The sequence below is a fragment of the Drosophila albomicans genome, chromosome 3, assembly GCF_009650485.2.
Source record: "Drosophila albomicans strain 15112-1751.03 chromosome 3, ASM965048v2, whole genome shotgun sequence".
Taxonomy (NCBI): domain Eukaryota; kingdom Metazoa; phylum Arthropoda; class Insecta; order Diptera; family Drosophilidae; genus Drosophila; species Drosophila albomicans.
The window spans coordinates 26,080,239-26,152,327 of record NC_047629.2 but is presented as its reverse complement, the minus strand read 5'-3'; the positions used below and the strand labels follow the sequence as shown (position 1 = coordinate 26,152,327).

Genomic DNA, 72,089 nt, shown 5'->3' with positions numbered 1-72,089 from the left:
TTTAGAAGCCAACAAGTTTTGATAATAAGAATTCCCTAAAGTTATTTAAATTCTGAACATTGAATTGCTTATTGATATTATTAAGAATATTAAAATATTAATATGATACAAATATCAATATATTTTAATAAATATTAAGCTGTCTTTATTAGTTTATAACTGTCATATTTGTATTGGAAACTGTGGAAATTGGCATTACGTGTTATTAGTTTTGAGTAACATAAATTTGATAAATTTATTAATATATATTTTTAAGTATGAATTAAAGTATCTAACTGATTCTTTTCGCAACTTGTTGCAGCGACCAATGTGTAATTAAGCTATACTTATTCCGATCAGCAGTAAAGTGTTTTATGCCCGATTTCAAATAGAAAGAATGGCATTATCTCGTTACGTGCTTACAAAAAAGTTCTTTTTTGCTGCCAACTTAATTTGTCACAGGGCGCAAAGCGCGTCTTCAGAACGCGAAAGAAAACAATTCATGTTATATAAATTGCACACAAAAAGTAGAAAAAGAGATTTACGGAGAGTGAGAAGAAAATAAAATGAGATTTCCTACTCTATATTTTGCTGTTGTTGTGCTGCAATACATATGCAAATATATATAACGCGGCATTTGAAGGAGCAGCAAAGGCAGCTAGAAGCGCAGTGGCTCCTGTGCCACTTAAACTCCGCTGCGCAAGGACTTTGTGCCGTTTCTCATCCTTGGCAAGGAGTTGGCATTTTACTTTTCTACTTTGTGGCTTACTTGCCTTTTAGCTTTGGCCATTTTGCTGTTGACTGTTTTTAATAAAAAGGCAAGAATAAAAAAAAAAAAAAAAATAAACAACAACGGGATGAAAACACATAAAAAGCGCATAGTTATAAATTTTGCAGGCGCAGTCAAAGCGCATTGTTTGGGCTCTCCGCGAGGTGCGTTTGGGCGAGAGAGAGAGAGAGAGAGAGAGAGAGAGAGAGAGAGAGAGAGAGAGAGAGAGAGAGAGAGAGAGAGAGAGAGAGAGAGTGAGAGAGTGTGGGAAATTGGGATTTATAGAGTTATATGTACTTATATTTCTTCGGTAGCAATGGGGAAAATGAAGAAAATGAGATTGGGATTGGGAAATGAACGTTGCACGCAACTTAACCGTTTCGCTTCGCTTTTGCTGTCTTCAACTTCAGCGAGTCATGAAGGTAAAATCATAAACAGAAGTGGGTCTGGCCAAGAGTCTAGACTGCGACTTCGACAACGACTTCGCATTGCACGCATCTCCAACTCTTTATTCTTTCAGCTTGGGCAAAAAAGTTATAATCATAATAATAGAAACTTTTCAGTTTTGGGATTGGCAGTAAAATGTCTGCAATTTATTTTTATTGCTTGGCAGCGGTCAAAGTTTATTTTTACAAATGTATTCATAAATTAATAAAAATACGTATTATGTTTTTTATATTTTATTCTTGCTCAAGATTTGCATTGAATTCGAATTCAAATCTTTAATCTCACAAAGTGTTCATCGATTTTTTGGTTGGCAACTCAATACTTGGCTTCTGTTTTTCGTCACAACCCCTATTCCAATTACTACTAGTCCCAAAAAAAGGAAAGAAAACTAAGCCACCCTATGTAGTGTATGGTTTCAGTCAAGTGTAACCAGCATAAAGAGAGAAGCTGCTGAATTTTCAATTGGATTGCCATGACAATCATAAGTGTGGCCCATGAGCCTGAAAATATGCAACGTACATTTTTTGTTTTGTATGAACGCTGCAGAATGCTGCAGACAAGATATCTTGTAACTGAACTTCAAGTATATTGGATTGTATTTAAGGCAACTCTCAAATTTCCATCTTTGTATTATTTTGTGTGTGCTTTTCATGCTTACTACGAATTGAATAAAGTGCATGTGAATGTTTTTAAGGTAGATTAATTCAGTTCGATGAATGTGATTGAGCTTACTTCATGCTTAATAATTGACAAAGCATAAACTTAGGCAAAGGAATATTTGATTTATGGACAACGAAATAGCAAAGGAGAAATTTCAGCTTAAAATGCATGAAAAGTTTAGAAAATAATTCACAAAATGCGCTTTGTGTAGAAAATTCAGGTGCAGCAACTGTTGTAAATAAAATGCAAGGTGGGAAAATAAACTTTCGAGATATAAGAAATAACTTGATGTAACTATAAAGTTATCGTCACTTTATGTCACATGATTATTTACTTTTTATTACAATAAATGGGTTTAAATATAAATGGCTATTTATGTTTGGTAAAAAAATTTGTATATGAGAATTATTTTTGAGCAAAATTAAAAGATGATCACTTTCAATTAAAAATATTGAAATACAAATTGGTACTACATTTGAAATTTCGCAACTCAATTTGTAGTCATCTGGTTAGCTGAAAGTCAATTTCTCTTTATTTTAATATCTACATATTTAACCTTTATTTAATATTAGATAAGACTTTCACTTATTTTCTCTCTATTAGGTTAATCGAGCCCACATGACCTTAGCAACTTTATGAAGCTATAAAAAATGCAAAAGCACAAATTGCTACAGCAGCTTGCAAGTTGACTTTGGAAATTCCCATTAGATGGTCTTTATTAGAAGTGCATACGATGGGAAAACTTTGATTGATTGTGGGTCATGTGTGCATTGCGGAATTTGTGCAGCTCTCTGCTGAAACTTTTAGCAGCTTTAATTTTTGATTGTTGCCGAGGCAAAAGTGGAAAGTAGAAAGCACAAAGTTCTCAATTCTCAGCGCCATCCTTTAGGCCATTCATTTCATTAAAGCAACACAATGCGGCTTTTGTAAAGCGTTGCTTCAGCCGCTGCCGCAAACCACAACTGCAAATGAGGATACAGGGAAGAGTGTGGCACAAACACACTCTTACACACACACTTTGCACCTTGCAAGCGTTCGTTGTCAGCGTCTCATCTGTGGCACAGCCTTGAGGCCTTTAAGTGCGCCAATGCCGTTGGCATGACGTGCGTGCGTTTTCTTTATTCTGTTGAGGATTTCACTGCTTCCCAAGCCGCTTGTCAGCATCGTCTTCATCAGCTCTTGACAAGCGCGTCGTCGTCTTTGCTTCAGCTTCAGCTACAGCTAATATTGCAAGACTTGAGAGCTGATGCTCATACTGAGACTGAGACTGAGACCGAGACTGAGACTAAAGAACTGCAACTGCATTGCGCAATGCCGCAAAACTTTGCTACGTAAATCCCTTTTGTCGCATTAACTGCTAACTTTTTGCAACGCGTATAACGCGACAAACTTTGTTTACAACTCACCGAAAAAAAACCTCCAAAGAGAACAAAAAATTGGTGAATGAATGAAAGATAGAGAAGAACTCAAAGGCAGGTAGCTCACAAATTCTCAGATCCCTTTCCCAAAATTCTGTATGCTCTCAAACATGCATTTGTCAAATCAAAATTTTATGGTCTCGTCACATTGTTGCCCTGACAACGAAAACTGCTCAAGCTGGAATTTCACCGTCTCGAGTGCCAACGATTGCGTTTGCGATTGCGATTGCGAATGGTGAGTGCAGTTTTTATAGTCGACACAAATAAACTTTTGGGAATTATAACTTTGTCAAGCTGTATGTGACACTCATTTTTATTCCAAACCAAATGAGTTGATTACGCTCAAGTACATGACGACATTTGTAAAACTGGATTTTGGGTTTGTTTAATTAAATTAAAGTACTTCAATTTAACGTTATAATTTCATTTCATTGTAACATGATAATTATAATTTTAATAAAATTTTTAACAGTTGAATAATAAACTCGACAAATCTTCATTTTTATGCATTTTACATTTTAAGTTTATTTTATAGATTAAATTTACTTAGCATGTATGGTATAGTTTTATACAATAGAAAATAGATTGATTTTTAAGCCAAGTGTAAATAAGACGAAAATGAACCTGGATTATTGTCATAGAAATTGACTAAGAGGCCAAAGCACCATAGTAGATAGATAGATTCACTATTTCCAATTAACTTAAAACAAAAATATCTAAGAAAATCATTTTCTAATGAAATTAAGTGATAAAAAATTATAAAAACTTTTTTGAAGTATTTTAATTTCATAAGAACAAGTTAAAGAATAAATTGAAAAACAAAATTTTATTTTTGAACAATGTACATTGATGGCTACTTAAGTTAGAGATAACTTACAAAATTTAAATTAATTCAAACAGAATACAAATTTTGCAACTGCATGACAACTTAATTAAAATTTTGTTATTATAGGTTTAAGTAATGTACATTATAAAAATAAATATGGAATTGTGAAAAAACACAATTTAGATATACCATTACAATTTGAACTAAAATATATTTTGAAATTAAATTAACAGTGTAGAAAATTGAAGAACTGAAGTTTTCTTTATATGATAAGAAACAAAAATGAAAAGTTCTTCGTCAAGCTACAAAAGAGTTGAAAATTCGTCTGGGCATAAAAAGTGTATAAGATGATCGCTGTTTGTCAAGAGTCAGTGGTGATTCGTTGTTTATGGCCTTGCTCTTGACAACGTTGAGCGCCTTCTTAAATGGCAACTAATTTGCGAAGGCAATTTGCTTTTTATAACTAAATTCGCGTTTGACTCTTCGTCTGTTGCACTCCCCCCTTTTGGCTCCGTTTTGCAATTTGCAATTCTTGACAACTCGACAATGACGTAGCAATTATGGCAAAGCCGTAAAGCAGCCAAAGCAGCCAAAAACAGCCGGCAGCAGGCAGAAGAGCTACCAAAAGTTACGACCCACTGTGTCTCTTTTTGGCTGGCTCATTCGCTGTTATCTCAGAGCATTTATCAAAAATCGCATTTTCATTCGTTGTCGCTGGGCGTTAATTGCATGGGACAATAGTGCGGCAAATGAATTTGTACAAGGGATAATTGTTTTGGCTCAGTGGAACTTATTTGCTCTACGCGTCGGGTGTTTAATTTTGTGCAAATAGAGATCTGAAAAACATGCTCCCCATTTCAATCCATCCCTGTCTCTCATCCTCCCGCCATTCTCAATTCACTGTCTAAACAAATGTCGTGAACCCAACGCTCTCATATTTCACCAAAAAAAGGGGCGCATAAATTTATGCGGAATCTATTAGACAGTGTGGGTGGGAGGAGGAGGAGGAGAGAGGAGTAGAGTAACCCTTTTCAGCATCCACAGACGAGACGTCGTCTGTCTGGTTGGTGAATGGTGAATATAACTATACGACTACGACGAATACGAATGATGTTTGTTGGCCCCGTTTCTTCTTTTTTTTTTGTTTTATTATTTTATATTTTGGGTCGCAGTTGGAGTACGAATACGAATGGTTCAGGGCTATGGATTTCATTTCATTTATGTTTCATTTCCATTTGTAAGTGAAACTTAAATTAACTTTTCATATTTTACCAATTTTGATATTTGAATTTTAATGAATCTTCTTGCAAAATATGCTAAGATCCTGTCATCTCAGGATGATGATAGAGTAGAGAGCTTTCAAGCATTTCGCTTTCAGTCTTGATGAATATTGAGGTTGGGTTAACGAAGGTATTTAAGTAAAGGTTCTGAAGGTAGTGAATGGAAATTTTAAAGTCTTTCCCAATAGAACTCTAAATATAGAAATTTATATTTCTATCCTTTATAGAAAATGATTAAATTAGAAGTAGTCATTAATAAAGTATTTTAACAATAATTTTATCCAAATTTTTTTGTGGCTTTATGATATTAATCAAATTGTAATTTCAATGAAAAAATAGACAATTTAAAATCTCCTAAAAAATGTTTTCTTACTTACGTCGTATCCCAAATTTGTAATTATATTAATGCTTTCTATATAAAGTATTAAAAAACTTATTTAGTTTTTTTTTTAAGTTTCTTTAGTAGAAGTATAAAAATATTAAATTCATAATTTTAAATACCTATTAATTTCTCAAATAATTTAATTATAATTAAGTCCTTTTATTTAAAATGTTTGTTATTTAGAAATCACAGAATATCAACTTTATTTACTTTATCAATAAAAAATCATTGAGACTTCTTTCTGTCAATAAATTTATTTTCTGGTATTTCCTTACAACAACTTCAAGAGATTTCATAGATAATGCATATGAGAAAATAACAAACTTCAGCACTACGATGACACATAAAATACTAAAATTTATGAAAGTACATTTCGGTTGATAAGTTGTTTATCAAAAAACTAAGGGTGTTCTTATTAGGAAATTGGCCGATGCTGTGTATCATAAATTTTTAATATATATCACCTTAGTCACCCTTCCGGGAAATCCACAAAACACACGCAGAGATTTGCACTTCCCCCTTGTACATGTGAAACTTGTGCAAAGGTCATGGCAGCAAACAAAGCTCGTATATTTGGCTGGTAATTGAAAAAGCGGCCCGAGAGCGTGTGTGTACAATTCAGTTTTTCCTTCTTTCTTTCCTTTTTTTTTTTTTTTTGGCACACACGCCCACCTCTTGGCAGTGGTTTGTGTCAAGCTCTGGCTAAAGCCCAGAGCAGAGTTAGAACTCCAGTGGATTTCATCTCACCTCGTGGGCGCCACTCGTCGACGTCGTCACAGTACGAGGCGAGGCGAGGCGACGCCAAACAACATTTCAATTGTTGTATAATGATGTACACAGTGCGGCCAGTGTTGTAGAAGGGATAATAAAAAATTGTTATTGTTGTGGAGCAACAGCAACAGCAACAGCAACAAGAACAAATAAGAAGAACAAGAGAAGTCGAGCGCAATAGCTAAGGCTACACATGTTGTGGATACAATGGTGGGACACTCGTAAATAAATCGTGTCAGTGGGTAACAAAAATTCATTCATTTCATATTTTGCTTTATTTTATCCCAACTTGTTCCCTCTCTTCTCTCCACACACACACACACACACACGCACACACTCTGGCAAGCCACATTTACTGTTATTTTTGTACGCGTGTAAAATATTTTTGGGGGAAAAAAATAATAAGAAGTTGATCAGATTTTCTGCAAATTGTTGTTATACCCTACGAATTATGACTTTCAAGATAGAGCTGCTTTAATTTTAGATTGTGCATTGATATATATCATAACTTTTATAGGATTTGTTAATTTGTATTTAAAATATTGTTAATTATAAGATAAAACTTCTAAAAACTGTCAAAATAAATAATTTTTCATTGAAAATATTGTTTTTCAATGTTAGTTTGGAAAGATTTTACAATTAAAACAAATTGCTGGCTAAATTTATTTTTTGTTACCTGTGAAATATATTTTTAATGCAACGCTGATCCCTAAATTAAATGTTTTTAAATAAATAAACGACAAACAAATAAAACACTTAGTTGAATTGAAAAAGCTTTTTTATTATGTCTCTTTTTATTATGTCTTCGCAGTTAATTAAAAATTGTTTACGGAAGACTGTCTTATGAAGACACCAAAGCCATAGACTGCGATAGTTTCCTCATGCTGACTTTTACACTCTGCTCTCAACATTTCAAAGTTCTAACTTGTTTTGCAAGGGTATCAAATACTACTGACTTCTCACATGCTCCCCTCCCTCTCTCCTCTTCTCCCTCACACTCGCGTCCACTGTCTATTGGCGTATGTGTGTTGGTTTTGTATTTTTATATCTGAGCGTCGAAAACATAAAAGTCAGAGCTAAAGGGCACAGACAGCAAGCAGCCGTTGCTCGTGTTGTTGCGCTGCACAGTGTCACGCAGATGAGCAACAAAAATGCAACATCAATTAGCTGACAAAGGGCGAAATGGCGAAAAACGAATGCAACAAATTAACAGGCAGGTACAGTCAACAGTCGAGCCTAAAAGTATGCAATGTTTGTGCAGCACTTTTTTCGGTGTTTATTTATTTATTTAACCAGTGTGCGTCATATATTTTGGTGGTCGGTCGTATTTTTTGATAAATGGTCTACTCTTTTATCATCTTGCTCCTGAGCTTCGCTTCGCTTCGCTTTCGCGGCGGCTGCTTTTGCGTTTCGTTTCGTTCCATGCCATATCGTTCCCGTTCCATTTCGCGCCCGTTCGTCGTTTGCCTCGCGAGTGGAAAGATAAAATACGTTTTTCATTTGGCCGCCTGGTTACAGTTTTGCTGCTGCAGTTGCTACGTTTCTTATATTGCTCTTGTTGTTGTTCTTGTTGTTCTTGTTGTTTTGGCAGTTTTTTCTTATTTTTTTTCGTCTGATGCTGTTGAATTTTTTGTTTTAGCCTGGCAATGTTTTTGTTTTCCTGCTGTTTCTATATATATTTTGTATATTTTGTTTTTCATTTTTTGCAAGATTGTTTTGTTTTATGCAGCCAAGCGCAAAAAAATATTATTTTCGGTATTTTGTGATTGCCTCCGCTCGCTGTTGCTGTTGCTCCACTTCTTTATGTTATTGTTGTTGTTGTTCTAGTAGTGGTGGCTTGGCAGACACAAATCCCACCTAGACATTGAACATGCTCCGGTCTCCAAATCTAACTCCATCTTCATTTCTTCAGGTTTATTCACATTTCTAGCTTATGGCTTGTTTTACTACTTAGTTAATCAGCTAATTTAAAGTTGTTGCCAAGCCAAGAAGTGCAGTGGAAAGTGGAGTCAGTTGTATGTGTGTGTAGCTTAAAGCGTGATAGGGAAAAGGAGGGAGAAAGAGAGAGCGCGTGAGTACTCGGTGAATATTTGGTGGCTTCTGTGTTGCATTTTCGAGTGTAAATTAATTGTGTGTGTGCGGCAAAGTTGTGGTAAATTAGTTTGTTTACATTTGAAATGCATTATTAAGGTATCTTAACGCAGTTGAGCAGTTAGAGCTGTTAAAATTTAAACCTGATGTGCTGTCAATTCTATTTGCGGCCATTAAATAATATGGTCCTGTGATTTATAAAGAGAATGTTATATGACATCTAGAGATTAAAGTCTTTGAAACATAAACTTCGTTTAACAAATATTAGGCAATCCAAAGTATTTAAGGAAGACAAATTATGTTTCATTGCTTATTTTATTTGCTGCCTTATAAATTTATAGAATACTGAAAAACCAAAAAAAAAGAATTGTTTACATATCATAATTTTCTAAAAAATTGGTTGATAGTAAATATATTTTAAATTTTGCCGAACTATTTATTATACATATATCAAATAACTTTAAGTTAAGCATAATAAGCATCTATAGTTTTCCAAAAATAAAATTTGCTCTTGAAAGAAGAAATATACATAAAAAATATACTACAATGAAATTGTGTTTTAATGTTTTCGTTGCTACTCCTATTTTAATATTCTATGTTCTTACTAACAGATTTATAGTTTTTTTTTTTGCGACCTATTTCATAATTGTAGATAGAAACGCAGACAAATCCAATTATTTATAGTACTCGTATCCTTCATTATTAAGCAAGGAAAGTTGTAAAAAAGTGTCTAGGCAATTTTCATAAATAAGCATTAAAAAGAAGCCAAGTTTTATTATTAAATGTTGGGCTGGAAAGACAAAAGTGGAAGGCACGTGCCTTGCACACACACACACAAACACACACACATACAAACATGGCTGACACACACACACAGTAATATTAACACACTCATTCACACACTTGAAAAGTTTTGTGGGTATTGGAAATGGCCGAAGGCAGTCGAAACAAAAGCCACAAAATAATGTGCCATGAAATGGGAATTGTTGCAGCCACCGAAAACTCCAACTCGATATTCTTTTCGTTCTTTCGCTCTGTTTAAAGGAGTCGCCAAGCAGCATGGCCACGATTCAGTGCATCGCTGCCTTGCCGCTTGGCGTGGCAGCTGCACATTGGTGAATTTTCTGCAGCGTAACTTTGGAGACGCCTCCGTTCCGCCTGCCGCCTGTCACTCTCACTTTGGACTTGACTTTGCTAGAATTTTTCAATTACACTACTTCAGGCTTCAGGTCTGAGGAGGCAAACAGAACAACAGTAACAGCAACGCGTTGCAAAGTGGCCTCCCCGCTGTGGTGGGCTTGTTGCAAGCGGTTTAAATCTTAAAAAATACTTTAGCTGCTTCGTTGGAGATGCTGCTGCAACATGCATTCAGCATACTCACAGTTGCACGTTGGCAATCGTTGGATGCGTTGCGTGTTTTGTGCCAGGAATTTGGTTTCGCATTCGTTTGGATAATGGCAAAAGCGGCAGACGACAGTTCCCCCTTCCACCTCTCCCTCTCTCTAACTGTCTATGCAGCAAAATTGTGTTGCGACAGGCTATAAAGTCAGGTGGGAGGCAGAAAGCAAGGTGTCTAGCTGCGTGGCAGGTGGCAACGGCGCGTGCTGTTGCCCTGGTGATTTTCATGTTACAAAGTCGCCACATCGTCTATCGTCTGTCGTCTGTTTTGTGCAAAAGAGTTTTTTTTTTTGGTTTTTGTTGTTTTTTTGTTTTTGTATTTCATCCGCCTGGTTGGCAGTTTTGCGCATAGAAAGGAAAATTTCAGTTGGCTTTTTTGGCTGATTTCTAGGAGAGAGTGTGACGAAGTGTGTGCCACAGACGGTGGCACGTTGCTGTCGTGTTTAGAAATGGTTACAAAATGCGTAATTAGCGTTATGCAGCAGCATTTGCACCATGAAATCTCTTTCTATGTGTGCGAGTTGCGCACAAGGATTCCACGTTGCGTTGAGTTGCGTGCTAATGGATGTCCTTATGGCATCGCATCACATCACAGATGAAGATACTGGGCATGAGAGTGAGATAAAGAAGTGTGGCTGCGTTAGTTGTTTGCCTGACACTTTTACAGTGATAAATGTTTGGGAATATTTGAGGAATCAAAGCAGAGACAGAGCAGCTAAAATTCAAGGTAACCACTTTGGAAAAGTTAAGTGGAAATTCGAGTTGGAATGGTAAGTAACAGACATGGATTTGAATATTAATTGCTTACCATTTAAAGATTAAACATTCGTGTGTTTGTTCGAATTATCTTTAATACAAATTTTTTCAAACAATACAGAAAAAAGAGACTCACTGAATTTGATTTAGATTTGGGTGCTCAAATTGTAGTAATATTTTAAATGCCCCTTTCAAAATTAAAAATGTTTGCATTTTATTAAGACTCTTACTTTTATACACAAGGAAAGTTATTTACTTATTTACTAAGCCCTCACAATTTATTATTTCATTATTCTATTTAAATTAACATTAACTTATTGCTACATCGCTGGTTGCAAGGGTTTTATTTGTTCAAATAGAGATCTATGAAAATTAATTTGAATCCTGTTTATAAATATTTATTTATAAATATAGAAAGAATAGAAAATAGAATTTTGCAAAATAGTTTTCAAGTACTCGATGTGTTTGACAACTTAATGAAATGTTTTTTTTTTTTGTTTTCATTTTCTAATTTCTTAATCTGTAAATAAATAGCCTATATAAAAAGAATACTAAATACTTAAAATTTAATTGTAATTAATATATTTATTTCCATTAATCTGAAACCGTAAAAACTATTTGTTTTGTTTTTTTATTCTGAATATAATTTGATTCTCCTTATTCCATTGCTTTACATATACTCAGCATTGTCAACACAAAGAATCTTAAAGCTTTGTTCAGTTTGCAAACTATTCAATCTTTTGAAAACAATGGTCCAAACTCTAAGTTCAAATATAAGCAAAGTTTATCAATAGTACAACGTTTTCCCTCTGACATTGTGTTAGGGAAAGAACAACCAAATGGAAACTCAAACTAAAACCCAAACTCAAACCCAATCACGAATCGAATCGAATCGAATTTTCTTTTAATCTGAACACTGACGAAAACTACTTTTATTATTTGCTCTTTTAGAGTGTATCATCTATGTCCAGTATTCTTGTAGTTTAGGGCTTCCTAATTGTTTTTCAAATCAAAAAGTTCACAAAAGCCCATAAAAAAGGGCAGCTCCAATATCTCTCATTGCAATGGCCGAAAAATACACACAAATGCTAAAATATGTCAGTTTTAGGTTTTACGCATTTTGTTTTTACACATTTTGCCCATTTCCATTGCTATTTGTCTCTCGCTCTGTCTCATTGTTACACTTTGTATTGCTATCGCTGCTGTCTCTATCCGTTGGATGGCCTTTAATTCGTTTCTGTTTTCTTGTTGCCTGTTCAGGAAACACAATGAACGTCAAAGTGGGGGCCTTGGCAATTTCCGTTGCGTTATCGAAAACGAATAAACAATAAAAGCGAGCAACTATGCGAAGAAAACCCTACACACAGACCATCAATCTAGAGATGTGCGTGAGTCGTGATCGTAAGTGTTAAGAAGGTGGCGACCACTTCACATTTTATTAACATTCTCACGTGAAGCACAATTTAGGAATTATGTAGGTACAAAAATAAACTAGATTGATATAGTGGTGTGGTATACGTTATTGCAGCATTTAGTTTATATGCCATAATTTGATATAATTGCAACATAAGAAGGCATAACAAAATTTTGCAATTCATGAAAAAAATAGTATATAAAAATAGTACAAACTTTCGCTTACATCTAAAAATATAAATAATAAAATCAGACTGATGACCTCAGTTGTTCTGATTGCTCTCTATATAGTTTAATTTAATATTGAATGCAATGAAAATAATAGAAAATATATTTCAGTTTTATAAATGTATATAAATGTTTATATTAAAAACTAAAGAAACTGAAATAAAATATTAAGTAATTTACTTAAATTTTAAAATCCCAATATTATTATTTACTAGTTATTATATGTATTTGTTGTTAATTTCTATTAAAGTAACATATCTAATTTAAAAAAAAAAATACAATTGAAGATATAAACTATTAGATAGAAATAATATATATATATAGAATGAATAGTATTCTATCTATTTAATTTATAGTGAAGGGTCTACAACTTTTATTTAAAGTCAATTGTAATAAAAATACTACATTTAATACTAAATATTAAATATTATACTAAATATCACACGTACTAAAGAAACATATTTGCAATATTGTGTATAATAATAATGAACTACATATTATTAGTTCAACTATTTGGAGATCATGAGGATCACCGTCACGAGTGCATCTCTAATCGTCGTGAATGTGTTTCGCTAGCATGCAAAGCAACTTGAGTTGACAGTCCGAAGGTCTGTTGTGCTTTATACACGAGACTACGAGACTGTCGTTTTGCAGTAGTCCCAATTTTTTTATTCGCCTCGTTTTTTATTCTTTCGTTTTTCATTTTTTGTATTTTTATTGCTTTTACTTTCAGCTTACGTGCGACTTAAAGTGCGAACTTGTAGAAAGGGTTAGGCAAAGGGCAAAGGGGCCACGTGCCGCCCAGCGGTGGCAAGGGAAGGGACTGAGGATTCGGACTGGCAGTGGGACAGTGGAACAGACATGGGACTGGGATGTCCTCAAATGACAGGCACCATGGCAAAACGAATAGTTTCAAGCGAAACTTTTTTCTCTTTTGGCATTTTTTTTTTGTTTTTTTTTTTTGTCGTCGTCGTTTCTGTGTTTATGTGCAAACTGGCGCCGGACTTTAGTGGCAGTGGCAGTTTTGTCTGGCGAGTCAGGGTAATAAAAATACGCAATACTGGGTAACGGAATTTCTTCCTAAATAGCAGAGGAGAAGGAGGAGGAGATGAAGGGCGTAGCTTGGAACTTGGACCACATCAGAATGCAATAAATGTTTGTAGTTATCAAAATGTTGCAGGGTTCAAAATGCGACACATGCGAAAGCGAATCCGAATCCGATTGCGAATGCGAACAGTTTTAATGTGACGCAATGTCAGCTCAGCTTTGGCGAGGGGGAAAAACTGAGGAAGAGGAAAACCAGCAGCAGCTAGTAGAAGAAGCTGAGCCGAGAGAGAACGTGCCAGTCAAAGGCACACGCTTAATTTGCTGATTGACATGCATAAATTTCCGGAAAAGCCGACGACACGCTGGCGACGATGATAATCATGTTGAATCATGTCGAAGCTTGCACAATAATGATGATGATGACGATGGTGGTGAAGAGTCGAGAGTCGAGCATCGAGCATCGAGCGTCGATTGCGAGTTGAGTTTTAATCAGCGGACTTTCGATTTCACATTGCGGTTACACCGCAACACACCGAACAGAGAGAGAGAGAGAAAGACCATTTGAACGGACATCCGCTTCGTTTGATTTCCGGCATGTGATTGAGTGCACAGTGTGATTGAAAGTGCGACCGTATTCCAACTGCTCATCAGGAGGCTGCTGCCGTTGCCGTTGCCGTTGCACGATGATGATGATGATTGCCAAGGGACATTCACAGGGCGTGCAGATCTCATCAGTTAGGCATTTCATCCATCCATCCATCCATCTCCCACTCTCTCTCTCTCTCTCTATCTCGCATGTGTTTTGGGGGCATTCATAAAGCGATTAGGGCGGAGCGTGTGGCGATTAATTTGCTGGCTCTCTTTTCGATATGCAGGCATGCATAAAAAACAGTATCGAATTACAGTTAGTTGCGTGTCAATTGCGTTCAACAAATTCTCGAAACTGGGGTGGCGATTACAACATTAGATTAAAATTGACAATTTCTATGGAAATATGTTGGTTGAAATTTGTAGAAATTTGCAAAGCAATCAAAACTACGCAAAGGGATAATCGAACGATTCAAATTGCATATAATTTGTACAATTTAATGGCCAGCATTAAACTCTCAATATTTATTGTATAATCTGATTAAAATCTTGAACATTAAAACACAGTTTGCAAATGCATGAAAATCCATTTGATATTGCAGAATTTCTTCTTCCAATAATGTTCAAGTTGCTTGTCTTTATATATTGAATGCCTTTTATTAAACAAGCTTTTAATTTCAAACAGTTTGTACATGAGTCTTAATTTATGCATGTATCTTGTTTAGTAATCTAGATTTGCTTTATTTATGTTTCTAATAGTTTTTGGCTCTGAATTAGTTAAATTCTTTTTGCTATATGTAAATATATTTATTGACTTGAATGCAAACAATGCAATGGAAAAACGAAATTTTTAAATAAAATGAAAAACCAGCAAGGGTTAACTAAAGCTTTAAAAGCTTGTGTTTATTCAAATATAGAATTTAAATTTTTTATACAAATTGCATAATTGCTTTAAATTAAATACTGTTAAAAGTACATTTTTCTATCACAGTTGTTGTACTTACAATAAATTGAATAAGTTAGGGATGTTTCAGTATGGCAATAGCAGCTAAATTTAATGGAAAATGTTTTGTATTTCTATTATTCGATATGAACTTTTTATGAATATATACTCAAAATATTACCTTACATATTCATTATGAGATGCTTAAAATAACAAATATTGCAAATTAATTATATTTATTTAGTCTTAATTTATATGATATTTTAAATTTACACCAACATTTAAATGAAATAAAATATTTATTGGACTTTTTATATCCCTTCGATCTTCCTGAAATAAAATAAATGTTTAACATGCATTCAGAAAACTGAAATTTATTTAATGCCATTATAATTTCATATTAATTTCTAATTAATCAATTAACTTATTTCATGTATACAATATAAAATATGCAGACTTAATTGCCCAGTAGAAAATGTATTCCGAAGTACTTTGTGTTGAAAATAATATTAATGTACGCATATGTCATTATAGACAACAAAATATTAGCAGCGCATTAACATTAACATTTACACTGTAAAAATTATGTAAGCTAACATTCATATAACAGTTTTATTTACGCTTCCGCCAAGATCTTTCCTGACGAACCACTTTGTTCGGCAGTTTGGTTGATTTTATTTATTAGAATAATACATTATTATTAATTTATAATGTTTATATTATTAAGACACTAATAGCTACAAATTTGTATGTAGTTAGACCGACAATTGAGCTGAGACTGCATATGGGTAATTCCATGTCGAAATTTGTCCCGTGCGAGACTTTTTACAGTGCACTGCAGTGAAAATAACATAAACTGAAACAATTTTAAAAATAAGTGAAAGTTATTCTTAAAGGTTTAGATAAGCACTATATTTAGAGCTAAGATTGATTTTAGGAACTTGATCTGTTTTCCGATAAAATATATAATTTCGTTCATTTTTTGGTTTTGCGTACGAATTGGTTAATTTTTGCAATTATCACAACAGAAAACAAAACAGAAAAAAAATTCCAAAACTATTCTTAGCTCTAATTAAAGTACTTATCTAGAGCTATAAAAATAATCTTTTCTTATTTTCAAAATTGTTTCAGTTTATGTTATTTTCAATGTAAAGAGTCTCGCACGGGACAATTTCCGTTTTGGAATTACCCATATACAGTTTATTCAAAGAATGATTGAACTTTTCTTTAGCCTTTCTAGCTGATTTTTCTTTATGATCACACACATGTAGTTTTTGCCAGCCTTTCATCACTGTTGCCTTTCAGCAGGTGCCATCAATGTGGAATCCTCTTTAGGCGCAAGTTCATACTTTATGGCTGTAGTCTTAAGGGCCTATCAACAGCTTGTGCTGTCGTAGTTACAGTTGGTAATTTTTAATTGCCATGGCAACGATAAGTCAGCGACTATCGCCAACTTAGCCAGCTCATAAAAAGTGGCAACAGCAGCGAGGCAGCGAGAGCAACGTCTCTATGGCTTCCGTTATGACTTCCATCCATGTCGCATTTGCTATGCCATCATTGGCAGCTAGCTAGCTGGCAAGTGGCATGTTAGGGTTTTCATTACCCAATCCTCTTCATTTCCCCCTCCTGAATATTCCCCCTCTTGTTGTCTTTCATGTCATAGAACTGATGTTCGCTCTTGCGCCGCACTTCATTTGAGACTTTGAACTGCAAATAGACAACGTGTTTTGGTGCTGGCATGGAATTGGGTTTTTGTATAGTTGTTGAAGAGGATGAAGGGCAAAGGGAAAGCGGGAGGAGGGAGTGTCGTCTGCTTTTCACTTTTCACATTTCCATCATCAACCTTTGCCGACTTTGCTTTCGTTTTTGCTGTATTTGCATATCAAATTAAAAGCGCCCGAGTAATTTTAGCGCTTTCATAGAGCAATAGAGATATAACACGACTATATGTATGTACATATGTACGATATATACAGATATATAGGGGAGCTTGCCTTTTGTGGGTGGCCATAGCGGAAACGGAAGTTTGCATAACTTCCCCGCCCCCGCACACACACACACACATAGAACATGGCGCGTTTTTCCGGCGCATTGTCTGATGAGCCACCCGCAGCTGTGAAATAAATAAAATACACGTTAGGATGGTAGCAGCATTTAAAAGCTATAATTAAAAAGCGACCAAACACCACGACGGCCCAGACAAACAGTCGGAACAGTCAGACCCACAGAGAACATAGAGCATAGAGTGGCCAGAATCAAAACCTAGACGGGGACTCCGCTTCGCTTTGCCAGCTGCACGAGCTGTAAAATATTCAAATGGCGCGACGACATACAAAATGGCGCATAGACGTGTAAAAACAGTTAGCCCCCAAATATATCCGTTTGCGTATGTGTGTGTGAGTGTCGAATTGAATTGTATTTGTCTGAGTCTCAGTCGCAGATTATACACGTGTCTGTGTGACGTCATCTCTCCCTCGCTCTCGCTCTCTCCCTCTTTCACTCTTCATCGCTTTCCCTTTGAATGCTTCTGCATTTTAAAGTACTCATCGTTACAGCATTTCAACCGCGTACAGCCGACAAATAGTTGCGATCATGTTATCGATAGTGCCAATTACTGTTCCTAATTAGATAGACGATAAATATTTAACAAATTGGAAAACAACTTGTTTCCAGCAATGATTAAAACTATTTTTAAAGTAAAGTAAAGTAGTAAAGTATTATAAATAGTGAATCAACATTTTTTAAATAATATAATAATAATATAAAATAAAAATGTTAACTCTAAGAATATAATTTAAAATTCATTACAGATAAAATTTCTATAAACATTTTTTAAAATATTTAAGTGTGGGAAAAGAAACAATAATTCAACAAGATATGATTATTATTTGAAGTCTGTTATACTTCTTAGTATTTAGTTCTAGAAAGTTGTTGAATTATTTTATAAATATTTATAACATTTTGCATTTTTACAGAATTTTAAAAATAATTTTTAACATACTATACTACTTTTCGTTATGTCTTTTGTATCACATAAGTATAAGAATAAGCAATACAAATATTTATCAATTACATTTGATAATTTTTACACTACGAAAAGAATTAAATACATTTTTTGCAACAGCTATGTCCAATTTTTTGTAAAAATAAATATTGCTTATATTTCTAAAATATTTTCAAAATTTGTGTCCCTTCAAATTATAAGAAATTATAGAAAGATTAGTAGTTTATAGTCAATCAATCAATCAGTTCCTAGAAAACCTATTAATTCGTATGTTGGAAGCATATTAGAGCTTATGAGTGCTTAGCAGTATTTTATCTCACTTTCTTCTCAATTAGGCTCTCCTCTAATCTCCGTTTCTCTCTCTCTCTTGGCACCTTTGCGCATTAACAACACTTCTCCATGGGCTTTGTGTGCAGATTACTTGGCGGTAAATCTTCAGTCTGTGCTGTCGAATTTCTGGTATGAGTAATTTCTGGTGCATTCGCATTGTGAGCTAAATCAAAGCTCGCTTGTCGCCTGGCTGTTTGGAAGGTTGAATGCCTCGCTGGTTGGCTGGTTGGTTGGTTGGTTGGTTGACTGGCTCAAAGGTTGGCAACATCCTGCGAGTTGGTGGCGTCGGCAGCGGAATGAGCTCTTTATTATTCAAGATTATCCTGCGGGTATTGAAGTGGCGTGCGCTATGTTCCGTGTGCGTATTCCCCACTTGCCACATGCCACTTGCCGCTTGCCACTCGCCACATGCCCCCGCCGCTTAATGCCAACATCGATGACATGTTTGTGTCGCCAGCATGTCTGCTACCAAAATCAAAATCAAGCTAAACTATAATAGAACGACCTACGTCTTTGGAAGTATATAGTAAACCCGCAGTTTTTGCGATGAGAAGACGCCGCTTTTATGTCGAGGATGTTGCAAAAGGAACCGCGTGTCTGTCTTGAGGTTTTCGCAACATAATTTGATTAGTTTTACGAGCGCAGGGAACGCGGGAGAAATTAGTCGAGCAGCCCGATTTTGAGCCCATCATCATCATAAATAATTTGAAGCTTGTCTACGAAAGTCAAAGCAACTAGCGAGATTTATTTACTGATTATAGCAGCACAATGATTTATGAACTGTCTGAACGAACGTTGACTGTCAGTGAAGCGTGTGATTAACCCTGACATGTTATGTCAATTTTCCAAATCATTTTCTCCCACCTCTCGCTCCATCACAATGCTCAGAAACTCAACTCAATCGTGGTGGGGATCGGGGGGCTGAAATCAAACAACGAGCCCGTAAAATCCTTTAAAAAAAAGAGAAAAAGAGAAAAACTTGCCAGAACAGCGTTCTTTCATTAGGCTAACAATGGCAACGTCGCTCTGATGGAATTAGTTTTATTTTGGAAGGGATCCCGTTTTTGGCCAGAGCTCGTGCAAACCATTTAAAACGCAGATTGTCATCCATTAAGAGATTAGAAAATTTTCAAGGGTGTTTTTTTTTCTCTACTGCTGCTGCTGCTGCTGCTGCTCCTCTTGTGTTTTGTTGGTTGGTCTTTGTCTCTGCGCTGCTTCAAATGGCATGAGTTTTGCAAACAGTCGCAACACACAAACAATCACACACATCCGCACACACGCAGACACTCGGACAAACGTTGGTCGTAAAAAACCCCTCATCGTTGTTGGTGGATACGAGGGGGAGGGGGCCGCCAGGAAGCATCAGCAAGTTTCACATAAAAATCACTTCAAATGTCATATTACGTTTGGCAGCCGGGGACAATTGCCATCGAATACGTATCGGAAAATTGAAATCTGTGCGAGTTGAGTTCGTTCCATCTACTATACTTGGAAGTCAACGATGGACCCGATCGACCGATAAGTTTTTGCCTTAGGGCGGGAGGAGGGGATTGGCTTCACACACCCATTCACCCATACAATACATATGCTTGACGTAATCCTTTTTGCCTGGCCATGTGCAGCACTTTGTCCTTTGCTTGTTCACAGGATTTTCGACAAATTTTGTCTGTTTTGACTTTGTCGTTTTCAGCTTCTTCTACAGCTGCTGTTCAAAATCATTTTCAATTGCTTGACCATAGGAAATGGGTGCTCATATTTTAAGTAGTGGCAAGCAGCAAGCAGCAAGTAAGCAGTAAGGAAACTTCTTCTTGCTTACTGTTACGCTTCAACAATGCTGCACGAAAGAGTTAACTTGAACAGAATGAATGGACAGTCCGAGAGACAGACAGACAGGATGGGAAGAGGGACATACTCGTATGTCTGTCTGTGCGAATATGCAACAAAGAGCTTATTGTGTCGTGTTGTTCTGACGGCGAGCTGAGTTTAAGTGAAATGCCATGCTACTTGAAGTGTAATTGCATTAGCTAAGTGCCTGCAAAACCTTAACTGTATTTATATCAATGTACAATTGCGTTGACTTCCTTCCACTTTAAACATATCATATGTATATTTAAATTTCGATAGAAAAGGAGAAAATATCGATATTGCTTGTTATTTTCGTATCGATAAGCGAGAGGTACATGATACGTGGACTATTGCACGAAATAGCTATCGATATATAAATACCGCGATCAGTCAACCTGACCACTCTGTGCTTTGCAAAGCGTAGTGTTTGAAAACGGTTATGTAGTGCGGTAAATAATAAAAGTGCCAGTTAATTTATTGTGAAATTAATCTGCATTGTGCTATACACAAAAAACGACTAATTAGTTTGCATAACATGGCCATATGGTGAAAAGCAGCCAAAGGATATGTTTGCCAGCATCGTCGTCGCAAGGTAATTTTGCCTAAATTGCACAGCTTGCTAAATTTGTTATGACATAAAAGCATGTAAAGGGATATTTGTGTGTGTGCATGTGTGATGCATGCAGAGTTTTGCAGCGGGTTTAGATGAATTTTATTTTATTTATTGTTAACAACTTTTGACAAAATTTGCTCAACTTTTTGTTCTGGACTCTGTCGCCGTAGCCGGCAGCATCGTTTGCAGTTCCCTCTTTTTCTGCGCGTCAAAAGCTCTTATGTTTTGATTGTTGTTGTTGCTCACTCCTGTTTTGTTATTGGTATTGCTGCACTGCTCACACCCGTTGTTGTTTTTGTTTGCTATTGCAGTTAATTGTGCATGTTGAGTTGGACAAAGCTTTAAAGCTACTAAACGTTGCTCTTTCTCTCACTTTTACTCGCACTTTTCTCGCCTGTTTTGATTTAATGGCGTGCTCAGTTATCACTTTAATAGTTTGTCAATATCCATATATAGAACATAATGTTCACATTTGGCGCACAACTTTCGCAGGCAGCCACACAAAATGCGTTTACCTACCGTTGTCTCCTGTCTACTTTTAGTTTTCATCATGAATTTGTGAAAAGTTTGCAAGGTCTCCTCTCGCGAAAATTGCAGTAACAGAAGCAGCGCAGCAGCAGCGCTGTCACCGCAGCGGCAAAGTTCTTATCGCCGTTTGCTGTTGCCGTCGCAGTCGCAGTCACCGTCTTACTTATCTTGGCATAAAATTTGTTTCCACAACGCAGTCAGCAGTAGCTGGAGTTTCTGTTGCTGTTGTTGTCGTTCTTGTTGTTGGTTTTGCTGTTGCTGTTGCTGTTTCTCTGCTATTTTCTTGTCAACTTACTCTTGTTAACGGCTCTTTGGCTGACGTTCGTTCGTTCGCTCGTTCGTTTGTTGTCTTAGGTGGCAACGGCAGCCAGTGCCATTTTAATATGTCCCTAGCCGCGCGAAATTGCTCAAGACATGTTTGTTTTTAAACAGATTACATTATTTTATGAACGCATTTCGTACTGCTGTTGTTGTTGTTGTTGGTCTTCCTTTTGCTGCTGCCGCTGATAATATGCAAAAACTTGGCAAACAATAACACGCACCCAGAAAAAGCACCAAATGCTACTAAAAAGTTGCTTACACACACAAACACACTCACTCACACACACTCATGTACGCATACGTTTGCAAAAAGCTCTCAGCTTGCGTAAACATCGCCTGGGAATATTGCCATAAGTTTCATCGACAAATTAATGATGAGTAACCATAAACATGCATTACATAACAAAACAAAACGCGAAAATTGTAAACGGAGTAGACGACGCATTGGTGTGAGTGAAATGGCGCATAAGCGCTTTGCTTTGTTTTCAGCGGTTTCTTTTGTCGTTTCATTCTTGCTCTTGCATACTTAATCTAAAGTTCATTTCACATACGATGCGCATTAGCTTTGAGTTGCACTCGAAAGCTGACGAATAGTGCGACTTTGCAACGGCGACAAAATCGTCACAATGAGTTTCCACATTATTAATGGCGCTTTTTGTTCAAGTTGTTTTTGTTATGACTGGAGTTGTGTTTGTGGAAATTATACTTCAAATCTGTATTTGCTTGGTTGATTAAACTTAAAGATTTATGAAAACTTGTAGTTTATCATCCATTTAATTTAATATGGAATGTAATTTATTAGCTAGAGATATAAGTTATTTTTATTTTTTTAACATCTCCATAAAATAAAATGATGACAGCTCTCGTTACCGTTTCACTTAGCGACTATTCCCTTTCCGTAATATTTATTTTTCTAAAGAATCGAATTATTCAAATCTAAATAAAAATCCTATAAAGTATTGAAATAGTTTATTGCCTTAACTAACGTTACTTCCTAGGATTTTTTTCACTTAGCGGCCACAGTTTATTAAAAGGCAAAGTTCGCTAGCGAATTACTTATTTCGCTTAACGGTCACACTTAAATAGAGTTAATAATAAATTTAGAAAGCACTGCAAAAGTCTAATGCTTCAGTAAGCGTCCTTTTGTTCAGCGTCCTATTTTTATTAGTTAGCAATTTGTGCTCTTAAGCGATATAAATCTGTATCAATATTTCTCAATGGTAGAATGAGTTATTCAGTATTAAAATTTTTACAAATTTTGAATAAGTTATATGCTCCACAATTGATATTTAAATCAGCTGCTATATTTATAAATTCTAAACTAATGTACAGCACAGTTTCACAGCAATTCAAAGTTTTCCTCTTTCTTAAACAAGTTTTGCGGAACATGAACATATGTTGTACTATTTTATTTGTAAAATATTGTCAAATGCATTTTTCAATTTGAGAGTTTCATCTTTCGTTTTGCATGTTTTATTAACTTGCAAACTTTTGTCAGTTAACAATGCATGCCGTGTGTCATATGACTAAAGACTCGTCTCTACTTGAGTCGAGTCAACTTGCATTCTTTTACTTTGCGCTCTCCACACATACACATACACATACATTTAGTAGAGTACGTCAATTGTGTTGGCTTGTCGCCTGGGCTAGTTCACACTCGCATTCCACTTGCTGTTATCCACACTCCACCTCGAGGTTCCTTTTTGGTTCACTTTGCTGCTCCTCGTCTTCGTTCTCGCTCTCGCTCTCATTCTCGTTTTCGCCCTCGTCCTCATCATCGTCATCTCGTCATCTAATCCCATACTGACGCACTCCAGACGCTTTACACGTGCTCCATGCCATTGAAGTGGCGGCAACCGGTAACCGGCAACAGGAGCGGCAACAGCTCCTTGGCATAATCGCTCAACAACAGAGAGGAGGCAAGTGTCAGGTTGAGGCAAGTGAGGCAAAGAGGCAGCCAGGTGAAGCAGCTAAGACATTTTATCTGTGCCTTTGCCGTCGCGTTCCGTTGCGGATGCGGAAGCTTGTTGATGCTTTTACCATTTGTTAAGTGCTGCTTGTTGCTCCAGCTGTCGATGCTGAGGTCAACGCTGCAGGTGCTGCTTTTCACCTGCCTTTTGCTTTTCGCATTTCGCCTTTTCTGCCTGTTGCTGTTGTCGTTGTTTCAGTTCTTCTTGTTTTTGTTGTTGTTGTTGCTGTTGCTATTGGTTATGTCCTCAGACATACAGGAACGTATAGAGCGACGCATACATCACATCAGACTCAACTCGATTCGACTCGCTTGTGTCTTGGAATTTCCGCTCGGATTTTTCGACTTACTACTACGTGCCATGGCGTTTGCTTTTAGTTGCGCTTTGCGCTCTCAATGCTCTATGCGCTAATGCTAAGTAACTGTTGTTTGTCGATCCGACTGCAACCCGAAAAGAAAAAGTTCAAAGTTTGCCACACAGCTCACTCAATATATGTTATATGCTTGTAAGGTGCAATTCAGTCAAAAAGTTTTTGTGCAAAAAAAACGTTGCATATTTTGAGGCGTCGACATTTTTGAGACATTCCATATTTGCTCAATGTTTGTGATTATCTATGGGATTTATACGGAAAGTGCATTTTGTATTCGTTGAGTGAAATGTGGAATTTGCACAGTTTTGTTTTATAGTTTTATTCTCTTTGCTTTTTCGTTCGTGGGAATTGATACAAAAAACAAAATGTCCTGACAGATAGCTGGAGCCAAGGACAGCAGCTTAAAAGTGCATTTCTCAGTTACGCCAAATGGCAATTTGTGTACGCTGCTCTCAAATTACAAGTTTGTATATATATGTATGTATGTATGTATCTGTATCTGTATCCTGAGTTGATGCTGCATCCTCAATCTCTATATTAACGCCAAAAGCTTTTGGGTGTTGCCAGTGACTATTTGAAAAATGTGCATTGCATTTTCGGCGATTTACCTTCTCCTTTTTTGTAGCACAGTGATGTTCGCATCGGTTTTGTTTACAAGCTGAGCTAGTTGATATGTTCGATGCTATAACATACAAATTGTCAAGGTGCCAAGCGCCAAATGCTGTGCGGATTATTTCCATTGAACTCAAATGGGGAGCATGGCATACAACATCAATATCTATTTGCCCGATTACATTTGCAAGAACTTGCCAAAAATAATGTGCAGTGGCATTTGTTTCACCTTTTTTTCTTCTCTTACGTGCTTCCTAAATGTGAATTCTAAGTAGATGGATAAACCGATTTCGTTACGTCTTCTGTTGCTTAACATTATAATTGGCTCTGCTGAATGGATTAAAAATATGCTGTAACAGTTCAGTGAATAGAAAAACATTGGACAATGTTAATTGTATAACATTTCACGATTATGTCTTTTCTGTTTCCGAATTATTGTATTTTTTGCAAGCTTAACGGAAATCGAATTGATTGATTGCTTTTCCTGAAAGCAAACTTCTAAAAAAACACAGAAAATTGCTTTAGCATAAAAAATGTAAATTGTTAACGCTTGTAATTGATGAAAATAAGACTTGAAATGAAATAGACTTTGCTTCAATTAAATAATATATCTTGTAAATTTAAATCCAATTTACTTTAAGCGCTGTAAACTGTTTAGTACCACTTGAAATTGAAGAAAATTCTCATTAAAATGTTAATCCAAGTCAAATAATATGCATTTAAATTGTGGTTAGGTTAATAAGCAATTTTGTTGTGTATTTATAATTATCTTTGTTAATATAGCTTTGTGTTTATTTTGCAAGTTGCTTATAATCGCAAGTTTATTGACTGACTTTGCAGTTGTTGGTTATGGCTTGGCTTTTGCTTCATTTAATTGCCGTTTAATGCAAAGTTTTATTGCTATTATCAAAACACATGCACAGCACTTACCTGTTGTGTTTGCATTAATTCGGATTTCTTTGCACAAACGGGAAAGCTAATTACATTTTGTATACAGATTTCAATTAATTGTGTATTTATTTTAATTGAATTTCTTTGCAATTTGCTTTTGCTTTACCTCCCTTGACTTTGATTTGCCAGACGTTTGCTTAGTGAAGCGTTTGATTGATACAAAAGGGTGAAAAACGGGTATAACACAAAGCAAAGCGTATAACCTGAACACACACACTTATACACTTAAACACACACACACAGACATATAGTATGAAGAGACGTCATGACATATGTTTTTTCCTTTAGAGCATGCACAAGGTCGCTTACAGGTCGCTGAGGTTGGCACAGACAGACGTTACGCAAAAAGCAACAAAAAAAAGGTCGAAGGTGGCCAAAAGTGTTTTGCTGCAGCGTCTCCTTGTCCCACTATCTGTCTGTCCGTCTGTCCGTCTGTCCGTCTGTCTGTCTGTCTGTCTGTCCATTTGCCGCAGTGTTGGGTTAATTAATTTCTTTGGCCTTGCTCAAGATAAAACAAACAGCGGCTTTTGAGAAAGTTGCCAGTGTTGCCAAAAATTGTGGGCGTGGGCGTGGCCGTGGGCAGCAGCTCAACTAATAAATTACAACACAGAAAAGTCAATAAAATCACTGAATTCATTATAGGTAGCATATAGATCTTTCTCGCTGGGTAATTTAAAGCATTGCGGCAGTTTTTTTCTTTGCGTTTCGTTTCTTGGGACATTGCCATACACTTGACTTTTGCTCTATCAAGGACAAAAGCGGCGTCCAAGAAATAAATGAATTGAATTGAATGAATTGAACAAATTTACGTAATTTTCTCCGAAGCTGCATGTTGAAAATTTTCCAAATTATTTGGTAAGACTCCCTCATCATTTGCATGGCTTTCCGAACTCTGCTCCCATTTCCATTAGCTGCTGTCCGCCTTCTCTTCACTCTCTCCCTCTCTCCATCTCATCACTGTCCGGCCTTTTCGGCTTTGTCTCTCTGCGTTCGTCCGGTGCAAATCGTCACTAACGATGCGCGTAATTTTATGGCAGAGAGTTTCTACTTCATTTAAAGTCGCCTTTGCCAGTGGCGTAAAATGTTTGCTGGGCTTTAGCTAAGACCCAATGCTGATATGGTCGGTCGTCTTCTCTACACACTTTCGGTTAGATAATAACTTGTCCAGCTATTTTCTAATAAATTAACTTTGAATGAAGTATAAATCAGCTCAAAGCTTTAGGAGACATGCATAGCATTAGAACAATGAGGAGGCTGGGCCAAGGCAAATTTTCTATTCGGTTGCCACGACATGCAAATGCGCTTTAAACCTTTGCTTGATTGGGAGTGGAAATTCTAGAAATTGGTAACAATTATTTAAATTATATGCGACTACATTTGTTCGCTGAAAAGTTAGCAACCGTAATGATGTGACATGTCTAATCGCTGTAGGGCATTGAAAACTGTAAAGTTTCATTCGGTTTTTCATACCCTCCATTAACACTCGAGTCAAGTTTGAAGAGCCTCAGCATCAAACGGACCTAAAAGCTGAACAATTTTTGAGTTTCTCGTACCGGAAATTGCTCGGGATTGTTCTTAATTTCCCAGACAACAGCGTTGAGCTGATGGCTTTGGTTTTATTCCTGTTTGTTGTTATTATTTCTATGCTCGTTCGTGTTGTTGCAGTTGTTGTTGTTGTAGTTGTTAGTGCTGCTGTTGACCGCATGCTTGAGATGGCATCAGTTCCAGTTCTACGCCCCCGAAACACACATGGCTCTAGACTTTTGAGTGATGCACACATGCAGAGATAATTTGTTAGTTGGCTGACTCCAGCTGCATTGTATTCTCTGTCTGCTTGACTGTGAGTGCACATACATATACATTCACATATATATGTTATGTGTGTGTTTGTTATCCCTAAAGGCTTCTGCTGCCAATGTGCGTAATGCCGTCGCCCAACTTTTCCCAGCGCATTGATAACAAACACAAAACGAACATACTTCCCTCTATGGACACTGCCCAGCGGCTTTTGTCGCATGTTTCCAGCTTGATGAGTCAAAAAATACTGGAAAAAGAAAAGTTACACAACATTGCTTTTACAGTTTGTAACATTCTAAAGCTATTAGTGAACGGAACTTGAAATGCAGACAAAGCGTAACCGACGATCAAAGGGAGCCATTGCAGCTGCAGATTTTGTCAATGAAATGCTATTATGAAATACCCTGAAGCGTTTTAATAATATAATACTTTAGCAGAATAATTAATGTTCCAATTAATTATAATATAATTGAGACAAGGTCTGAAAGTCCTTTGGATACTACAATTTTTTATATTATTGATTAGACTCAATTTTCTTTTCATGATCAATAATTGAGCCAGTCAAGGTACAAATTGAGTGATTGAAAATTAACGAAAAATATCAACTGATAAAGCATGTTTTAAATATTATTAAATACTATATTGTTATTCAAAAATTTTTTAAAATTATAAAATTTCATGTACATGTAAGTTGATTCTCCCTCTTTCTTGTTATTATTATTATTAGGTGGCACTACAACCCATTTCGGGTTTTGGCCGACCTCAATGGTCTCCCTCCAGGCGCCTCTGCTCTTCGCGCGCCTCCTCCAATTGGAAATTCCCAGCAGATTAAGGTCCTGCTCTACTTGGTCCTTCCAACGAAGATTTGGTCGTCCCCTTCGTCGTCGCCCGTAGTCGACTCTCGCTTCGAATACCTTCTGAGCTGGAGATTCTTCATCCATACGCACAACGTGTCCGAGCCAGCGCAGACGTTGTATCGTGATGCGCCGGACCACGTCCACGTCGTCGTACAACTCGTACAGCTCGTGGTTCATCCGAATGCGAAAGTCGTCCCCAATCCGAACGGGTTAGCTTCGGAATAATAAAACAAAACTTTTAAGTTTTTTCTTGTAAGTTTGGGAAATATATATTACATATTTTTATTTAACTAGATAATCATTTTTGTAATCTCCCTTAGAGAAAAGGTTTGCCAGTAAGATATATGTATATACAAAAATATATTTCTAAAAATGTTTGAGCTCACTTTGTTCGCACGAGCAAGAGAATTCCAAGAAAACAAGTTCCCCTAAAGCACAGATTAAACGAATCCCAGCACTAAAATTAACAATACAATACGTAGAACTTCGCCTCTAAGCTCAACAGTTAGGATAGCCAACTAGGTGCTAACAGCAATAATGCTAAGATGCTGTGAGTAACCAAGCTACCAGCTCTTCGTTTCAATTACTAGGGTATTAAGTATTTTTATGCAGCATAGTTTCAGGCGCCGCAGTTAAACAACTGTCGGTGCTCATTAAGTCGCCTGCTTGAACACCTTGCTGCACGCACAAATACACACACAGACATACTCAAACATACACACACTCACACTCACACTCACACAGTATCACAGTCAGTGAACATTTTGTCACATTTGCACCTAGTGCCACTCCTCTTCGACAGCACTGCACAATAAATATGTGATAGAAAATCCGCTTTGATCCCTTTTGGAGCATTGTCGTCAATGTTGCGTTACGTCGCCTCCATCTACACGCCTCCGCCTCTACGTCCGCCTTATTGATGTTCTAATTCGCACTTAATCCAATCTAAGATTCGAATGAGCAATTTCAAATTATGATTATACCTTAGCACACGCCCACTCAGCCGCAACAGGCGACAGAAGACGGTCGACAGACAAACTCAGACGGAATCGGAGTCTGAGTCACTGACTTCGACTCGAGGGACACTCCATAATGGAGGATGATTCCAGGGATTGGGGCATTTATCGGCAGAGGGAAGGACAGGAGGGGGTGTTCAGGTCACGCTAGAGGTAGCGCAAAATAAGAAGAAAATTATTTGAAAATATGACGCTAATGAAATTTTATGGGCCATGCGAAGGTTTATTTTTATTTTGTTTTTCGTTTTTTTTTTTCCTGTATTTTCTTATACTACTACTTTCCTCCTTTGCATTGTTGCAAAGCTGATGCCCAAATAACGGTAAATTAAGCGAGATAAATCTGTGTTGGAGGAGTTGGGGGAGAGAAACGCGAACACAAACGCGAGCAGCTCGAGTGTTGGCGTTTGCCTGGGATTAAAATTTCGTTTTTTCCTCATTTCTTCTTTTCTGTTTCTTTTGTTTTTGTTTTGTTTTTGCTTCGGGACTTCGGGGCTCCTCTCTAATATTTTCACAAAACACACACAAAAAAAAAACCGGGCTATTTATTTGTAAACAAGTTGGCATTTTTAAAAAATTTACATCATTTTTTATGTTTGTAAGCTTTTGTTGCCTTCAAATTGGTAGGGGAACGATATAAGAGCAAGAGAGGTGAGGAGTATGGCTTTGCCACCATCATAAAAATTGGTTATAAAATTGTTTGGCCGTAAATGAAGTATGCGCATTTTTTGATGAATTTGTTTTGTAGCCAAAACGGCGCCAAAAGCAACAGAACCAGAAGTACTCAATGTATATACATACGTATACCATATCGTAGATATATATAATATCAGTAGCAGCAGTTGAGTGTGATTTTTATGGTTCGGTAATAACACCCAAATGAGCGTAAGAACAATATACATCGTTGCTCCTATTCTTGCAAGCAGCGGAAATCTTTTTAAATGCCCAGCCAAGCGTCAGTCAAGATAACTTGTAAACATACATCAATGTCATTGATGTCGCAGATATTTATTTAATAATATATTAATCTTATTTGTCAACACATTTAAATTAAATTGAAAACATGACTGAATGGAATGGCAATAGAAAAATGTACTAAAAGCGAAATATTTAGAAGACCGTCAAGTAGACGAGAGGTTTAATTTGATTTTAAACCAAAACTGTTTCAAAATATTATAGAATAGAATAAAGATTCGACTTGGAAAGAAAACCAGCGAAACCGATCAATTTTGCATAATATTCTAAGCAAAGCTAATTCAATACATTGACAAGTCATGGGTTTTTTTTTGTATTTAAAAGGTTGATTATTTGAATTTGTGGGCAGGTGAAAAGTTATAGTTTAAGATGCATTTTGGATACTTCGCTTTTTGTGTTATTCTTGGTATTTTTACAATATCAGCAGCTCCAGCTAGATATGGAAAGCGAGCATTTGGAGAACATGATTTTGATAAACAAGATCTTGGAGAAGACGATTATGGAGAGAACGATATAGACCAAGAATTTGGAGAACATGAAAATGATTCTTTAGAGCGAGATGATGGAGAACATGGTGATGAAGAGCATGAATTTGGAGATGAGCGAGATGTTGAAGAATATGATTCCGCAGAGCGAGATGTCGAAGAATATGATTCTATAGAGCGCGATGTTGAAGAATATGATTCTGTAGAGCGAATTGATGGAGAACAAGAACTTGGAGAACACGATAATGGAGAGCAAAAATTTGAAAAAGATGACTATGAAAAGAAAGATGTTGGAGATGATGATTATAGAGAGCAAGAACTTGGAGAGAATGATTTGGAGCAAGAATTTGAAAAAGATGACTTTGGAGAGGAAGATGTTGGAGATGATGATAATGGAGAGCAAGAACTTGGAGAGAATGATTTAGACCAAGAATTTGAAAAAGATGACTTTGAAGAGAAAGATGTTGGAGATGATGATAATGGAGAGCAAGAACTTGGAGACAATGATTTAGAGGAAGAATTTGGAGAAGAGGATTATAAAGAGGAAGATGCTGGAGATGATGCTTATGGAGAGCAAGAACTTGGAAAGAATGATTTAGACCAAGAATTTGAAAAAGATGACTTTGAAGAGAAAGATGTTGAAGATGATAATAATGGAGAGCAAGAATTTGGAGAGAATGATTTAGAGCAAGAATTTGGAGAAGATTATAAAGAGGAAGATGCTGGAGATGATGATTATGGAGAGCAAGAACTTGGAGAGAATGATTTAGACCAAGAATTTGAAAAAGATGACTTTGAAGAGAAAGATGTTGGAGATGATGATAATGGAGAGAAAGAACTTGGAGAGAATGATTTAGAGGAAGAATTTGGAGAAGAGGATTATAAAAAGGAAGATGCTGGAGATGATGCTTATGGAGAGCAAGAACTTGGAGAGAATGATTTAGACCAAGAATTTGAAAAAGATGACTTTGGAGAGGAAGATGTTGGAGATGATGATAATGGAGAGCAAGAACTTGGAGAGAATGATTTAGACCAAGAATTTGAAAAAGATGACTTTGAAGAGAAAGATGTTGGAGATGATGATAATGGAGAGCAAGAACTTGGAGAGAATGATTTAGAGAAAGAATTTGGAGAAGAGGATTATAAAGAGGAAGATGCTGGAGATGATGCTGGAGATGATGCTTATGGAGAGCAAGAACTTGGAGAGAATGATTTAGACCAAGAATTTGAAAAAGATGACTTTGAAGAGAAAGATGTTGGAGATGATGATAATGGAGAGCAAGAACTTGAAGAGAATGACTTAGAGGAAGAATTTGGAGAAGAGGATTATAAAGAGGAAGATGCTGGAGATGATGCTTATGGAGAGCAAGAACTTGGAGAGAATGATTTGGAGCAAGAATTTGGAGAAGAGGATTATAAAAAGGAAGATGCTGGAGATGATGCTTATGGAGAGCAAGAACTTGGAGAGCATGATTTAGAGGAAGAATTTGGAGAAGTGGATTATAAAGAGGAAGATGCTGGAGATGATGCTTATGGAGAGCAAAAACTTGGAGAGAATGATTTAGATAAAGAATTTGAAAAAGATGACTTTGAAGAGAAATATGTTGGAGATGATGATAATGGAGAGCAAGAACTTGAAGAGAATGACTTAGAGGAAGAATTTGGAGAAGAGGATTATAAAGAGGAAGATGCTGGAGATGATGCTTATGGAGAGCAAGAACTTGGAAAGAATGATTTAGACCAAGAATTTGAAAAAGATGACTTTGAAGAGAAAGATGTTGGAGATGATGATAATGGAGAGCAAGAACTTGGAGAGAATGATTTAGAGCAAGAATTTGGAGAAGAGGATTATAAAGAGGAAGATGCTGGAGATGATGATTATGGAGAGCAAGAACTTGGAGAGAATGATTTAGAGGAAGAATTTGAAGAAGAGGATTATAAAGAGGAAGATGCTGGAGATGATGCTTATGGAGAGCAAGAACTTGGAAAGAATGATTTAGACCAAGAATTTGAAAAAGATGACTTTGAAGAGAAAGATGTTGGAGATGATGATAATGGAGAGCAAGAACTTGGAGAGAATTATTTAGACCAAGAATTTGAAAAAGATGACTTTGAAGAGAAAGATGTTGGAGATGATGATAATGGAGAGCAAGAACTTGGAGAGAATGATTTAGAGGAAGAATTTGGAGAAGAGGATTATAAAGAGGAAGATGCTGGAGATGATGCTGGAGATGATGCTTATGGAAAGCAAGAACTTGGAGAGAATGATTTAGACCAAGAATTTGAAAAAGATGACTTTGAAGAGAAAGATGTTGGAGATGATGATAATGGAGAGCAAGAACTTGGAGAGAATGATTTAGACCAAGAATTTGAAAAAGATGACTTTGAAGAGAAAGATGTTGGAGATGATGATAATGGAGAGCAAGAACTTGGAGAGAATGATTTAGAGGAAGAATTTGGAGGAGAGGATAATGATTTAGAGCAGGAATTAATAGAAGAATACGATTATCAAGTGCAAGATATTGGTCAACATGATGATGTAGTGCAAGATGTTGGAGAAGATGATAATGGAGAGCCCGATGTTGGGCAACATGATGATGTAGAGCAAGATGTTGAAGAATATGATAATGAAGAACAAAAGTTTGGAGAAAATGATAATGTAGAACAAAAACTTGGAGAACACGATAATGTAGAGCAAGATGTTGGAGAACATAATAATGGAGAACACGATAATGTAGAGCAAGATGTTGGAGAACATAATAATGGAGAACACGATAATGTAGAGCAAGATGTTGGAGAACATGATAATGAGGAGCAAAAACTTGGAGAACACCATGATGAGCAAGTTGTTGGAGAACATGATAATGTAGAGCAAGAAATCGGGGAGCACAATAATGAAGAACAAAAACTTGGAGAACATGATAATGTAGAGCAAGATGTTGGAGAACATAATAATGGAGAACACGATAATGTAGAGCAAGATGTTGGAGAACATAATAATGACGAGCAGATACTTGGAGAACATGATAATGAAGAACAAAAACTTGGAGAACACGATAATGTAGAGCATGATGTTGGAGAACAGGATAATGTAGAGCAAGATAAAGGAGAACATGCTAATGACGAGCAAAAACTTGGAGATGATGTAGAGCAAGATGTTGGAGAACATAATTATGGACAACACGATAATGTACAGCAAGATGTTGGAGAACATAATAATGAGGAACAAAAACTTGGTGAACACGATAATGTAGAGCAAGATGTTGGAGAACATGATAATGAGGAGCAAAAACTTGGTGAACACGATAATGTAGAGCATGATGTTGGAGAACAGGATAATGTAGAGCAAGATAAAGGAGAACATGCTAATGACGAGCAAAAACTTGGAGATGATGTAGAGCAAGATGTTGGAGAACATGTTAATAAAGAACAAAAGCTTGGAGAACAGGATAATGTAGAGCAAGATGTTGGAGAACATAATAATGAGGAGCAAAAACTTGGTGAACACGATAATGTAGAGCAAGATGTTGGAGAACATGATAATGTAGAGCAAGATAAAGGAGAACATGCTAATGACGAGCAAAAACTTGGAGATGATGTAGAGCAAGATGTTGGAGAACATAATTATGGAGAACACGATAATGTAGAGCAAGATGTTGGAGAACATAATAATGAGGAGCAAAAACTTGGTGAACAAGATAATGTAGAGCAAGATGTTGGAGAACATGATCATGTTGAGCAAGATAAAGGAGAACATGCTAATGACGAGCAAAAACTTGGAGATGATGTAGAGCAAGATGTTGGAGAACATAATTATGGAGAACACGATAATGTAGAGCAAGATGTTGGAGAACATAATAATGAAGAGCAAACACTTGGAGAATATGATGATGACGAACAGAAACTTGGAGATAATGATAATGAAGAACAAAAACTTGGAGAACATAAAAATGGAGAATACGATAATGTAGAGCAAGATGTTGGAGAACATAATAATGAGGAGCAAAAACTTGGTGAACAAGATAATGTAGAGGAAGATGTTGAAGAACACGATAATGTAGAGAAAGATGTTGGAGAACATAATAATGAAGAGCAAACACTTGGAGAACATGATAGTGAAGAACAAAAACTTGGAGATAATGATAATGAAGAACAAAAACTTGGAGAACATAAAAATGGAGAATACGATAATGTAGAGCAAGATGTTGGAGAACATAATAATGAAGAGCAAACACTTGGAGAACATGATAATGAAGAACAGAAACTTGGAGTACACGATAATGTAGAGCAAGATGTTGGAGGACATGTTAATGAAGAACAAAATGATATCATGATAACTGAGATCAAGATGTTGGAGTTTAAGTAACTTAATAAGTAGGGGTAATCAAAAAAAAAAATTAATAAATAAATATAAATTTGTGAAAATCTGAGTTTTTTTTACAAATAAAAGTTTAAGTTAAGTAGACAACAAGTATAATTTAATTTTACACCAAATCTGCTTCAAAATATTATTGAAGGCAATATTATTTCAATTTGGAAAGAAATTATGCGAAACCAATCAATTTTGCATATTAATTTAATGCAAAGCTAATTTAATTTTAATTTACAAGCCATGATAAAATTTTCTGGGTATTTAAAGGTCGTATTATTCGAATTTGTGGTCAGAAGAAAAGTTGTTGTTTAAGATGCATTTTGGATACTTTGCTTTTTGTGTAATTCTTGGTATTTTCACAATATCAGCATTTGGAGAACATGATTATGGAGAACAAGATCTTGGAGAACACGATTATGCAGAGAACGATTTAGAGCAAGATTTTGGAGAATATGATTATGTAGAGAATGATGCTGAAGAAAATGATTCTGTACAGCAAGATGAAGGAGAACATGATGATGGAGAGAATGAATTTGGAGAAAATGATTCTGTAGAGCAAGTCGAAGAAGATCAAGAACTTGGACAACACGATAATAGAGAGCAAGAATTTGATTTTGATGATTATGACGAGCGGGAATACAAAGTAATAAGTAGGGGCAAACCTAAAAAAAATAAAAAGGACAAAGGTAAAGGTAAAAGAAATATTGTCATAAATTTGGGATAATCTTAATTTTCTTTACGAATAAAAGATTAAAGCATGTGTTATTTTTAGTGATGTTTTGATTTTGTTTGTATTGTTATAAATATATTATAATTTAGAGTAGTATTTTAGACATACTTTGCAATTAATTAATTAGAGACACAAAAACTTCGTCGAAAGTCTGCAACATAAATATTTGTATAATTGATGCAAATGTGGCATTCGAAATCGACAGACTCTATTATTCATTCAGCACAAAAAATGGAAACAAATGTGAAAAGTGCTGTAAAGTAAAATATTAGGAATATTGTCGACGAAGCCACTGCAAAAAACCACTCAACTCATTAGTTTCATTATTTGCATGGCTCTTTTGCATTTCAAACTCACATTTTTGTTCCACCGCCCGCTTCACCATTAGCCTAATTGATAGTTTTTTTTTCGTTGTAGTTGAGATATCAATATGAAAATCAAGGGGAAACTTTAGACATGATTGATGTGGAGCTATGAAGCACGTTGCGATAGAGATTTGTATGCCATTAAATCTGTATAAAACGATTAATCTAAATCTTTAATCAAATTACTTTGACCAAAAAGCGCGACCGTCTGCTGTTCACTTTGTTTTTTCGTTATTTTTTATTTACTCTTTGTCAACTACTCTACTCTGTTGTCCCTCACTCTTCTCTTCTTTTTTCCACTATGGTCGACGCTTTTTGCTAGTCTGCTGTTTTTGCTCTTATTTTTTGTTATTTTAAATTAAAATGTAATAGAAAATTCATTGGGTTACATTAAAAATGCACTTATCGGCTTAACCCTGGCAAATTGCAGAGCGTTGCCAGCCCCCCCTTGACCCTGCCCACCTCACTCATCGCCCTCGACTCGTACAAATTGCATGAAATTAATTAAAAATGCATGTGTGTGTGTGTGTGAGTGTGCAGCAAAGTGCCGTCGACAGTGAGAGTGTGTGTGTGAGGCAGTGTGTTGTGGCATGCTTTTGTCAAATGGGTGGCCTAAAGTGACCTGCCGGCTGTTGCAGCTTGTCGAAGGGCACGGGTTAGCGAGGGGAATGCGAATGGCGGCAGGAATTTCATACATCGATTTATTAATGTCAGGAATGCACAACTTGCCACGCCTTCACCTTCCAAAAGTGTGTGTGTGTGAGTGTTTGTGTGCGTTTTTATTTCTTCTTCCGCAAATGTTGCCGCTCGCGACACTTTTGGGAGCGGGTTGCAAGTGTGTGTGTGTGTGTGTGTGTGTGTGTGTGTGTGTGTGTGTGGCAGGTGGGGCGTGTCGCCATCAGGGAGCAGTCGGTAGCAGCAGCAGCAGCATTTTTTGACGGCATCCATCAGTTATTTCCAATTTTGCATGTGCAATATTAATGCATGCAGGATGAGCAAAAGGGAACTACAAGTGTGTGTGTGTGTGTGTGTGTGTGAGCATTGCTCCAAGAGTCCCACGTGATTGCTGTCGGTTATTGTGCTTATTGTTGTTGTGCGCTGCAGCTGATCGAAATACAATAAAGCCGCAACTACATACACTTTCTTTTAAGCAGTCGCATCGACATCTGCGAGATTAAATCACATTTATTATTCATCACGAATTCATTTGATGTTCAATATTGTTGCTGGCAACTGTCAATCATTTAGCATTTGATCCATCTTCAAATATGTTGTATTTATGTTTGATAAGGGTATTGCGAATTCCACAAAGTCATACATAATTTGTTATTCGTGCTTTTGTTTTGCTTGGCAGCGTTCAGGGAACGTAAAAAGTGTTGCTGGAATGGGCAAAAAATTGACTGAAAGCGGGATAGGAAACAGGCTTGAAAGTGACTGATAGAAATGCCGAAACTATGACAGGCCATGCAATTCTTTACGAGAGTTGGACGAGAAGTTACTACAAAACATAAATTTTCAAACTTTGAAACCATAAATAAAATAATTGAAGAGAACTTAATTTATTTGATCTAAAAATTTCAAATTAAGTCAGATTTTTTATAAAAATATATCATCAACACTTATTAGAAACGTGATTTAAATGATAACAGCTATTGTATTTTGAAAGTTTTACAAAAGAAAAACTAAACAGCTTGCTGGAAAATCATCCACCATATATTTTTTAGTATTGTCTTCAAAAATCAGATTTTACTAAAATTAAAAAATACAATTTTATAAATATTAAGTATTTTGCTAATTCAAATATTAAAAAAAAATTAAATGTTTCGTTGATTTTTTTAAGTAAAATCATCTAAAATTAAAATTTTTTATATTTATAATCTTTGATTTTAATCGTTAATTATTTGTATTCATCCTATACCTAAAGCTTTTTAGTTAAATTATTAAATTTAATGCAAAAATGACCATTTTCTTTTGCTATAATAATATTTAAAGTATTCAAAGTTTAATCGAATAAGGTATTACTAGAAATACACGCACATGTTATTTAAATTTTATCCATTGTTGTCTGCATATATGTATGTAGATTATCGTATACAATATAATTATTCGCACATGCACTAAATCTCAATAGCAACAAATTTCTAGAGAGGCCCTCGCTTTCGTGCATGTTTACTATAAAGTTGTTGTTGTTCCTCTTATTGTGCCATTTGTGTGTGTTTGCTTTTGTAGTGACTGATGTTATTTTAAACGTATTGCTGGCGTTGCCAGTTGACGTCGTTCGTTGCTTGCCTCCTTGCAACACAGTCCGTTTGCCACACTTACTGCAACTGCACTTACACACAATGCAACAGCTTTTAGCTCCCCAGCGAATGTCGAACGCATTTTTGCATAACATATTAAATATTCCAGTTTGTTTTTCCCTTCTGGGTTTCAATTTAAACTGCACCCAAACACACGGCTCTGCTGTCAGATAACTCTACAGCTTCAACTACAGCTGCCTTTGCCTTCCCCTTCATATCTCAGACTCCATCTCCATCTACGACTGCAACTCTGAGTCAACTTGAAGTTGAAGCTGCAACTTGCAACTGGCAAGTCTTCAGTTTCTCATTGCTTTTACTTTCAGTTTTGTGTGTAGTTTGTTCGTCTGTTCCACATTTCAGCATTTTGTCTGGCAGCAATCTGAGAATGGAGAGCGAAAGGGGAGCAGGTGAAGGAGTTGCCTGCGGGGGCAGTTGTTGCCTCCCCTTCCACTTGCTGCTGCTGCTGTTTAAAAAGTTAACAAGCGAAATATTTTCATATACCGCCTCGCGGTTCGAATCACGCTTCAACAGACACGACTAAAGAAATGCACGAATGAATGAATGAATGAATGCATGGCTGACTGGATGACGGGATGAATGACTGGCTGTCTAACGAATGCGACTGCCAACCTGTCATACTGTCAGTTGTTGTTGTGTGCGTGTGTGTGTTTGCCACATTTGCATGATAAATAAATTTATTTCGTTATCTTTCTGCGTATATCTAAAGTTTATTTTCTTCACTTTTCCGCGAGCTTTTATCTTTGATCTAAGAGTCAAGTTGTTGTGTGGCTGTTGCTGTCGCTGCTGCTGCTGCTGCTGTTGCTGGTTGCTGTTGTTTGTGTTGACCAACAAAAATGTTGTTGTTATGCTTTCAACGCGGCGTTAGAAGTAACGCTAATAGTCGGGGACGCAATTTATGAAAATTACTGCACAATGATGCGGACAAGGACGAAAAGCGGACATGGACATGGACATGAACGCGACCCTCAGTTGGCTCCTCCCTCCACTTCCACTTCCCAAGCAAACTGGACCGGACCGGGGCACTCATAAAAAATAAGCACCGCCAAACAGTTTGCCGTTGTTTTTTGTTTCTTGTTGTCACTGTGGTTGCCCCACGCTTCGGTCATGTGTCGCTATATCTGTTCCATTGCTCTTCTTGTTGTTGTTGTTATTATTTTAGCTGCTGTTATTGTTGTTGTTGCTGGAGCTGTTGTGACACCATGTGCGCCAAGTGTTGAAATGTTTTTTAACGCTCAACTTTGCCGACTGCTTTTAAACACGCATTTATCGCGTTGCCCTATCGACTGTGAAGTTGCATGTAAAACTTTCTCAAATTTGTCGCCAATACGCAATTTTCTTTAGATAATTTGTAAAGTAAGGCATTTAATATTTGTACATTTCATTCAAGTACGAGTTTGTATTTCTTACTGATAATCGAAATAATTGTTAATTAGAAATTTATCATTTCCTTTTTATTTTGATTTGAGTGTTTAATGTTGATGATTGGTGAATATATATCATTCGCAGTTGAGCTGTTTAAATATCTCCTTAAAAATTATCTTCAAATTTTCATTCCTCTTCAATATAGCACAAATTTTCAACTCATACTTTATAGTGCATGGAATCGTCGTTGTGCTCAATGTCAAACATTTCTTCTTGATATGAATTTTTTATTTTATTTTTCATTTTTTGTTTTTCGTATTTTTCGGATAATTTTTTCTCTCGGTTCATTTAGCAACGTCGCCATGCAAAACTGCGTCCGAAAAATGTCTGGTAAAGAGCAACAAAAACACAAGCGCAAAAAAAAACGAAAACTTTATATTTGTTCTACAACATTGCGTGCGTTTGCTGATGTTGATGTTGCTTTTGGTGTATGTAGTTGTTGCTGCTTCTCTTGCTGTTGCTGTTGCCGTTGCTGCTGTCCTTGCGCGGGTTGATAATAATTTTATGCTTACCCAACGAACGTTTTACGCTTCCGCTTCTATTTTTTTTAACATTTTTTTTTAAGTGCAAAGTTTTTGGTTAAACGCTCATAACAGTGAAAAGTGAACAGAAAATAAGTACAATATTATGCAACAAAGTAATGTATTCGGTAAGTGAATATCTTTATTTTCTAGTTATTTTTAGTACTACTGAAAGAATTTAGAACTATTATTATAAATATTAGCAAATTCAACAAATTATAAATTTATACTCATAATTCTCATAAAAGTCATATTTGCATTTTTGTTAGAATTTGGACAAATTTAATTTTCAATAAGTATTCGATTTCAGTCTTGAAAGTATTTGATTCAATAAGTTAACGAACTTTTGGAAAGATTTCATTCCGCTATATTCTCGATATATTATCTTATCATAAAGTTATAATTTATATGTTATTTCAGAAATTTCTTAGCATTAATTTGTTTTTCTCTTATTTTCTTGTTAAGTATTTATAATTATAATTTTAAAGAAGAAAATTGTTGTTAATGTTATGACTTTTTTTTAAGAAAGAATTGAGGATAAATATGTTTTTCCCTTAGCAATCGCGGTGCTTATAAAGTTCTCTATTCACCACAAAGGCTTTAACTTCAAATCTTAATTTTGTATCTTGTATGACAAATTTGCAATCTATTGTTGCTTTCATTTCAGAAAGAATTTAGAATCAATTTGTTATGTTAATTTATATGCCTTTATTCTAGAAATGCTTTCATAACTTAAAATTATTATCTGGCTAATTTTCAATTAGTTGAGTTAGCTTGCAATTCGCTTCGCTTTACGCTATAAATTCGATTGTAACCCGCATTATAGAAAGAGTTTCACAACGGCAGTGAAAGTGGCGCATTCTTATTGTTAAATTGCATTTTTATTGTTAAATTATTGTGCTATATGCTGCACTCAATGAATTTAGTAACGTTGGCCTTGGCCTATCACCTTTTAGTTGGAATTTCACAAGCTCAAGGCCCATATGGCATTGTAGATGTTCCTGCATCACATCTCATAGCTGAGGATGTGATGAATTTGGGTTTGAAGTTGATGACAAAACAGATGGCCGGAGTTTACGCAGACACATTTTTGATTTCACCCGTGAGTATCGCGTCCGCTCTAGCGTCTCTGTTGCTGGCCGCCAAAGGAGGAAGTTTCATCGAGTTGTCCAAGCAGTTCAGGATTAAGGATACGGTGAAGTTACACGAGCAATTTGGCTATATGCTAAGGAATGCTCAACAAACCTACAATGATATTACTTACACTTTATCCAACGATCCTGTCGATAAGAGGATAAAGAAAGAGGTGAAAGAAACTCAACAGGTGTTCATTGGGAGTGGACTCTTTGTCCAGCAGGATCACAGCATAAATCTTGATTACAGGTGGGAAATAGAAAAATAAAATAATATAATTTTTCAAATATTTCTTTGTTTATCACATAGGCAAGCCTTAGCTCAAATCTATAACTCGGAAATTTATCCTGTCGATTTCGAAAAGGATCCGGCGACCGCTGTCGATCTTATGAACGTATGGGTAACGCAGAAGACAAAAAGCAAAATAACGAATATAGTTAATTTATATAATATTAATAACTCCACTCGTATGACTTTGACCAACACAATGTACTTTAACGCCCGATGGATAAATAATTTTTACGAAACCCGGTCAGAGCCCTTCTATCCTGACGGATATGACTCTAAGACTAAGCTGTATGTTCCAACTATGGTGGCAACAGGTAGCTATACCTTTGATCTAAACAAGAGAAGGGATTGTCTCATTCTCGGAATTCCCTATCGTGGCAGTCAAAACACTCTGTACATCATACAACCTTTCCAATCATCGATTCGACGGTTGAAAAAGTTTCAAAAATCACTTACAGCCGAATCTATTGAAGAAATGATCAGCAAAATGAGGTCAATTCATGGAAAGATTCGTCTTCCAAAGATGCGCATTATTGGCGGGGACCATTTGAAATATCAGCTAAATGATTTCGGTATTAAGGGCATCTTTAGTAACAAAAATTATGACTTATCTTTAATCGCCTCGGGCAACTCGAGCACTCAGCTTTATCAATCGGATGCTGTTGGAAATCTGAAGAATTTGGAAACGCAACGAAAATTTGCGGAGTCGGAACCGAGAAGATCAGCTGATCTTTACATCATGGATATTATTCACAAGGTTAGACTCGATGTGACTGAGAAGGGCACCGAAGGAGCTAGTGCAACTGAAGCCTCCATGTCGAGAACTATAGCTCTTGTCGATTTTGTTATAAACAGTCCATTTATACTTTTGGTGCGGAATGATTTCACAAAACTTCCTTTATTCTATGGCATCATTAATAAGCCTCCATCTTGAAATGTTTGTGAAAATAAAATAAAATATCGCATATATTAAAGAATATTAGTTTTTGAATGTATTATTAAATCGATATACCAAATAAGGCCTTCGGTATATTCAAGTACTTTGTTGGTATATTGATTTGCTAAATTTTAAGAATAATAGAGAACTATTTGTTTGGTGTCTCACAGTTTCGTTAATATTTTTTTTTTGGCATTCTTTATATTCATAATCATTTTGTCAATTTGCCAATCTTAGCAAAAAGATTTCTAAGAAATGCAATTGTAGTATTACACACTAATTTATAATTATGTAATCCAGTAGAACACACATTTTAAATATTATATTATTATAAATTACGTATATAATCGGAAATTCTTTCTCGATTTCTTTTCTTAGTAAATATTTCAATTTTTTGTTGATTATTCTGGTAAATTGTAATTTTAAATTTTAACGCTTCTTAGCGATTCTAATGCGATATTACAAACTAAATTATATTCACTTTATGCTATGTAAGATTTAGACGCTTAACAATAGATTGCCAGTTTATATTATGCATTCAGTTGCGACAAACAAAGATTAGTGAAAATGCAGCTATTTGGCTATATTATTGTGGCATTTGCTTGCCTGCTTTTTACTGGAATTCTTCAAGCCCAAATTGCAGTTCCAGAAGTTGACGTGGCAATCTCAGATGCCATCGCTTTGAAAGTTTTGAGCTTTGCATTGAAGATCAAGAGCCAAATGATCACCGACAACCCCAAAACAATTGTATTCTCGCCAGTTAGTATTATGTCCGCCTTAGCGATTATTATGATTGGCACCAGAGATGAACGCCTATCGAATTTGACCGAGTTGTTTGGCCAAACCGATTTGGAGAAGTTGCATCAACAATTCGGCCTAATGTTACAGGACGTCGTCTCGTCGATCAAGGAGAATACGTCGCCGTTGCGCAAAACTGATCCTTGGCATCATGACAGTACAGATGAAAGTATGCGGGCGTATGTAATGCATGGAAACGGAACGCAAACAGTGCGTTTAGCTAATGGATTATTTCTGCAAAAGGGCACAAGCTTAAAGCTATCACACAGGTAAGAATGTATTGTCGTAATAAAAATATAATTTTCGTTAAATTTACTCTTAATTACAGGCAAAAGATTACAGCCAATTATCTTCCCGATATATTGCATGTCGATTTCCAACGTCGTTCTGTGGAAGCCATGAACACAATCAATTCATGGATCGATATGCAGACCGACGAGAATGTAGATGAGATGGTACGAAACACTTTTGATACAAACACAGATAGAGTAATTATGTCCATATTGACCTTGAAAGCAAAGTGGGAAATGGACTTTATTACTGGTCTCACTAAAAATAGGGATTTCTATCGCAATCGTGAAGGGTCTGAGAAACCAATTTCAGTGCCCATGATGACAGGAGCTGGAGCTTTGCCGTATTATTTAAATACACATCTGGAATGTCACATTATTGGCATTCCCTATGAGGGCGAAATGACCACAATGTACTTGATAAAACCCTTGAAATCTTCGGTGAAATTATTGGAAGCATTTCATGAGAAACTAACTGCTGAAAGCATTGAGGAAATGATTAAAAAGATGAGACGGAGTTCAACAAGTGTGGTTCTTCCAAGGATGAAATTCGACAAAATGCTGGTATTGCGATCGCCCATGGAGCGAATGGGCCTGGGCAGCATTTTCGATCCATTGCAGAGCTTTAAGAATAAAAAGGCTGCCAGTCGAGGATCGTTTGCAACGAAGGTGCTCGATGATTTTACTGTTACGCAATTTTGTCAAAAAATCTACTTCAGAGTCGATGAGAAGGGCACCGAAGTAGGCGACGGAACTGGAGCCGTCGAGGTTAGAACTGCTGCAGCAGCAACGTTTCGAGCCGATGAACCTTTCATAATGTTGGTGCGCAATGATATAACGAAGCTGCCTTTATTCTACGGTATAATTCATGAGCCAATTACGGTAGGACTTTAAGATACATGGATTATTTAAATACATTGTAATTTGTCAATTAAAGTGGTGTTTCTCTATTTGTAATTGCTTGCAAAATATGTACTTAAATTTCTATTGACGACTATAAAGTTTACTGCAATTCCCTTATGATTTGCAAGAGCTCTAAAAAGTATGCTATGGAAATTGCAATATACGTTTAATGGATAAAATTGCATAAGTGAAAACTTCTCACTCTCCCTGTGTGTGTATGTTTAACAATGGCCCAGTTAAACGTAAACATATGAGTTACATTCAAGCATACACATAAGCAAATGAATTTTATTACGCAACAACTGTGGCAGCTTGAGCTTTGTAAGCTCAGGTTTTTGTAGACTTTCAGTTGAAAATTTAGTGGCACATACTCTTTAGAATGGCAAAGGTATGCGCCCTTAATGGTAATGCTTGAAGTAATTTACAAATAAAATCATATTTTGTCGAGTGCGTTATGAATGAGTTGTGTGTTGTCTTTGACTTGGTGTGTTTATTTTAAACTCAGAACATTTAATTGAAATGTTTAAGGCTTCTCTAATGGCTTCTCTATTTTTAAGTTTTTATGTTTATTATAAGAAGAGTATGCAGCATCGACTTAGTGACTACAGAGTATTATATATTTGGCCAACAAACATAGCTTGTTATCCATTTCTACATACAATATTTCTTACTGCTCAAATATTGCGTATACGCCACGTTGCGTGCGTGGCCTCTCAAGTTAATGCCACTTTAGCAAACTTTTATGTTATGCAACGAAGCAGCGAGACCTTGTTGTATCCTAAACTAAGTAGCCACCCCAATAATATCCACCCCTACGACGAGAAGCAAACAGGGCTCCTAATGGGGCATTGTTGCGCTTTTGAAGTTTCACCGCGTGCATATCGCGTTCATTTGGCGCAAGCCAAAAGGCAAAACTCAAAGCCCAAAGCCCAAACCAAAGCCCCCAACGGGAGCTCAGCAGAGGGTTAAGAGTGGCAGATCTAGAGCCCGGGTTATATGCTTGAGCCGCATTGTACAAATGGTTTAAATAATAAATTTAACATTATGCAAAAAGCGAGAAAGAGAGAGAGAGTGCTTTTTTGTTCTAGGATTTGCAAATTGCATATTCCAATTCGCACAATAGCCGCGCCGAGCCACGCCATGTCGGGCTAATTAAAGCTTAATGCAATGCAATTCGATTTGCTAAATTAACGCCATGCTGCTGCTGCTGCGAAGTTGCGTTTCAGCTTTTATAATTTGCATACATTTCGCAAAATCGCACACAGCGCATTTTGCAATTAAATTAAACTAATTTTCGGCCTCGCAACGCTTATTGATCATTAGAAAAGTTGTTGGCTATATTTTTCCTCTCTTTTCTTTTTTTTTTGTTCTCAATTGTTGTTTGGTACTTCGCTTGCCACGGCTGCACCTGCTGCAAATGTATTGGCAATGTGTTGCCAATGCCAAACTAATGACACTGTCATTCCATGCCTTTACCCTGCACAAGCGCCTTCTGCATTGTGTGTTGGCAAGCGAAAAAGTTTTGCCAGCGTGGAAAACTGTGCCAAACACGGCATAAAATGACAGGCAAATGTCTTTTAAATGACGCGAGTGAGACACAAAAGGGAACGCCCGCGGGATTTGTCCTTTCTCTCTTCCCCCTAGACATTTCTGCAACCGAATTCATGCCACGCAAATGCTGTCCACATTGCCAATGCCGGTTCGTCCTTGCCGTCCTTATCCACCATTTTATCCTTCTTTTCTACACAGCCTCCACAGCCACAACCGCCGACTACGACAACGACAGCGGCGTCGTCGACGTCGTGTCTGACGATGCGCAACTAAGCCCGTAAAAATCTATTTTTCAAACCAGTTGACAAGGCGTCCCTCCAGACAACGGGGAGTAGTTTCCAAAGGCATCGGGGCGTGCGAGGATATTTTATGTGTGAAACAGAAAATGAAAAATGGTTCGATGGCTCGCATGTAAGTTTTGGGAATAAATGGCAGAGGTGCGAGTATATTAAGTTTATATGTTTCTAATAAGATACCGCAGCGAGCAGCGTTCATAAATTGAAGTAATGCATTTTGGAGTAGAAACTGAATAAAGCATCATGTGCATAATTGAAGGAAAATGTATAACGTAATAGTTTATGTATTATTATGATATTTCTCTAGATACATAAGTTCTCTAATAATTATAAAAAACAAATAATCTTTTCATTTATTTGAAGTCAAGCATTTGCAAGTGAAATTAAATGAAAGTCTTTACACACTAAACTTGTATTTAAATATATAGTACAAGTATAATAAAATACAAAACTTTGCTTTAAATTGTGCAATGAATTGAAGCTTGGATTGGGACTTTAAAGTCGTAATTTAATTCAGTTAGGTTTATATGTTTCTAATAAGATGCTGCGGCACTTTGAAGTATAAGCTATATAAAGAAAGAAAATATGGAATGTATTTATATATTATTATGCTGTCTCTGTAGATAAGTTCTCTAATAATGCTAAATACCAAAAATTCATTTTTGTTTACATAAGCTATCGCATAAATTAAAGTGTTGCTTTTTTGTATATAAAGCATTTTGTAATAGTTTTTATACTATCTTTCTAAATAAATTCTCCGAGAATGGGAAATTAAAAATAACATTTTTCATTTACTTGAAGTCAAGCATTTGGAAATTTAAATGTGTTTACACGCAAGTTTGCATTTAAAATATATAAGTAAAATAAAATGCAAAAACATTGCTTTAAATGTTTTAAGAAATTGAATTTTCTATGCTCGTAATTTAAATTTAGTTTTGTGTAGAATGTTTTTGCAGTGAAAAAAACTTGCTTTAAATCGGTTCACAACTGAAAATACTTTAATGTGATCAACTTGGATGCCAACATAGTTCTGCCTGTTTCTTTATTCTGGCCCACACACACGGGGCACTGGGCAAATAAATACAAATTCAAAAATGAAATAAATAAAGGCTGGCAAATGCCTAGAAATGACAATGATGACGACAAAGATTGAGTTGGAGACGTTGACGTTTGGCTAACGTGTCCTTGGGGAGCCATTTCAATTATCAGGCCACAGACGCACAGCACTCAGTAGAGATTCCAGAGAGAGGAAGGGGAGAGGGAGCAGGGAGGAGAAAACTCGACCAACATATGCTCAAATATGGAGCAATTTTTGTCCAAATCTCTCAACGCAAACAATTGGTATGAGTGTGGCCTGGAGGCGTCGAGACATTTTTGAGAGTCTGCCGCTCACAAGAGGTTAGAGGCTTAGGGTCAAAGAAATGCCTTCATATTGATGCGGCAGGTCGTCCTTCTTTTACCAGGCAAACAAACACGGTAATCATGACACTTTTTATGCATTTGCATAAAAAAAGCGTTCAATGCCCAGCCAAAAAAAAAGAGAACCCAAAACGAAAGTTTTTCTCTGGCGTTGAAAATTTATGTGCCAAAGCAAAATCAATAAACTGACGAACCAGTCGAGTTCCAGTTTTGCCCATCTAACTCTCTGACCACAGCTTGAGGGTATTATAAGTTGGTCACTGAGTTGGAATACCGTAGATATCAAGCAAAATATGCAAAAGAGTTATGGACATTTTGTTTTTTGTTTTTTTTTGGTTTTGTCTAGTAGCAAAATTTATTTTAAAAATTTGCTATGGTTACCTGTTTATTTGTATTAAAGCAGGGAATAGTTGAGAAGATATTGAATATAAGTTTATGAGAAGTTCAATGATGTACAATTAAAATGAAATATATTTGGTATCTTTTAAACTTATTTTATTTTTAATTTCAAAGCAAAATTGAGTTCTTCTTGCAAACAAGTGAAATTGAAAGTCGATTGCAAACTTTTTGAAATAATCGTGGAAGTGTATCACAACTTCTGCATATCGATTATGTTTTTTTCTTTTCTAAACTTTTTATTTTATATGTTTTCGCCTTTGGGCTACTTTGCCACGGCCTGCTTATCAGTTGACAATAAATTTTTGTTGCCCAGGGACATAAATTGAACGCAGAGGTCCACACCAAAAACCTTTGTGATGTATTTGTGTGTTAGTATAGATCGTGATGGTGGCGGAGGTGGAGGTGGTACTTCTGGCTGGGTGAAATGCTGGTGAAGGAGAGACCGGCGACCGGGGATGGATCATAAAAAGCGTTGCATACTTTGCGGCATTAAACATGAATTTTATGCTCAAAAATTATATGGCATTGCAGTTAAGGAGGCGAAACAGCAGCTGTTCGAATCTTGAATCCGAGGGCTGTTTTAAGTTTAATTAAGTTGAAAATATTTCTCTTGCTTTAAATAATAATAGCGACAACAACAAGAGCAACCAGAGCAATGCTATAAAATCTATAAAAACAAACATACCAAAAACAAGGAAAGCAAAGCAAAGCAAAAGTAAAGTGAAGTAAAGCAAAAAAAAGGCCGCACCGTTGGACGCAAATAAAATGCTCAGTAACTGTAAATACAACGCGGCGTATGCGTAATGTGAGAATTTTATGCAAAACAGCCTTTATACGGCAACGATACCAACAACAAAAACAACAACAACTGAAGTTGAATCTGTTTCTAGAGCTTGAAGCTGAAGCTGGAGGAGCTTAGACGTTGGACGACATCGCTTGGTGCTTTGGCTTTGCCGTCTGACTATAAAACGGCGCCCAGAGCCTGTCCTGGTAACCATTTGGCGAACGTGGTCGTTCTCAATGCCTCTCGTCATCGTTGTTGTTGTTGTTGTTGCCCATTGCCCTGGCCTGGCATTAAAATTTGAAGCACCAAATTAACTGCAGCTTTTGCACAAGCGAAACGCGAGAAGCGCTCACAAGCTTTACAATACACTATAACCCAATGAAATGGCTCAGCCAAGTCTATTAGCTATCAGGCTAGAGATGGAGGGTGAACTAGACACACAAAAGCATTTTGAGTTTATTAAGTTGCGGAAGTTTTATCCATTAAAAAGATACTGAATGAGGTCAGCAGCATAAAGGATAAGATTTGATGGTAGTGTTTGAAAAATAAAAAATATTGAGGTGATTTTTTGGATTATTATGACTTACTGCACTTAAAAATCTTGTTGCATTAGAGCTTCTCGATTTACTTAAATTTTGGTATTTTTGATTTTAAAGTAAAGTTTAATTCCTTATTGAAATTCTTTAAATATTTTCAAATTTAAGTTTTGTTATTTTTATAGTTTTAAAATAAACTTTTATTCCTTATTAATATTCTTTACATCTTTTCATATTCTAATATCATTTTTTAAATTTAAATTTCGCTATATTATAGTTTTAAGACAAATTTCTATATTTAAATTTTTTTTATGGTTTCAAATTCCAATATCATCTTTTATCATGCTTTTAATTTACAGAGCATTTTCTGTTCGTTTATTCATTGTGTTGACCAGTTTTGCTTGATACTTTTTATCGTTTTGGATTTTAAATGTGAAAATTTTTCGTTGTGCTCATTGCTGGCCGTTGTTCGTTGTTGTTTCAGTGCCTTTATTGTTGCTGTTGCTGCTGTCTGTGCTAGTTTCGTGCAATGATGATGAAAATTAAAATAAAATGAAATACATTTGCTTACTGTAAACACAGCATCCACACACACATACATACATATACATGGTGGCCGGGAGAAGCCCTTTGCCACTTGACTGTAGAGACAGTTTTGTGCCATTTCCTGTTGTGTGTTGTGTTGTGTTGTGTGTTGTGCGCTTCTGGTGGCGCAGCTGCCGCCATTTTGGGGGGCGCCATTTGCTCGCCTAGCTCGCGAAGCGAAGCGCACGCTATGCTAATCGGAAAACGGAAATGGCGCATATTAATACGCAAGCTGCTCTCGAGGAAGCTGCTCTCGGTTTCTGGGCTAAGTAAGGCAGGCGCATGAAATTTTTAAAACCTAATTAAAATGTTGAAATGGAATTTGTTAATTTAAAATTGGGTAATTTGCACAAAGTCGACCAAAAGACTAGAAGCTGCAAATTGCCACTGCCAATGCTCCAGCTACTGCCACTCGACGAGCAGTTTCGTTGGAGCAGTTAACAACTTTGTTGCTGTAAATTAACTACTCATAATGCCCAGGCACAATGGTGCCTCTCTCCTTTCGCTCTGTCTTGGGTAGTCCAGCATTCCAAAGTCTCCAGAATTGGCAGCGGGCTATAAACATTGTGCAGCAATTAAGTGTTATTTATAACCGTCTAGTTGTGTCCCGGAATCGTTGCGAGCTTAAAATCCTTCGAGTGAGCGCGGCTTTCGTTGCCTTGTCTTTGCGTTTGCCTTTGGCGTGGCATGGCTTGGCTTGTTTGCCAGCATTCGGGGCCAATGACTTAACTGTTATTGCATTTTGCACCTTCTTCTTTTCATTTTTTTATTGCAATCATTTTCTTCTTTTCTTTTTTTGTTCTTCTCGTTTTGTATTTTCTATTTCGCCTCGCTTTTGCCTTTTTGGGTCTGGCGTCAACTTTTGGCGTCAATTGACAACTTTTGTTGTTCTCCCCTCAACCTCCCACAGTTTGTGTTTGCGCTATCTGATTGAGACGCTAAAAGTGTGCTCAAAAAAAAAAAAGAAAGAGAGAACTAAAAGAAACGAAACGATGTCGGGCAAACATAAAGCAAAGCATGACAGCCAGCAAGAAATTGAGATTGCTATAGCTGCGCTTTCGCTCCATAGATATATATATAGTCACAGCTATAGCTTGCCGCTTGCCGCATTTCATGCCGCTCACTCCACCTCTTGATTCTTTGTGTTCCATGGTTGGCACAAAGAGCAGCAGCAAAAAAAAAAATGTATATAGAAATGTATAGCTCGTTGCTAGGCTGCCATGCGATATTCTTGAATACGCTTTGCTTGCTGCTGCTGCTGTTGTTGCTGCTGTTTTTGTTGTAGGTGTCTGTGCAAAAGGTGTGCATGCTATGGTTTGAACTTTGGCCAGTTTGTGGCGGCGGCGATGAAGTTGCAACGGTTGCATGACTGCAGCATTGCAATTTGCTACAAACATTTATAGATAGAGTCAGCTTCGTTTGATAAGTCAATTTTTTTGAGCGTGCTTTGGCTTTGCTTAACAATTTATTTCATTTAGGATTTAACTTTTTGACTCAAATAAATTAAGCATATTATTTTGTAGATTATATACTTATTTTACATTATTTATGATTTAAATTGTGTCTGAAATTATATATTTTATGTATTCCCTCTTATTTAATATTATTTATGATTTATAAAAAAAGCATTTTAAAGTTACAACTTAAGAAAAGTTACAATTTTAAATCCTACAAATGATTCAAATATTTGTATATATATTAGGCTTCGACTTAAGAAATGAAATTTTTCTACAAATAATTTCATATTATAACGTTTAAAATACACATACAAATAATTAAAATATTAGTATTTAATGAAAATTAAAATCTGATTTTAATTATTATATTTTTGCTAATGTATCTAAAACTATTTTAATAGATATAAGAAACTATTTGGGCTGTTTTTAAATTCTAATGAAATTAAAATCATTATTTTATATGAGTTGATACTCAAAAGAATTTAAATACGAAATTTGCTTTAAATACTAACCGGCACTTAAAAATTAAAATGATAAAAAATAACTTCATTGACATTATAATATAATTTAAGTGAATTATAAAAAATAAAAATAATTTAGTATTATTAAGTAGTATTGACATTGCTTAATATCAATTATTCTTCATTCTTCCAGTTCTCAGCTTGCAAATTTTGAATGCTTTCACAAATTGAAATGAGTTTCTAAATATGCTCGAATCAAGCGCGCTTTATGCATTTGCCAAGTGCGCTTAAAAATCAGTCACTAAATCCAATTCGCATTCACATTTTGTTTTGTTTGTCTTGGCTCACAGTTTTTTCTGTTGCTGTTCTTAGTCTTTCTCTCTCTCTCTCGTTTGGCCATTACAAATGCATCATCATTTTGGCTAATCCCTAATTTCAGAGTTCTTATTTGACTGTCTCCCTCCCCATTGCCTCAGTCTCGAGTCGCTATCTTCCTGTTGCTGAGATTTGTGCTCGAGTTCACATTATTAATCTCAAAAACGTTGCCAACTTGGCTGTCTGGATTCTCCACTGGTTCGCTTTGGTTGTGTTGCCAGCTGCTGCTAACCTTTGCCTCCATGGACGCCACCCGACAAAGTTGCATTAAAAAAATGGCAGCGCTTTGTTTTTTGTACCCTTCGCCTCTTCGCCTTCTCCCTGCGCTTGTCCAGCATTTTCTGCCGTTTGCCATTGTGTGAGCGAGTATTATTTTCTGTGTTTTTTTTACGTTTTTGTATCTGGATGTATTTAGTTTATCGTTCATATTTTTCTTTTCCAACGAAACGGAACTCATTAAAATAATTCACATGCAAGCATTTTATCGATCGCAGTTTGACGTTGACGAACGTCGTCTGGGAGACTTTTCTTCTCTTCTTTTTTATTATTATTATATTTGGTTTTTTCTTAACTGTTTTTCTTTTTTTTTTTAGTTGCACTCTGCAAATTTTCCGTTTTCCGTTGCTGCTTCGTTCGCGTTCACGCGAGTCCTTCGACCTTCGTTCGTTCGACTCCTGTTTATCCTTAACGTCTGTACAGGAAATTCATTTGGCTCGCCTCGTGCTATAAATTTTATATGCACATTTGCATATACGACCATTAAGAATTAATAATATTTTAAAATGTTACCGCTAATGATGCGACGTGAGCTCTTTAGGTGTGCCAACTTTTACACTTTTTTATCCCTTCCCACAAAATAAAAGAGTGGAAAGTAATGACACAAAAAAAGAGGCGAATAAAAACTCGTCAATTATCTGACTAAAAGGGCACACAATATATTCAACAAAGGGCAAGCAAACCACTTTGATCCAATCAATAAAAAACACACAATAAGAAAATAATATCCTATTACTGAGTTGAAACGAATGCAAAATACTCTGTGTCAAAAAGTATATTCAAAAATATTAAATAACAGAAATATATATTAGAATGAATGAATATATTTCTTTTCTTATTTCATAAATAAATAAATGAGGATTTAAGTTCTAAGCTTTAAGATGGAGAATTGCAATTTGAAGCGCGTTGCAAAGTACTTGAGATATCGAAGATTGTCCGCTCGAAAGGTAGATGGAACAAAAAACTGTAACAATATCCTGCAATCCTGGTTTGTCTGTGTGTCTCGTCCAAAAATTTTCCAAAAGCCTACCCAACGTAATGGTAAAAAGATATAACTCTTGTTTGTTGTTGTCGGCCAAGCGATGCCAGGAGACAGTGAAACAGAAAGAGAATGAGAACAAGCCGGCTTTCATCTCCTGCATACTGATGAATGTGCGTATAACTGTGTGTTAAAATGTGTGAGTGTATGTGTGTGTGTGTGTGCATGTGAATTGGATAGATTGGCTGTCTCGCATGCCTGAATGGAATTGCATTACCAAACAGCCGACACACGTCGATATCGTCGACTGGGATTCCCGTGCCCCAAATGCCGCAGCCCAAACCAAAAGAAGCCATCTTATTTGTTCATCATCAATTATTGGCGTGCATCAGCAGCAGCAACAGCAGCAGCAGCAACGGCAACGGCGACTGCGGCGTTGATGGAAACAATGGAAGCGCCATGTATCACATGTGGAATACAGATATATATACATATATGTGTAGTATATCCTTAATATTTACATATACATATATTCATATGTACATATTGTACATACATACATATGTATGAGGTGTGCAAAGAGCTCCACGCTGCATGCTGCTGGTAGATAGATGTGATTGCATGCATAAAGCATGCATCAGCTGTTAAAAGGATGCAAGGACGAAGAGGAAGGACGGGTGTTGAAAGCGGGATGGGTTGATAATCAGTAAAGCGATATAGCTTCAACTGATTTAATAAGAAAAAATCAATTGATTGCTTGTCTTAATGTAACATCAAAGTCACTTGGCATCGTATTCCACTTCAATGTAAAATTCTAAATTGTAAAACATTTTCAAAAGATTTAAATATATTTTAAACAGGACAAATAAAACAAGTAAGAGATAAAAGCAAATTAATATACCTACAAAAATTCTGAAACATGCCAAAGACTATGTTTTTGGTTTATTGATATAGTCCTATTTGAAAATTATTCCATAGATTGAAGCACTTGTTCTACATGGAAACAACTCTTAAACTAAGTTTAACATACATCACATCTTATCTAAATAAAATATTGCCAAATGTAGTTAAGATTATATTATATGTATGTGTATATAAAAATCGAATACTTAAATTGATTTCCCAATGATTTAGTTAGTAATCGTGTGGATTTTTATTTTTTATACATAGGTCATCAAATTAAAAGAAAGTATTAATTCTAAATTTGTTTGTTATATATTTATTTTAGCTCTGAATGTATTTCAATTGATTTCATATTTTAACAAAACAAATTTTCCGCACTCTCATAGGTTTCAAAATGTTCTTAACATTTTTTCCATTAATTTTTATGTGTAACTAAGAATATATTATATTTACTATTTCATTTAATCACAGCTCTATTATGTATAGTTTTTACAAATACTTGAATTAATTCATAGTATACCCACCTTTTTAATCATATTCCATATTTATTACTGAATTTTCTACAATTGTGATATGCTTTCTTCTCCTATTTTATATAAATACATTTTTAACTGTATCGTATGTTATTTTTCGCTCGATTTGCTTGTCCATTACCCAGAAACAGCCCCCAAAAACGAGAAAGCAAACGAAGCAATCGTATACCCTATATCACTTACAAAGACCTCAACGAGCTTCGGGAAAGTTGATAGAACTTTTCCTGCTGTTGCTGACGCCTTCGATTTATGTTAAAAAATGCAACACAGCGTAAAGTTTTAGTGGCTTTATTTTTGACATATACCAGAATGGAGTTGGAGTTGGAGTAGGACGATTGGTACTTAGATGTTTAGGGGAGCCTGTGTGTTTTTTTTGAGGGTGTGAGGAAGCCATTTGATGTGGCTTTAATTTGATGCCTGCAAATTGGTTTGACCAGTCGAACTTACTTTGCTCACGTGTACTCTCGTTGTAATAGTAGTGAATGTAGCCTCCTCATATTATAAGCATTGCTGCAACAACCCCCAGGAATGGATAATAATGGACCGAGGGGTTCAGAGACCACACTCCTTCGCTCACTTTCTGATTTCCAATCTCGTTAAGCTGATTTCATAACAGCAGCATCGACAGCAGCAGCAGAGAGGGGAATCAGAGAATGGAAGGGAGGGAAAAAACTGCTGTCTCCCCAAACATAATGACCTTAACTGGAGTCCTCAACTGGCAACGTCATCGTCATCGACATCGTGTTGCTTCTGCTGCTACTGTGTTGTTGCCTTTAAATCAAACACCACCGCAGTTCACACTTGAAGTTGGCCATTCTCAGTGTCCCCAAGAGTTTCGTCTCCGGTCAGTTTTCGCTCTACTTCTCGATGCTGTTGTTGTTGTTGTTGTTATTGTTGTTGTCTGGCATTGGCGCGATATGATTGCCAACCGGAAAATGTCGAGGAAAATTACATTTCCAGGGGAAGGTGCAAAGGGGGCGGTGTTACATTCAGTAGCAAAGTAACTTCAAAAATTATTTACTACCCGAGACGTTGACTTCATTTTGTTCGCTCTTGCTTATCAGTTGGGAGCTCTTATTTATAGCCAGCATTTGTTGTTACTCTTGTCGTCTAATTTGTTGTTGTTGTTGTTTATCAGTAAAGTGCAGCAACAGCAACAGCAACAGCAACCTACATTTGGGTTTCATAGTAAATTAATATTTTAAGTGAGTGTGAATATCGTTGAAAATTGAGTCAATAATGTTTGCTCTTTAAAGGCAAAGTGTAAGCAATCTTTAAGTGCATTTTTAGCTTAATAAATCCAACAAGTAGTTTACATAAACCAAAGCCATTTAAAGCCTTTATTATGTAAAGCTACTAATCTGCTTATGCAATTAACTGAAGGTGAGAGAAAAACACTGCAAATCATATATAAGCTGTAGAAACTTTTACATAAATTTAATGCATGTACTTATCACTGACTTAAATAACATAAAAAAAGTTGCAATTTACTTTGAATGTTTGCATTTAATAAGCAAATTTGCTTGGACAATTTATTAATTAGTAAATGTTCAGTTTCATTTCAAGTGGAGTTTGCATAGCACTTAAAATTCATTTTAATGTTTATTATGCCTTTGCTTTTTTGCTCTTTCTGATATATTTTTGGGTACCAGAGAATGTTTGTTAATATTATTGCAATTAGAGAGAGAAAGAGGAACTTCAACTAGAACTTTTAATGATAGATTTGCAGTTGGCAAAAAGGGCATAAGAAATTATTAGTTAAAAGAGCTCATAAATCATTCGAGTTGCTCGTAATTTGAAATAGTTTCGTTTAGCTTGGAGGCCAGAGTAGAGTGTTAGTTAGTGAGTTCTTTGTGTGTAGGGCAGTTCATTTGGCAGAAGCGAGTGTAAATGGTTATTAACCCGCCTTGCAGTCATGCTCTTAACCCATTGCTCTGACCCTTTGAAAGTTGTTCGGGTTTGGGTTCTGTTTTTTTCTGGCGTTGTTTCATGCAGCTTAATATGCACTTTGTGGCCTACAAATACACACATAAAAAACAGTTGTAGTAAACTGAAACTGACCAACAACATAAATAAAACTACGCCAGGCAATCAATGTGAGTGCAAAGCGTTTTTACCTCCCGCGGGCAGTAAGCAAAATGTTCCTAGCAACTTTTCGTTATTGTAGTTGTTGTGTGTGAACGTTGCTGCTGTTGTTGTTGTTGTAGCTGTAGCTGTTATACAGGCTCAATAAAAAGCGGACAGATGGACATCAACATCAACAGCAGCAGCAACAGCGGCAGTTAAGAGAGGGGGGCAACTGAATGCTGAGCTGCATGCAAAATTAGCTGAGGAGCGCGCGTGTGCGGCGTGAAAATTTTCGTAGACTTTCCAATCGAGTTGGTCTAGCTGGACAGAGAGAGAGGAAGACCCAGAGAGAGAGAAAACGGGAGAGAGGTTTTTTGTATGGCGAGCAGCGTTTACACATCAATACAATTTAAGCCCATTAATACTAAAGGCAAAATTGCAAACACTGTAAACGGAAACGGAAGCAAAACTCTCTCGCATGCGAGTTTAGCAGAAGCAGAAGTAGAGGAGAAGGAAGCATGAAGTACGCCTCCAAAGGCTACTTATACAAACATTCAACCAAAAACTGCACAGGGAATGAACATAAAGAGAGGAGCGAGAGAGAGGCGAACTATGGAATTGGGTCTGGGAATGGGACAACGATTGGGACTCTATGGCTATGGACTATATGGGATAGGCGGAATCATCGCCGTCGTCTGGCACGTGGTTTGGTTAGATTTGGATTTGCTGCTGCTTTGCTTTACTTTGCCATGGTTCTCGTTCTGGTTCTTGTTCTAATGTGCTTGTGCAGCGTATATTAAAAAGGGAAATGAAATGATTGCGATTGCTATGAGTGTACTCATACAACAACTCGACCGACTCGCAATTGGCACAATACCCGCAATACTCGCAGCTAGACGGCGGAGTCAAGTTAAATTGCCGCCAGTTGGGCAAACATTGAGTGCGGCTATCGATGCTATTCGAGTTTGCAGTGGCCCCCCATTCATCGATATGCCATATATATAAAAGTAATTGCTGCTCTTCCCCCACCGCGGCATTTTCTCGGGTTCTGTTTTTCCTTTTTCCTCCTTTTTTTATTTGCCTTTTTTTTTGCCTGAAGTCCTGTAAAATGGCAACTAAAGGTGGCATTATGCGGCCTATAAATAGGATTTAATAATGATTTGTGCGGATTGTTCGAATTGAAACTAAGATTACGGCGGTCAATGAAGGCATCAGTGCAGCCAAAGCAGAGTTAACATATAGCTAACAGCACATCTGTTTGGTTATGATGATATCGAAGTGATAAACTACAGCTTTAAAACTGACTTTAAGTTTGCTGAAAACAGATTTGAATTTGAATAAAATGGAGCTGTATTTAAGTGAAATTATTCTTATAAGAATAAACTGTTAAGGACTTAAAACTATAGACATATGTCAAGCCATTAAAATAAGAAGTCAAGAATGCATTTAAGCTGTGTATACGAGTACATCATATTTTAATAATTCGCAATTCTATTTACAGTTGTGAAAATACAATTAGCAAATTTTTTTTTGATTTTTTTTATCTATAACTAGTGGTTTTTATAATAAGTATCCCACAAACTTATTATTATACCCGCTACCCATAGGGTAGAAGGGTATTATAACTTTGTGCCGACAGGAAATGTATGTAACAGGTAGAAGGAGACATCTCCGACCCTATAAAGTATATATATTCTTGATCAGCGTCAACAGCCGAGACGATCTAGCCATGTCCGTCTGTCCGTCTGTGTGTCTGTCCGTCTGTCCGTATGAACACCTAGATCTCAGAGACTATCATTTTTTTTCGACAGCATTTGTTATGTTTGCACGCAGATCAAGTTTGTTTCAAATTTTTGCCACGCCCCCTTCCGCCCCCGCAAATCAAAAAAATCGAATAACAAGCGTAATATTAAAGCTAGAGTTGCAAATTTTGGTATATATAATAATGACTATAGTAGTTATGATTCTTGAAAATTTGATTGCGATCGGATAGAAATTGTCGAAGTTATTAGAGAAATACTTTTGTATGGGCAAAACGCCTACTTACTAGGGGTCTTAGTTGCTTTGGCTGACAATCTGGTATATTGTAACGTCTATGGTATATTTTGAATGCGGTACTATACCGATATACCAAATATACCATTTGGTATATCTTTAGTATTTTCGCACTATATTCGGTATTTTTGAGAAAAATACCGCAAAATACATTTCTTTTATTTAAAATGGGTAGCGGGTATTTCACAGTCGAGTACACTCGACTGTAGCTTTCTTACTTGTTTTAATTTCACAGCTACATATATGAATGGAATGTCGATAGAATAAATATAAAATTCTGTAGTACCTACACACATACATATTTACTTTACGTTCTCTCGGTTATTCTTGCAACTCTCTCTCTCTCTCTCTCTCTCTTTATTACTCTCGCATTTCTGTTACGACTCAGTATGATACTTCTATGTAAAGAATTTTCGGCGACCCGATAAGTCTTGATCGGTAAGCAAAATAAAACGGACGCTCGAGAAGAAGAAGAAATCTGTTGGAGATGTATGTAAATATATAAGGGTCAAAGTCAGTTAATTGACAATTTAATTTTAAGCAGTCACTTATGTCCATATATGTACATATAATCCGGCAATTTCGTTAGTCTACAAAATGTAAATTCAGTCAAATTCAAATAATAATAACACATCTTTCGAAACTAAATTCTTTTATTTAAGATTAAGAGTGAGAGTAATTCAAGTATGATTTGGAAACTCATATTTTCGTACTTCCAATAGTCAAAAAAATAGTTTCTCGCTTCCAAAATATAATATTACAAATACATATTACTATTTAAAAAAGAAGCTATTAAGGCATTTATCAAGTGAGTTATGAATCAGTTTTATGTTTAACGACTTCCTCAGCGAAACTGAGCTGAAAGTTTGTGAGCAAAACGCAGTGCAGTTGGCAAAAGAACTTACATCAATACACACTCAGAACATATGTTATGAATGCGTGTGTGCAACGCGATATGCGAGAGTGTGTGTTTGAAGACGTTTATGTATTCCCGGGGCATGCATCAAGGGCAACATCACATGCGAAAACGCAACACAAATTGGCAATTCCACTTTTGCCACTTTTGATGCCATTTTGATGATGGGCTGCCAAACGAAGCGAGCGCCTTTCTCGCAACTTTTAACTTTGCATACCGAAAGGCTCCTCCAAGTTCTGGATACTGTTTGGCAAATTCTTTTGAACTTCTTCTCCGAATGTGTGTAGAGGTATGTACGTATGTGTGTGTATGTGTGGTATTATTTCTTTTTTACTTTTGCTGCTGTTCACCGGATTAGAAGTCGCCTTTTTATGGGCAGCACTTAAACTTACACACATACACACACAGAACGATGGCTGAAGTGTGTGTATGGGTATTAAATCTGTTCAAATAACCGCACACACGTGGGACAAGGGACAAGGGAGTGTTGTCAGCAAAGAGAGCAGGGAGAGAGAGAGTGGGGAGAAAGGAGAGGAACCGACGACAGCCTCGTCGAAGTCATTGCTGATAAATCTTTGAACTCAGCCGCAAACACGTAGAAGCATTCGGTGGTTACGAAAAATTTCAAGCCAAACGTTGTCATAAAATGAAAATGTCCTCCACGTTCTCACATTTTGTGGGCGTGGCAGCACGATGCCACATGCCACATGGCAAGGGAGAGAGGCACTGGCACTGGGCTTCTTTGGCTTTTTGGGTGTGCGTGTCGCCGATAACACTTAAAGCGCACTGCAGATTTCTTTACTTATAACGAGGCGAAACTGAAGTCTTCTTCTCCCTCGTTCTGTTCTGGCTTCTTCTTGTTGTTGTTTTAATGGGAATCGCTGACTGTTCTCCTCCCTTCACTTCGCCTCGCTTTCCTTTGCTAGCTGCCATGTGCAGCATTTATGAGTAATGAACTTCTTGCTGAAAATGGCAGACCGCAAGGTGCGCGACGATGTCGTCGGCGATGATGATGGCATCTCATCCAAGACCTCTTGGTGCTCTCGCTTCCTCCCTTCCCCATGCATTGCCACAACTGGCTGGCAACTTTTTGAAGGGTGAATTTGTGTATGTGTGTGTGTGTGTGGCAACCTTTTTGGACCCGCCAACGTCGGCTGCAGGCGTCGCTGACGTCGTCGTCGTCGTCGTCGTCGGAACCGTTTGCTGAAAAAGTAACAAACTGTGTCAGCTCTCGCCTGGCATTTGAGACGTGACTGTGTGACTCGAAAGGCTTCCCTGTTTCCAGTTCTCAGTTCCCAGTTATCCACACATATCCACGTGGCATCGAGCCCTGGATGTGTGTGTGTGTGACATCAAAACGACAATCGCGTGTGAAGCAAAAATTTAATTTATATTTTGACATAAAAATTATAGCAATAAGCGAGATGAGATGAGATGAGATGAGAAGCGAGAAAGGAGGTGAATGGAGGAGCAAGAAGCAATGAAGTCGAGTTGAGTCGAGTCGAGTGCTGGGCACAGCGTGACGGAAACGCATCTCAAAGATGGCGTCTGTGATAACGGGACAGCATTTTCGTTTTCATGTTGCGTGTTTACTTTAAGATGCCATCGGCGACATTGGGCTGATTAACGCGAAATTGATTAAGTGACATGGCATCAGGCACCAACCAGCAGGCAGCCAAAACGCGCCAGCTAAGGGATGACTGTAAAGGGAGGTGGATGGGGAGAGGGGGATGATATGGCGGGCCATAAAAGCGCAACGCAGCGCGCGTCGCGTTCAAAGTGATGAATGTGTTTTTCGACTTGAAAATGTTGATGTTGTGTTGGAGGAAGCGGAGGTCATTGGCACGTGGGTGGGATTTGTTAGGCATTAAGGATTTAGAGCTTGTTTTTCGCCCAGTTATGCCCGAAAGTTAGCTACAACTATCGATAATCGATTAAAGCGGAAAGATAAACGCCAGTCAGACTTTATAATGCTTCTAAGTGTTTGTTTCTCTTTTTTAAAATTTGAAAAAATGAAAAATGGAAAATGTTTGCTTAAGGGAATTGGGATCTCGAGATAAATGTACTATATATCATCAAAAAATGAGTGCATATAATTTAATATATTCAATATGTATTCTAGTACAGTGAAACTTGCTTAGTTTACTTCTGAATGTATTACTATCCATCATATAAATTAAATTTGGATGATGTTAATCTTTAGATTTCTAAGACAATAATAAACATTGTCTTACTACCTTATGTCAATAATAAATGAAGTGTGCATAGCATTCAGTTTTGTAAGATATGTATTAACAGCCGAGTACTTCATCTATCTATCCTTCAATTTTCTATTCTATCATATTTTATTATGTAGCTAAGGTCGTCGATATACCTATCGGTATCGGTTGGCATTAGCTAGTTGGTACCTATTGGTATCAATAGTAGTTGTCAGTAGTAGATCATCAGTAGTAAGAAGTTAAACAGCAGGAAACAGTATTATTTAAGTTTAACCAAACTTTATATTATTAATTAATCAAAAGTTATCTATATAACCAACATTTATAATTAACAAAATAAACGAACAATATTAAAAACTAAAGTTAAATTATAAAAAATAAATTTAATTATAAAAAATAAATTAATAAATATATCAACATGGCATAAACTTTTGGTTCACAGAGTAATATTCCAACATACTATATTTGAAAATCAAATTCCATTTCTTATCATTCACAAATTCATAAAAAGAATATAGATGAGTTCACATTAAAATGAACTGCAGAAGAAATGCAACTTAAGCTGAAAGTTGAGTTGAAAATGTGCATCAGTTACATAATTGCATTTTGTGGAGCATTTAAGCAATGTGTAATTGTAATTCAGTTTGCTTGCAGTTTAAGGATTTTCATTATCTAATAATAAACTGCTTGGCATGTCGATACTTCTTCTTCTTATTCTTCTTCGTCTGCTGGCAACTTTGCACTTAATTTCCAAAAACTTATAATTGATAGTTTGAGCAATGTCCATTGCTGAAATTGTTGAACATTTCACTTTTCGCTCTTATACTTTAATATCAAAGTAAAACTTTTGCTTCGTTTACTTGATTGAGTTGCTGTGTTGTCGATGTTGTTGCTGTTGATGCTGCTTTTATTTGTTGTTTGTTTGGTTGGCATTGCGCTTTTTGGCGTTTTCGATGCTGACACTAAATACGCTCGGGAAATTATACAATACATTCTCAATCAAATGTCTGCTCAATGCTGAAAAATACTTCAAAGTGCCCGCTGCTGCACCACCATCGCCAACACCCACTCCATCTTTATGTTGAATTGGCAAACGCTGAACCACCCGCATTTAGCGGGTGGCAACTACATCTGCCTGCTGCCTTCTGCTGTTGCTGGTTGCTGACTGTGGCTGCTGCTGCTTTTGCTACTGCTGCTGTTGGCCGTCTGGGGAAATTTGCCATTTTCTGCACAATAAGATTTACTTGTCTAGCTCGTGCCCGTTGCCATTTGGTGGCGTCACCAGCGCCATTGCTGTTGCTGTTGCTGTTGCCGTCGTTGGCAGCCGCTTCGCCAGCATCGTCGTCGTCGTCGTCGTCGTCGCTGCATTAAAAACTTTGACAGCTCATTTACTCGTTGTTCGAACTTGGCGCTCCTTGCAGCTTGTTGTTGTTGTTGTTGTTGTTGCTACTGCGGCTTTTGCTGCTCGAGGACGTGAAGCTTCTTAGTGGTTAGTGTGGAGCCGTTATGTTTAGGTTTAAAGTCTATAACTGCTGTCGTTGTCATTACCCCAAAGGATTTTCCATGCTTTGCTGGCCCCGTCGTTCAAATTGCTTAGTGCTTATTCGCTCGTAAGTGCCGAAATAATGAAATCCCCTTGTATTATCCGCCACATAAGCTTCTATCGTTCTCTTTCTCCACTTACTGCTACTTCTGCTGTTGTTGTTGGTATTATTCCAATTGCAGATGCAGTTCTTTTTGGCCTTTGAGATCTGGTCTGCTTTTGAAATCTATTTTGCTGCACATTTCTTTGGGCGATAAGTCGCAGACATGGCAAATGATGCTGTTGCTGATATGCGCCGAGAATGCGCCGCCATTTCACTGCATCCACTACAATTGGTATGCGAAGTCCATCGCCTGTGCTGTGGGCCCTAGAGGCAAGTGCTGAATCAGAATTGAGCTGGGGTGTCTGGCTTAAAGTTGTGCCCTAAAACTTTTACACTTCCGTTGCGCAGTGTGCTTGATTAAAAGACGAGCTAACTATCAATTTAATGGCAGTAATTAAAGTGTCTGTATGAATATGAGCTTAACAAGGAAATAATAATATTGAATGGGGGCAAATTGGTTAGTACCTTAAAGTCGAAGTACAAGATAACAAAGAGAATTTAACTTTAATAATGATTAAATTTTTCTATCTTTTTTTACTTGTCTCTCTTTTATTCATTTAAAAACTAAGGTAATTATTATTATTTAACAATAATTTCAGAAAAACTCGTGTGCAATAATAGTACAGTTCATTTTGTTTTAACTTATATTTCCTGCACTTTTACCCGCCTAATTTATTGGTTATGAGTTTATAGAAGTACAGATTTAGTGTCAATTAAGTTGTGTTTACTTTAAAAACTCTTGTTTTTCTTATAATACAAGTTATTATCTAAATAAATGGAAAATATCTCTACTTTATTTTACTTGTAAGAATAAACTTATAATATAATGACTGTCAAATGACAAGACTAGTGCCAATTAAATTGCGATTTAAATTTGCATTTTTGTTTTTTGTGTTTTTTGTAAGGACAAAAGTTCTTCACTTCAAGGACAGCCATTTTTGTATTTGTCAGGTCAGGTCAGTTGAGTTAAGTTCAGTTTTATTTCGCATTAACATAATGTACAACTAATCTTTCACCTTTTATATACTTGGTGGCGACCACATGTCGTATGTGTAATATTGAAAAATTACCATTTTCAATACGACGTAACGTATACGCAGCATTGCCCCACAGCTTCAGCACACATCCATCTCCATTAGCGCATACAAACTTCGCCACAGACTAAAGTTTATGTTGATCCCTCCCCCCACTTCACCCCGCCCTTAACGTTGCTACCCATATGACATGAGCTTGTATGAGATGTGGTGGAAGGACTTACTCTGCTTCTCTCTCTGTCTCAGTCTCAGTATTGTTGTCTCACTCACTCCTATGTGGTGGCTACTTAAAACTGTTTGCTGTTAAATTCAATTTCAATGCTCGTTTGTTTCCATGCGTTTGGCCATTTTACTGCCACTGCCACTGCCACTGCGACGGCGACGGCGACTGCGACCAGGATCAGGATGAGATGGCCTTGCTTTATGCCTTGCGGTCGCAATGGCGGTGGCGTCGATAACGCAAACTTTTCCAAGTAGCTGCTACTGCTGCTGTTGCTGCAGTTGTTTTCTTCTTTTTATATTGTTTGCACTTTTTTCTTTTGCTACACCATACTATATATATTTTTTGATTTCGCTGCAAAGTTGCGCATGAGAATGCAGCAAACGGCTTTTTTATTGTGGCCATTTGCCATAGTGCCGCCAATGTGCTGCCAATTTGGTGCTTGGCCCTGGCAACTGTTGCCGGTTCATATGCGAGGTTTTTAGTGCCGTTTTGCTGCTGCTGCTACTACTGCTCTAGCTGCTCCTTCAACATCTTATGGCTCCACCCACTCAACTCGCCTCGCCTCGGACCGTGCAGCGTTTCGCTATTGCACTTCAAATTGCCCGCTTAAATGTGCGACGATTACCAACAGCCAAAGCAGCCAGTCAGCCGCTTCAAAGCCAAAAAATGTGTAAAGGAAAAAATCCACGAAAAAAAAAAAACGTATAAGAAAAGAAAAGTTAATTCTATTTGCGGTTGCAGCAGCAGCAGCCGTCGAGTCGCATTAACGTTGAATTTTTGTAAATTTATACGAGCATTATACGATCCTCCGCTTTAGTCGCTCCCGCCCCGCTGTTTGCCCGCCCCTGCGCAGCTTTGTGGCTGTCACATTTGGCAATTTCCATTATTTTATGTCCTCGTCTTTGTTGTCGACGTTGTCGTCGTCATCATCGTCGAAGCCAAAGTAAATTTTATACGCCACTTTTCGCGGCTAAACAAAAATTAAATAAAATTTTAGCGGTCTGCCTGCCCTGACTTCTCTCTCAGCTGCCAAAGAAGACCACCCATTCCTCATTTCGCAGCTTCTCTCTTCCTTCTTTCACTCTCTGTCTCTCAGTCTCTGTGTTTATGGTCTGTCTAACGATTCCCGGCCAAGTTGCCTGGCGTTGATTAGCCTCTGTGTGAAGCTTGAATTAGGGCCAAGACAAAACGTGCCCAAAAGCGAAACTTGATGCGACAGCTGCACAGTGACAATAAATTTCATATTTCGTCGTTGTAATAAATAAACGAGAATGGTTATAAAAGATTTCTATGTACTTTCTTAAAATAAGGATATTTATTACAAACATTTTTGAATATCCTAAAGATGTCTTTTTTCGTTTTTTTAAATATATATAGTTGTTAATCATATATAAAATGAGACTAGTAATCTTTTTTTCTAATACTTATTTAGAGGACTTTTAAAATTTTATTAGAAAGGTTTTTAGTTTTGCTTTTGAACTAAGTTAAGTGCTTTAAAATAATTGTACAATTTTAAAATTGAAAACAAATCGAAAATAAAACAATATGTAAGCGATAATTTAGATAATTGGTCGTTGTCTTATAAAATTTATAAGATAACTTATTATTGTTAATGAAAAATAAATATGATAGCCACAATTCAGATCAATGACAGTTTTATTTCCTATTTTAATTATAGGAAACTTTTAATACTTAAATATATGTACGTACCCCTCGTTTTCTTCGGACAATATTTTAAATTAGGTTAGTCACTTTTTCTTTAGCTTTGACCACTGTGCCAGGCTGCTCGTCAGTCTCGACGCTGTCACAGACGTAACCACATGGTGACTGTGACTTTGATGCCAACGTCGACGTCTCGACACTGAACGCTGCTCTGGAACGAAGTTCGGGGTCAGGTGGCGGGTGACAGAAGGAAGAAAGAACGGAGGAAGGAAGAGGATGGAGGATGGAGGAAGGGGCGTTGGTTCTTTTGGGGTGGACATGCAAATGAGCCTGTCCCGTAGTTGGTTTTCTGCTTGGACGCTTCGTTGCCTTTGCCAACGCCATCGTCGTTGCCATTTTCGTTGTGCCTGCTGCTGCTGCTGTTGTTGTTGTCGTTTTTATGGACGCAGTTGTTAATAGAAAATGAGCTACACGCGGCCGCCCATCTTGGTCAAATCATAACGGGCCTGCTGTTCTCCACAAAAAAAACGTCGAAGACGGAATGTTTTTATTGATGTAATTTGCATATTTACACTTGCCACACTCACAAAACGATGCTACAGACGCGCGCGCAATCTGTCAAAATTTTACGCATCTAAAGCAAAAGAAGCAAAAAATAAATATATAGTATATATTCGACTAAAAAAAAGGCTGCAATTTCGCGACACTTGAAAAGCTTTTTGTGGCCATCATTAAAATCGACTTAATTAAAAGCACAATCGAGGCGGGGGCAAAAGGAGTTGCCTTGCATTGCGTATACGCGGCGTACGCCAAATGCGCTTAATTACGTCATTAGCAGAGTCAATAGAATTAGTTGTTGGCATTGTTGCTGTTTTGTTGTGGCTGCCACACAAGGTTGCAGCAATAAGGACAGGCAGACATTTCATTTGGCACTTAAATCAAAATTAAATTGCATAAACGCTGTTCCAGCTGCACCAACAGCAATTTTGCAATAGTAACAACAACAACAATTACAACAGCCACAACGGGTTATAAAGTCGTTGCCATCGGAGCCAGCCGATGCTGCAGGCAACGCCATCGCCGTCGCCGTCGTCGTCGTCGTCGCTGCCGTCGCATTTGCTGCCGCCGCCTGACAATAACAATAGAAACTGAAGTGGCAAAACAATAACTGGCGCGTCGCGTTGGGTTTTCCGGGCATCAACCAAATACAACCCGCACACTCATGCACACACAAACCCACACATACTATATACACTAAAACAAACAAACGGGGCAAAAATATGCCATCTTTTGTGTGTGCGGGCGAAATTTTGAAGGGTTGTTTGATCAGTTGTGCTGTAAATATTTAGTTCGATGTGATTTTATTTGCTTAGTATTCTCTGTTTAATATCTTGTTGAGCCTGAGTTTCCTTTAAATATATACACAAATAAACAATATTATTGAATGATGCTAAGAGCTGAACAAAATACAGTTGAAGAAAATATCATTTCTAAGTGATAAATTCCGAAAATAGAAAGTAATATTTACTATTAAAAAGTTGCTATTAAAATGAACTCTTTAACAATTTAACATTGCTTAAATTTATTGTTTGGCCAGGTTAATTGAAAATTCATCCTTAAAATAAATGTATTGAAAACTGAGTATTAAAATTTACTGTTCAAATATGGATTACAACTAAAATTGATTATTTAACGAGTTAAGAAATTTGATCATTGAAAATACATATACATTTTAAATTTAAATTGAATTATTGAAATTGACTATTAAACAAATTTAATTTTGCTTTTATTTATTGAATCTTCCCCGTGGCGTAGTCTTTCAATAAGTGATCAAATCCTACAATAAACGTTAATTAACATTATAACTGTTTCATATTATTCTACATAGTTCTTCAATACAGATCGATTTAAGCAACCCTCTTGGCCTTTGTCTATGGCGAACACATTACCATTTTCATGTTGCATTTTTTTGTACGTATTTTATTATTACTTTTTTTTTTGTTTTTGGTGGGCTCTCTGCAGACCTCTCTTGACAAACTGCAGTGTGGGCTACGCTGCAAAATGTCGGTTGCACCGTGGGCATTAGACTGACGTGGCAGCTGTTAGACAAATGCTTTGCCAATGTTAATGAGCAGCGTTCGTTCGGTATGTGCTGTGTCCTTCTGTGCTGTCCACTGCTGTGACAACTCAATTGCATTTAAATTGGCCGCTAATCAAAGCGTTGGCAACCTGCGCGAACGACCTCTGTCATTTGCATTTTCAGCCCACGGTGCAATGATGAGGCAGCTACTGTGGCTCCTTTTCCCGTTTTCCCGTTCCCCCGTTCCCAGTTCCCCTTCATCTTTCCCCTTTCCATTCCTGCATCAGCTTCAGCTGAAGCTCCCGCTGGACATTGGTGGCGTTGCTTTTATTTCGCATTGTTCCTGCGTGGCATTGTCCTGTGCTGTGCTCGGCTCGCTCTCTCTGGTTCCACTTTGAAACCTTGGCCGTTGTCGTTGTCGTCGTCGTCTGGCCACAAATCGATGCGCAAATTTTTACAACGCTCTGCGGTTAGCAGTCGCTGCCTGGACTCTGGCTTTGTTATCATACTCTTTTAAAGAGTTTCGCCCACATGTTGACAACTTCAGTTGCGTTGCATTTGTGCAAGCAATTTTTTAATTAAAAATAAGCGACAATTTTCACTTAGAAAATGTTAAATACAATTTAGTGTCCAAATTGAATTTAATTATTTAAATTCTTAACATTTTATAAACTGCTTTGGTATGATAATGCAGAAAGAGTATTTCAAATTATGCTTGGCTTTGTCTTTGCTCATTTTGCCTTTCTTGTGTTTTAATAAAACAAAAAAATGTATCTCAATGGGAGCGCTGTGTCTGGCTGGACATTGCTTTCAGCTGCTGTTGGTGTTGCCTCTTGCTGTTGATGCTTGTGCTTGTGGTGTTCCCCCTCCTCCTCCTCCTCCTCCATCACGATGCTTGCCGTTTGCTATTCATTTTTAATTTTTATTAAAATATTTATGCAAATATTGAACATATGTTGGCGGTTCGCTTGCGACTGCTTCGCTTCGCTTTGCTCTTCCTTGACTGTCTTTAATATTAAAATTTTTCGTATACAAAAATCAAAAGCTATTTAATTAGTTGAAAGTGTGATAGCCCGTCGTTCGTCGTCCAACTTTGTGGGGTCGCTTGGGAATTGAACGAACAGTGGACACTGGACAGTGGACAGTGGACTGGCGGCTGCCACAGTGACACTTGACTGTTAATTAATGCATGAGGTGCACAGGCGGACGACAGACGATAACCAACCTGCGACTATGTGTGTGTGTGTGTCTGTTCGTTTGCTGCAGTATGCGCAATTAATTTCATATAAGTTTATTGTCGCCTCTTAACTTCATTCCCGCTCTCCCGCCAGCCCTCAAATGGAATTGCGGTTCAGCGGAGGGGAGAGAGCGAGCGAGGAAATTGGTAGGTATACAAATGGACTTAATTACGTGCACGGAAATCAAGTATTTTCTACAAATTTACGCTGTGCCACGCCCACTCCTGCCTCCTCGTACATTGGCAATCGTCTGCGGTTACAATCTCCCTGTGCGTTCGTTGTTTGTATTTCAAATTAATCATACGCCACCGTACGTGGTCAAATGGAAATCAATTCATTGCGTTCTGCGAATCGATTTCAGCTGCAATTCTGTAATTTCTAAAAAAAAACTGAAACGAGCTATATTATATTTCTTTAATTTGAAAATGTTCACAATCATTTTATTTGAATAAAAGAGTTTTTCTCAGAAATAAATGTCATTACATTGCTCATTCGAAATAAATCGAAAATCTCGCAATGCATGCTTTAAATGAGCTCAGTGAAAAACATTCTTTGCGGCTTAGTAAAACTCGGAATACATTGCTCTGTGTATGATTTACACTCTTGAATCGAATTTGTTTGGCTTCATTGGCTCTCCACCTGCTGAAGCCGTCGCCGTCGTCGTGTTGTTGTCCTCCACGTGTGTAGAGTTGTAAATGATCCAGACAACTGCCAATTTGCGCATCAATTGTTGAATAAAACATGATAATCATAATAAAGCGAGGGAGGGAAAAAAAGAAAATAAATAATAATAAAAAAAAAAACTGAAATGAAATGAAATAAAATAGTCGACGTGCACAGTTCCCCATGCATAAATGAAATGCGAATCAAAGCGAAACCAATCGACATGGTCACTAGCCAAAACCAGTCCAGGACTGTCCGACACAGGCATCGACAACAGCGCCAATGGCGTCATCATCATCATCATCAACAACAAGTGTGGGAGGAGATAGAAGGAGAGTGCGAGGGGAGACGTTGAGCAAACGGCGTGCAAATAAATAAATGTAATTGAAGGCAATTATTGACGTTAAACTCCAATTGCAATTGGAGTTTTGGTCGACTGACCACATCCACATACCATACACCAGTTCACCCTCCCCCCCCTCTCCTTCCCCTTCTCACCTCACTATCTGCTCATTTACAAAGCATAAGCCGCATCAAATAAATCGCACATAGAGCACATAATATTAAACGCTTTAAGCGCCTCACCAAATTGTCAGCCAAACACAAATTGGATATTTGCATTTTATTATGCGAAAATGAAGGATTTGGTTTCGGCTCATTTATGCGGTCAATTGCATTAAAAGCCGCTTATCAAGCGACTCTTTACAACAATTTATATATATTAATGTATCTCAAAACTTTTTTGCCTGCAATCTTTTAATGGTCTATTAGAGTTACTCCACTTACAACAACAAAAAATAGCAGCCAAAAAATATGTGTTGTTGAATTTATGATCTCTGGGGGCTTTCGGGGCTGTCAGTCAGAACTTTCAATAACAAAGCTCCATGCGAAATACCAACATGCCTCAGACACCAAAGCATTGATAAATAGCTCAAGTGAGATTGTCTTGTGCACTTTCCATCGTCCTTTCGCCCAGTCTCCCTG

At 36.9% G+C, this 72,089-nt stretch overlaps 3 protein-coding genes across 3 annotated transcripts; all 3 read left to right on the top strand.

Annotated features, from left to right (window-relative positions):
* Positions 1 to 30,532: 30,532 nt before the first annotated feature.
* Positions 30,533 to 35,062, top strand: LOC117570591 (interaptin-like). Its single transcript, XM_052004691.1, has 2 exons — positions 30,533 to 33,989; positions 34,104 to 35,062. Exons 1-2 carry the CDS (start codon positions 30,552 to 30,554, stop codon positions 35,031 to 35,033), a joined length of 4,368 nt encoding a protein of 1,455 aa, XP_051860651.1. The 5' UTR covers positions 30,533 to 30,551; the 3' UTR covers positions 35,034 to 35,062.
* Positions 35,063 to 41,239: 6,177 nt separating this feature from the next.
* LOC117571681 (serine protease inhibitor 28Dc-like) lies at positions 41,240 to 42,797 on the top strand. The gene is made up of 2 exons (XM_034253922.2): positions 41,240 to 41,781; positions 41,842 to 42,797. Exons 1-2 carry the CDS (start codon positions 41,303 to 41,305, stop codon positions 42,752 to 42,754), a joined length of 1,392 nt encoding a protein of 463 aa, XP_034109813.1. The 5' UTR covers positions 41,240 to 41,302; the 3' UTR covers positions 42,755 to 42,797.
* Positions 42,798 to 43,286: 489 nt separating this feature from the next.
* On the top strand, positions 43,287 to 44,802 carry LOC117571608 (serine protease inhibitor 28Dc-like). The gene is made up of 2 exons (XM_034253825.1): positions 43,287 to 43,824; positions 43,884 to 44,802. The coding sequence occupies exons 1-2, from the start codon at positions 43,325 to 43,327 to the stop codon at positions 44,737 to 44,739; spliced, it is 1,356 nt and encodes a 451-aa protein (XP_034109716.1). The 5' UTR covers positions 43,287 to 43,324; the 3' UTR covers positions 44,740 to 44,802.
* Positions 44,803 to 72,089: the final 27,287 nt, after the last annotated feature.

What these genes read in the sequence shown, in the direction of transcription:
- LOC117570591 (XM_052004691.1), top strand. Translation starts at nt 30,552, where the DNA reads ATGCATTTTGGATACTTCGCTTTTTGTGTTATTCTTGGTATTTTTACA. An exon ending in ACGATAATGTAGAGCATGAT is followed by an intron (nt 33,990 to 34,103) that starts GTTGGAGAACAG and finishes AAAGAACAAAAG; the next exon opens with CTTGGAGAACAGGATAATGT.
- LOC117571681 (XM_034253922.2), top strand. Translation starts at nt 41,303, where the DNA reads ATGCTGCACTCAATGAATTTAGTAACGTTGGCCTTGGCCTATCACCTT. An exon ending in AGCATAAATCTTGATTACAG is followed by an intron (nt 41,782 to 41,841) that starts GTGGGAAATAGA and finishes TTTATCACATAG; the next exon opens with GCAAGCCTTAGCTCAAATCT.
- LOC117571608 (XM_034253825.1), top strand. Translation starts at nt 43,325, where the DNA reads ATGCAGCTATTTGGCTATATTATTGTGGCATTTGCTTGCCTGCTTTTT. An exon ending in AGCTTAAAGCTATCACACAG is followed by an intron (nt 43,825 to 43,883) that starts GTAAGAATGTAT and finishes TCTTAATTACAG; the next exon opens with GCAAAAGATTACAGCCAATT.